The 72089-nt window shown below is 40.8% G+C and overlaps 1 protein-coding gene across 2 annotated transcripts; it reads left to right on the top strand.

The window, feature by feature from the left end:
- The first annotated feature begins 37154 nt into the window (after positions 1 to 37154).
- On the top strand, positions 37155 to 65638 carry MTMR9 (myotubularin related protein 9). Of its 2 annotated transcripts, none has more exons than XM_081943784.1 (11): positions 37155 to 37286; positions 38491 to 38850; positions 43774 to 43882; positions 44093 to 44218; positions 46459 to 46632; positions 48514 to 48731; positions 51398 to 51559; positions 52525 to 52666; positions 60708 to 60928; positions 62394 to 62545; positions 63926 to 65638. In XM_081943784.1, exons 2-11 carry the CDS (start codon positions 38666 to 38668, stop codon positions 64102 to 64104), a joined length of 1668 nt encoding a protein of 555 aa, XP_081799910.1. In that variant the 5' UTR covers positions 37155 to 37286; positions 38491 to 38665; the 3' UTR covers positions 64105 to 65638. The 2 variants fall into 2 exon arrangements, with proteins under 2 accessions (XP_081799910.1, XP_081799909.1); XM_081943783.1 differs by lacking the exon at positions 37155 to 37286 and adding an exon at positions 37323 to 37721.
- The last annotated feature ends 6451 nt before the right edge of the window (positions 65639 to 72089 follow it).

The following is a 72089-nucleotide window of genomic DNA, read 5'->3' as shown; positions in this document are numbered from 1 at the left end:
GAGTCTGCAAAGGTAAATAGAACAGTGGTGGGGGGGCAGCTGTACTGCACAATTTAGATTTACTAGAAAGCAGGATTTCCTGCTTTCTAGCAAATATAAATCGCACGGCATAGCTGATTGTTGCACAGCTGATCATTGGAACTACCATTTCACCTGAACCGGTAGCATTTTTTACTACCGGTTCGGATGAACTGGTCCGAACTGGTAGCATTTCACAGCTGTTTATGGTGCTCAATTCTACAAGTCTAATGTTTCCTGATTAACCATGTCACCTTTTTTTGAAATTGACAGAGTCAAATAAAGTAGTACAAAGAAGCACGGTCATAAAAGCTATTTTGAGTTTAAAAAAAAAAAAACAAGCAAGGAAAATTTAGAGAAAATATCTGGGTCATGGGTCAGGAAATCATCCAGGACCACAGCATTTCTGTTGTCTGTTGTTTCTGAGAGTGGAACTTTATATATTAGTAGTAAATCCTGTAACAGGCGCTACATCTGCTATTCTTATGACTGACACCCAGGGTATCCAGTGCTGTGTGGTGGGTAGTAAAGTCTAAAGAGAAAGGTGACCAATTATTTGAGATGGAACAAGAGGAGCTACTTCCAGGGCTTTCCTGTTTAGCAGGCACCTGCTGTGGCCTGTTGGTCACTGGCCCCTCCAGCAGCTGAATTAGATGAGGAGGTAGCGAGGGAGTCAGGGCGAGCATCAAGGCAATCTGAGAGGTCCGGGAGGGAAGAGGGAATGGAGCTGTCTGAGATAGAGACAAAGGCAGAGCCTGGGCCATCCATCAGCCCTCAGATGGCGAGTCAACAGGTCTGGAGGTGACTGATGAGGAAGAGGAGGAACAGCTGGGTCCAGTGCCTGACGCGCAGATGCACAGAAAGCAGAGGAGAGGAGAGCAGTGGAAATCTATGGGCCGATCATTGGAACAGAAGAGACACCACTGCTAGAGAAGCCCCATCCTAGCTCTGGGGATAAAAGACGGGGTGGAGATGAATAGGCATGGCAGACTATTCATCTCCCTGCCAGACAGACTTGTTTGCCTACTGTGGGTGTGAGAGAGAGACTTTTTACCAGGGCTGCTGGTGCTCCTAATAAAGGAATCATTGATTTAACTACAGGGGGTTGGTCATGTTTGGGTGCCGGATCAGAACAGTACCATTACTTCTGTTCCTTTTCAATAAACCCACATCCAGTGGTGGGTTTCAAATTTTTTTAGAACATCTTCTGTAGGTGTGGCCTGCTTTGTGGGAATGGCTTGCCAGCCATGTGACTGGGTGGGAGTGGCTTGCCAGCCATGTGACCGGGTGGGAGTGGCTTGCCAGCCATGTGACTGGGTGGGCATGGCCAACTTGTAAAATGTGATGAAACTCACTTAACAACGCTCTTGCTTAGCAACCAAAATGTTGGCTCAGAAACTCTGGCATTTGAAGCACGCAAGTCTTAAAGCTGTCAAGTTACAAGACCCTTGCACCCCTAACCCTTTAGAAAAAAACCCAGGGGTGTTCAAACTTGACAGCTTTAAGACTTGTGGACTTCAGCTCCCAGAATTCCTCCTCCAGTCATGTTGGCTCAGGAACTCTGGCATTTGAAGTGTGCAAGTCTTAAAGCTGTCAAGTTACAAGACCCTTGCACCCCTAACCCTTTAGAAAAAAACCCCAGGGATGTTCAAACTTGACTTGTGGACTTCAATTCCCAGAATTCCTCCTCTCACTCTTCATCTTGATGATGTGCGGACGGGCGGTGGTAGGGAGCTGGAACCGGTTCTAAATGACACTGTAAATTTGTGGAACCTCTTCTATAGAAGAGGTTAGAACTGGCAGGAACCCACCCCTGCCCACATCAATACTTTGGGTGTCTCTTGTGCACTTTCTTGTTGGATATGTTGGTGTAAAGAGGGATGGAAAGAAGAAATTGAGGAGGGAGAGGCCCCATTATCTTTGCAATAGTTCCCAGAACACAAGACCATCTACATTTCTGAATTCCAATATCCTCACAGAACAGATGTAACAGTTGAGCTGTTGGATGAAATATGTTCACCTGTGCAAATGTAAGAAAGGGGATGTCTTTAATCAGCATTCAAATTCCATATCTGTAAAAGAGAACAAAGCATCTTCACTTCCTCGACTTAATTTGGAGAATCTATACTAATTCCATGCCCTGGTTTACCCTCTTCATCCATAGCCTTGCTTCACCTGATGTACATTTGACAAGAACTTTCAACTGCTCACTATGTTCGGACTTGTCAAGCTATCTTTTCCAGAGCATAATATCAAAGAAACCCATGATACATACTGAATATCTTGAAACTGGATGGTAAACCAGAGAAAAACAATAAAAGCTTCTCATCATTAATATGTACCGCACTAGTGCTTTAAAGTTCTTTCTTGAGAGATACAAATAATATGTTTTTTTAAAAAAACATTCAAAACTTCTAAGGTTTTTTTTTAATGGAAATAACCATATGAATAAACATTAGATCCATTAAGGAATTCAAGGCTTAAAAACAGTCCTGAACTGCATTAACAGGGGGATAGAATCAAGTTCACACGAAGTATTAGTACCACTTTATAATGCCTTGGTAAGGCCACACTTGGAATGTGGCATCCAGTTTTGGTTGCCACGATATAAAAAAGATGTGGATACTCTAGAAAGAGTGCAGAGAAGAACAGCAAAGATGATTAGGGAACTGGAAGCTAAAACATATGAAGAACGGTTGCAGGTATTGCATATGTCTAGTTTAAATGAAAAGAAGGATTAGGGGAGACATGATAGCAGTGTTCCAATATCTCAGGGGCTGCCACAAAGAAGAGGGAGGCAAGCTATTCTACAAAGCACCTGAGGGCAGAACAAGAAGCAACGGATGGAAACTAATCAAGAAGAGAAGCAACCTAGAAATAAGGGGGGGGAAATCCTGATAGTGAGAATAATTAACCAGTGATATGACTTGTGAGTGCTCCGATACTGGAAGTTTTCAAGAAAAGATAGGCCAACCATTTGTCTGAGATGGTATAGTGTTTCCTGATTGAGCAGTGGGTTGGACCAGAAGTTCTCCAAGATCCCGTCTAACTCTTATTCTGTTATAAAACAATTTTGTGGCCCAAAAACTCTGTAAATTTTGCACCCATTAAAGTAGAGGTTAGCAGCTTTTTGGTGACAGGGGACCACATTTACTTTAGGAGGAGAGAGAGCTCTACTGTGATCAAAGATTGTTCAAGAAGGCAGAACTGCACCATATGTGTAAATTTTCCCTTTTTTCTGGTCTGATACAGGTTTTTTGCACTCGAGGCCTGCTGGCTTGGAGTGGCTTGTCAGCCCCAGGAAGTAAGCAAATACTGTAAACACGCTTTAACATTTTGGTTTATTTATGGATTCACAGGGAATGATAAACTTGGCATCTATATCTTGCTGTCCTGAACTTTTGTCAGAAAAAAAATAAATCTAGTTAAGGGACTTGGGAGGGAGACTTGGATTTGGAGTTTGGAGAATTTCCACCTCTGGTCTTGAATGGGATGTCCATGTCCCAGACAGATCCAGTGCATAACCTGGGGTTTCTCCTGGATTCACAACTCCTGCGCAAGGAGCAGGTGGCAGTCATGCCCAGGAGCTCCTTTGCATAACTGCGGATTACACATCAATTACGCCCTTTCCTGAACTAAAACATAAGAAAGGGTGCAATTGGTGCCCTTTCTCTGCTCACAGTCACTCATGCTCTAGTATTGACTATTGCAACCCACTCTACAGGGGGCTGCCTTTGAAAAGTATTTGGAAGCTCCAATTGGTTCAGAATGCAGCAGTCTAGTATACAGTTTTGAATCTCCAAATGGTTTCCTGTTCATAGAATAACACGATTCAACCCTTATTAGCTTTTCTGAGATTGGCCAAGGTTAGCTAAATGCTGCCATCTGCTGTGTCTAGGCCTACTACTGCTGCTATTTGTAGCAAGCTACAGTATGGATTTATAATAATGCAATTGGTGTTATATGAAGAGCTCATCAATAATCCTAGAAGTTTTGGAGAGACGACTTCTGGTATCCGAAGGCGACGGACGCATGCGTCCGCTGTTTCGGTGGGCTCCCCTTAAGTCTAGGGGGAGCACAGGGTGCCTTGGAGGGGCGCCCTGCCGTAGGGGCGGCTTGCTGGGACCCCCTGGAACGGCGGCGGCCACAGGGGGGGGTCTTCAGCTTTGCCCCAGGAGCCGGGAAGCGTGTGGGGTGCGCGGAATGCCACCGCGTGCCTTCGCTGAACGGAACCTGGAAGGAAATAATCAATTTGAAAGACGCAGCTGAAGTGCAGTGAGGTGGGGAATCTCCCCAAGTCTTTTACTGGTTTATTCAATTGATGAACGGCAGGTTTTTTTTAGAACTTTGTTTCAACCTTTGGAAGAGTTAAGATTGGATGGGGGGGAATTTCCACCCCCTCGGAAAAGCTGCACTTGCAAAATCTCTCCCTATCACAGGAGAGAGAGTTAAAAACTTACTTTCACTTCCCCTAAACAATGGAAAAATAATTTTTGACCACAATTGGAGGGAAAGGATGGTTGAACTGACTCTTCTTTAAACAATGTATGGGAACTTTGGACTTGTTGTTTCCTGACCATCTGTAAAGGTTCCCATACATTGGCCACTTCCACCTTCTTCTTTGTCTTTATGAATGAAATTCCTCCCTTGAAAGATTTTATGGCTCTGAACTAGTCTCCACCCCAGAGATCTCCAGGAGCCTCTCTAAATACGCTTTTCCCTTGGATTTGGAATATTTTGATTCATCTGTTTGATCTAGTCCTATATTAGAAGATTTATTCTCCTTTGGATTTGCCTGCCTTGTGATCTCTACCGGCTGTGCTCTCCCACAGATGCCATTTCTTTGTACAGATTAATAACTATCTCTGAACTTTATGATGGGTCCAAAGAAATTACTGCCTGGCAAGGCTTCATCAGCCCCGACATCTTCTACGTCTAGTCCAATTACTCAGCAATTACAACTGAGGTCATTTCTACAACCAAAAGCCCCTGAAGAGAGTACAAAGGACTTATCTATTCACCAGATGCTTCAATCTATCTTAAAGGGACAGGACGAAATGAAAAAACAACTGAAAGACTTAAAAGATCAGCTCAGAGAAACGAAACAACAAGCCACATGGAATGAACAGAGAATAGCTGTACTGGAGGAGGGTGTGGTCAGGATGAGGGACGAGGTTAAGACAATCCAAAGTGGGAATGTAGAATTCAAAAACTACATGATAAAAATGGAATTTGAAAGGATGTCTTTTTTCCTTAGGTTCCAAAACTTGCCAGAAGTTGAGAACGAAGATCTTAAGGAGATTATGACCACCATACTAGCATAATACATTAATAGAGATAAACAACAGTTGTGGTGGGATATAGACTTGATTTATAGGATTAACTCAGCATATGCAAGAACACACAATGTTCCAAGGGAAGTTCATGTTAAATTTCTTAGAAAGACTACAAGAGATGAGGTTCTAGGAGCTCAAAGGGGAGGACCACTAAAATATAAAGATATGGTTATATTTTATTAATATATTTTATATATTAAGAAATAACCATTCTTAAACAGATTCCAAAGAAAGTAAGAGATAAGAGGAAGAAATATTCCTCTTTAGCAAAAAATATATATATATATAATAAAGGGGTCTGGTTCAGGTGGTTATTACCAGAAGGCATGTTGATTTTCTGGGAGGGCAGTAGAATTAGAATCAATACAGTTGTGGAGGCAGAGGCTTTCACTAAAAAAACATAATGCTCTCCTAGATGAAATGGGGGATGGTACACAAGAGATGGGGGAGGGAGGGGCTGAGGCTCTGCCAATGGACGGGGGGGGGAGGATGCAACAACTAGAAGACTCAGATCACAAAAGTGACTTGAAACATTATTGCAATTGTTGTTATAATGTACCTTTACGGAAGTGATACAAAAAATGATTGAAATATACTGATGACTGAGTGTTAAATTTAAAACTGTTAATCTCTATTCAAATGTTGATGTATTTCTATTCTTGTCTGTAAAAGTTGGGAGACTTGGGGGAACTGCTCTCCCCCACACGATGTAGCTGTCAAAAAAATTTATACCCTTTTTAACCCTTTTTCCCTGAAAAAAATTGTAAAAACCAATAAAACCTGCTTAAAACAAATAATCCTAGAAGTTTTCAATCCAGAGCAAGACAACCCTTCTTGAAGGCACTGGAGTGCTTACTATTATAAGTTGCTGCAACAAAGAAGCCTTTGTCTAATTTAACAAGCCAAAAAATGAAACGATGCTTGCTCCTGGGGAGGAAAGCTATGGCAAATCTAGACAGCACACTAAAAAGCAGAGACATCACCCTGCCAACAAAAGTGTGTATAGCAGGGGTGGCGAACAAGTTCGACAAAAAGAGCCAAAATTTTAAACTGTGAGAGTAGAGAGCCACACCACGCAGTGACCTGCCAAAACAGACAAACACTCACACAAAAGCATATAATTTTAACAATAATATATTAAACACATAATATAACATGCTCAGTTAGGTGTTTTTTGTTATAAATTTTTATAAACCCATTAGAGCTGCTGTATAACTTTTAAATCCATAAATAAGTGGAATCTCTGTCCACCTAACAACCTACAAGATTACTTGATGACCACAACCAGGAATGCCACACTTGCAGTCATTAAACAAAGCAGTCACATATCTCGCTTAATGACTGCTTTGCTCAGTGATGAGATTGTGATTGTAAATCGAGTACAACCTATACATGGGTAAAGCCTGGTCCTAATATTATCTTCCTTTAACCTAATATATGTATTATAATATATATATGAGTTTGGATTATCTTTGATATCTATTACAATTACAGGCTGTGAGAAAAACACTCGTAGAATTTTGGGAAATATACTAACCATGGAAATTCAATTAAATGTTTTCTCCTATTTAAAACTCTGCTGCTCCTGAACCCAGAGCTTCAATATGCAACCATTATTATTAATTTGAGCAATCATTAGAACCTCACCGGAATCCTGCAGCAACTGTGCTAGACTTTTTTTTTTATTAAAAGAGTTTTGTACAAACAAATTTTCCCCCTTTTCACCCCCCCTCCACACAATATAAATCTCATACAAATGCTATACCCCCCCAACCCTCCCGCAAAAATTCACATTCAAATATTATACCAAACACTTTGCCCCCTCCCCTCCCCCCATCTTAAAATAGATTACTCATAACCCCTCTCCTCCCAGCAAACACTATATAAATTTCTCTTAGATTAATAATAACACATTGATCCCATTTTCTAAGCTAATTTAACATCTATAACTCTTAATATAAATTTCTCCTAGCCTAACAATGTTTCAATAGTCCCTGTGCTAGACTTTGAAGCATTATTTTTTGGGGCGCAGCAGAGGGCGCTGTTGAGCTAAACCCGGAAGTACGAGCTGGTGGAGCGGAGGCAAGCGTCGTCGACCGTACTTCTGGGTTTAGCGCGTGATCCGAGCCACAGTATACTAAATAATGGTAAGAGGCAAAGAGCCTCATTTATTTTGGCCGCGAGCCGCATGCGGCTCGCGAGCCGCGTGTTCGCCACCCCTGGTGTATAGTCAAGGCTTTGGTTTTCCCAGTTGCAATGTATGGTTGTGAAATTTGGACCATAAGAAAGGCTGAGCACTAAAAGAATTGAGGCCTTTGAACTATGGTGCTGGAGAAGACTTCTGTGAGTCCCTTGGACTGCAAGGTAATTAAACCAGTCAGATCTAGAGGAGATCAACCCTGACTGCTCTTTAGAAGGCCAGATAAAACTCAAATACTTTGGCCACTTAATGAGAAGGAAGGACTCACTGGAGAAGAGCCTAATGCTGGGGATGATTGAGGGCAAAAGAAATGGACGACTGAGAATGAGGTGGCTAGATGGAGTCACTGAAGCAGTAGGCATAAGCTTAAATGGACTCCAGAGGATGGTTGAGGACAGGAAGGCTTGGAGGAGCATTGTCCATGGGGTCACAATGGGTTGGACATGTCTTCACAACTAACAACAACAATTTAACAAGATTTTTCTCTATGCACTTGATTGTCAGTATCTCCTTCCAATGAATTAAATCTCTAAGCTAATAAATGAGGTTAAACTAAGTAGTTTTAAATGTTCAGTTGTGGAAGTTTCAACCCAAGAACGTAGCTACTCTGACCATTGACCAGTCTGAGGTCAAAGTAATTGCAATACATTCAGAATAGCTTGTTTCAAGGTTGTATTATTCACTTAACAAAACATTTTGCATCTCCCTGGTTGTTGTAATTAGATGATCTCTTATAAGAAACTTAAAAATCATAGTTTGACATGAGATCTTGGGAATTTTTTGCACATTCAGTAAATACATATCCCTATGACTTTTAAGCAGTTGTATCAAAACAAGACATCTGATTTAATTTACCATGCAAAACAACTTGGGGAGGGGAATGTACAAATCAAAAGAATCTTTTCCATTCAGAAATGGACTCTCCGTCTTTTTATCCCAATATGTATCTTTTATAACTGCTACAACTTCTGCTCTATTTTTAAAGTTCCTCTAGAAATTTCAGACAACGTTCTATAGTTTTAAAGGATGGTCATATTGAGATTGAAGACAATGAATTCAAACTAATAGCAAGACTTCACTTATTCCTTTCCCCTACCCTTACTCTGAACAGGAATAGCAAATGGTGCCCAATATTCATGGAAGGGACACTACTTTTATGTTCAGTTATGGTAGTGTAATGTAAGGTGAGAAATGTTTATAGCTTTCTGGTTTGGAAAATGCTACAGGTCCTCTTTTCTCCCTCGAGATTTCCATCCCCTTCACTAAGGAAATACACACACACACAAAATCAAGATATTGATGTGGCTTTATTGAAGAGGAGCAGACATGATGATGTCTCCTAAACAGTCAGGAACTGGAAGGAGCTCCTCTTGATCCATCTCAAAGGATCAGCCATCCTCTTCTTTAGCCTTTCTTGTGAGGCCTGCAGCAATGCAGTCCACGTGTTTGGCAGTCACAGGCAGGTCCAAGGAGATATGGTTTGGCACAGACTTTTTCACATCTTCCTCCGAGAGAATAGCAATAGTTTCTTCCTTTGCACGCTGCAAAGAGTTGGGGGAAAAAACAATGCTAAGAAAAAGTGAAACATCTTCATCCATTTTCAGAAAGATTTAAGAGGAAATGTACAGTTGACAGATAAGAAATAAGAATCAGCAGGAACTCAGAGTCTCATATTAAAACAATCATGCTTTTAACCTTTCTGGATCAACTTTACCATCCTATTTTCTAAACTCATCACATACTAGTAGGTTTTCCATGCATCTTATAGGATCCAACATCTAATCCATTAGATCCATTATTTCTTAAGACCTTTCTTTTGCTGCTGGGTCTTTGACAACAAAAGATGAGGTTGTGTTGCTACAGATTTTTTCAGAGTTGCAACCGCCACATTAGAAGACTTTCCTGGTTTAACTATTCCACACACTCCTTCCAAGAAGACTAGACTGGTTGGCCTTCCTCTGACCGTTAGGACAGGGATGCACAAATCTACTGATATTATAAAACCACACTTTTAAAAACATGAAAATGGACTCTGAGCTTCAGAGGTGTGAGGTAGGAGAGACTGATTATCTCTATAGTAGGCAGAGCTAACAACCAGCCTATTTTGAAGGAGAGGGAAGTGATGCCCAAAAAGCAATTAATTTTATTCCTAGAACAAAAACATGCACAAAAATAGAGTGAACATTTAGTGCTGCCCATTTATGTTACTGGGGTCCATTTGCAGTCCATGATCTACAGATTGTGCTGCAATAAAGATGGGTAATCCACAAGAAAATATTTGGGGCCCTAAATCATGTTAGTTTCAAGCCTATTTGCAGACATTACTAGTCATTAGGTCAGAAATGCTGATACACTCCAGGAATTTTCAAAGGAGTCCTTCACCAAATGAATCAGCCAATTTACCAAGCAGCATTTCACTTAGTTACCACTGAGTAACCAGCTCTACCTGCCTCTCTTCTCCCAGGATTATTTCTTTTCCAGCAGATATTCATGGTAACAAAAATAACTATTTAACTACAAAGTATTTATTTAACTTAATAGATATTTCCATCTATCTGCCTCCGCTTTTGTTTTCTTTTATTGTCATGATTTTAGACTATCAGTAGAAACTGCCTATTATATCAAAATAATAATTCATTAAAATTTCTCTGGAATAAGGAAACCTGTTTTGGTTGATACTATTCTAAAAGAGAGTCTAAAGTCATCCAAATCTGACCAAATAATTATATAAAACAAATCTTTAAATAGGTGGCAGGAAGCATACTAATTTCCCAGGTCCTAAACAAAGGAACAAATAAACTGCATTTACCATATGTCATAAAAGCATAATATTCTATATATCTAGAAATAAATGTACCTATTCATATATGGGTCTATAAAAGAAGGGAGCCAATTGTTTGGTTCTTATCCACTAAGATATGTATTTTATCTTAGTGCAGCATTTCATCTTTCCCCAGGACCAGGCAAATGTAGGCCAAGGTTGCTTGCAAGCAAGAACCAGAGACATACCATTTCCCATAGTTTCCTGCAACGAGCGTTTTGAAGCTTCCTGCTTTCAATCTAACAGTGGCACTGGATTTTCAGGAAGGAAAGTTGTGGAAAGACCTTTCCTTCAGGAATATATCCAAATTCCTGTAAAGCAACCATCACATTGCATGGCAATGAAATCTACAAGTTAAGTGGGCACTGTGTGAAGGGTTTCATTTTTTCTATTTTAAATCCCTTTCTAATCTTTGAGTGATCCCTGCCTGTGGTTCTTTGAGAGGGAGGAAGAATTCCCTATCCTTTTTCTCAGTACCTTGAAGGATGTTATATACACCTTAATCATGTTACTTTCAGCCTCCTTTCTTTTCTCCAGGTAAAAACGTTAATCCTCTGTCTTTTACCAAGCCTAATGTATCTGAGATCTTTGAAGCGTTATAAAGCATCTTTCTATTTAGCCACAATTTCAGCTGGTAAGTGCCATCAGTACTCTAGGGGAAATTGGGGTGCTGGAAAACAATATTGCATGGTCACTGTTCATGGACTAATGGCAAGTTTTGGAGAAACACAGAAAATTCTTCAAAGAAGAGAAATTAAAACTCCTTTCCTGCACAGTGAATGATGCTCAGTATCCAGAAATCATAGAACGTTGAGCATCAGTTGAAAAAGGAAGATGGGGAAGAGGAATAAAATTGAGATAGCTGGAGGAGGCCATAGTAGGTTGGCTTCAATCTTCAGTAACATTAGTACCAACTAGTTCTAGCTAGAAATTTCTGCAGACTCAGAACCTTGATTCACCCCAGTGATATATTCTTTTCATGAAACCTCTTCATTTCCCTACCCCGTACTCATACCTGGATCAGCCATGACAGCAACAGCCAACAGCATGACAACCACAGCAAGGTAAAGAACCTTCATGTTGAGAAAGGGCTGATTTGGTCTCCAAAACTCTGAGAAACAGAAGCAACTCGATGAGCTGGATACTCAATGATGGTTGCAGTCAGGATTTGGTATTTTTATAGGGAATTTGTGGGTGGGTGGGTAGCCCATGTAAATTGTGGTTTAGTTACTTGCATGCGTCATCTTATGTAGTTATCATCAGCTTACGTGAATTATGCCTTGTTTGTCAATATTTTTCTTGCTGTTTACTGCCCCAACAATGCATGCTAGCTGGATTTTCAATAGGCATTGTTGTCTTCTCTCATTGTATGTTGCTATTTTTGTGTGATAGCATTATTTGGCTGTCCCCAGCCAATTGCACACATAAGAATCAACTTTATGATCCCAGAAACTAGTGTTGGATTGCCAAGTCAGAGCCAATGAAGGAGTAGAAAATTCCTCTCATCCTGCTTTGTACTGAGAAGTGTGAATGTAGGCACCATGAAGGCCAAACAACAACTACTGGCCTCTCACAATGGCTTTTTTCTCAAACATACTTAGTAGAAGTGAAAGAGCAGGCCTAAAGAAACTAATGCTTCTGAGGAACATATGCGGTATGATGCCATTCTGGTTTGTTCATTTAACGTTACAGATGTACAGGACATTTTTCAAAGAAGAAGAGGAAAGGTCCATTGCCACACTTCATAACATTTCAGACATAGGAAAAAACCAAAGATTTCCCATATTTTGGGGCACTTTACATTACATTTTTCTTCCATTCAATTGTGTCTCATTCAGTGGTGGGATTCAAAAATTTCACTACCAGTTCTGTGGGCGTGGCTTGGTGGGCGTGGCATGGTGGGCGTGGCCAGGGGAAGGATACTGTAAAATCCCCATTCCCTCCCAATCAGCTGGGGACTTGGGAGGAAGAGAATAGATGGGGATGGAGCCAGTCAGAGGTGGTATTTACCGGTTTTCCAAAATACTCAAAATTTCCGCTACCGGTTCTCCAAAACTGACCAGAACCTGCTGAATACCACCTCTGGTCTCATTCTTGGAGACTGCCCGGATGAGTTCCTGCAGGTTATTTTTTTGACAAGGTTTGTTCAAAGTGGTTCCCTCCTAGAGCTGACAGAGAGTGACTGGCCCAAGATAATCCAGCTGTGTTTTGTGCCCAAGGCAGTAGAACTCAGAATCTCCTGGTTTCCAACCTGATGCCTTAACCTCTACACCAGTGGCCCCCAATCCTTTGGGCCCCAGGGACCAGTTCCATGGAGAAAGTTTTTTTTTCCATGAACCAGATAGGTCATGGTTTTGCATGCATCCTGCGGATGGGGCTTTGCTTGCTTGCGTGGACTGGCTACTGGCATGCCACAAACTAATGCCAGCCCACAGACTGAGGGTTGAGGACCCCTGCTCTATCCCAAACTGGCTCTCGAGTATTATTATACACAATTATTCAAAAAAAAATATTATTCCAAATAATAATATATAATTATATAAAGCAGTATTCATATTTGTATATAAATTATAGCATACTTTTGAGGATCAGGTCTGCTTAAAACACTGCCAGTGCCATTTTTATGTGCTTTTTTTTTTTTACTAGAACTTGCAAATTATTTGTCTTTTTAGATATCAGAGTAGTGTTATCAGCACAGCATTGGTTATCGACAGGCAGGTAATTCTTGACTTACAAGTACTGGACTTCATTTTATGATCATTTTTATGACAAATGTTAAGCAAGTCATCATGATTATTAAACAAACCCAAACTGACATTTTTGCTGGAGTTTTTTTGTTTGTGTGTGCGCTAGAAAACAGCAAAAAAAAGACACAAAATGTGATCGTGTGACCCACAGGATACTACAACAGATCATAAATGTGAGCAGGCTGCCAAGTGCCGAAAATATGATCATGTAACATGATGGGTGGTGCGGCAGTTGTAACTTGAGGATGGGCTGTAAGTAGCTTTTTTTCAAGTCCATCATAACTTTGAAAGGTCATTAAGCCACTGGCCGTAAGTCGAAACTACCTGTATATGCTGAATAAATCAGGAAAGAGCATACTGACTTGTCCCATTTCTTTGCCTACCTGGAGCCAGTCAGTTTTCAATTTCAATTTCAATTTATTTGATTTGTTAGCCGCTCCCTCTCCACAAGGGACTCGGGGTGGCGTACAATAAATAAAACACACATATATATTACATTACACGGAGGAGGTAATAACCATTACAATACATAAAATAATAATAATGAAATTAGAAATTAAAATACCCCAGTTTAAAATTACTGATTTAAAAAGACTGTCAGGAGGAAAAAGATGGAACTATGGTTGAGCCAGGCCAGATAATTGAAAAAGGTGGGTCTTGAGTTTTGAACGGAAGGAGCGGAGATCGGAGGTAATCCTAATGTCGAGGGGGAGGTCATTCCAAAGGGCTGGGCCCATCACAGAGAAGGCCCTACTCCTGGGTGTTGCCCTCTGGCATTGTTTAGTGGACGGCACCCGGAGAAGTCCCTCTTTGTAAGAGCGGATTGGTCGTAGGGATGTATGGGGCAGGATGCAATCCCGCAGGTAGCTAGGTCCTGTGCCATGGAGCGCTTTGAAGATGGTAATCAAAACCTTGAAACGCACCCGATAGACCACAGGAAGCCAATGCAGCTCGCGCAGGAGAGGTGTTATATGGGAGTATCTGGTACTCCCCATAATCACCCGCGCGGCCGCATTCTGGACCAACTGTAGTCTTCGAGTGCATCTCAAGGGAAGCCCCATGTAGAGAGCATTGCAGTAGTCTAGGCGGGACGTTACCAGTGCATGGGTGACTGTGCGTAAGGCATCCCAGTCCAATAGGGGGCGCAATTGACGCACCAGGCGAACCTGGTGGAATGCCCCCCTTGCCACGGCTGTTACATGGTCATCCATGGACAGCCGGGCATCCAGGAGGACGCCCAAATTGCGCGCCCGCTCCATGGGGGCCAGTTGCTCGCCCCCGATGGCCAGAGATGGAAGCAACTGGTTGAACCGGGGGGCCAGAAGCCACAGCCACTCCATCTTGGAGGGGTTGAGTTTGAGTCTGTTGTCACCCATCCAGACCCGTATGGCTTCCAAACACCGGGACATCAGTTCGACGGCCTCATTGGGGTGGTTCGGGGTGGAAATGTACAGCTGTGTATCATCAGCGTACAGATGATATCCCACCCCAAAACCACGGATGATCTCGCCCAGTGGCTTCATATATGTGTTGAACAGGACAGGCAAGAGGACCGACCCCTGTGGCACCCCACAAGTGAGGGGGCTCAGGGTCGACCTCTGCTCTCCTGCCAACACACGTTGCGTCCGGCCGGAGAGGTAGGAGCCGAACCACCGTAGAACGGTGCCCCTAACCCCCAGCCCCTCTAGCCGGTGCAAAAGGATACCATGGTCGATGGTATCAAAAGCCGCTGAGAGATCTAATAGGACCAGGATAGAGGAACAACCCCTATCTCTGGCCCTCCAGAGATCATCAACCAACGCGACCAAGGCCGTCTCCGTGTTGTGCCCGGGTCGGAAGCCGGACTGGCGCGGGTCTAGATAATCATTTTCCTCCAGGTGACGTGGGAACTGTTGGGCCACCACACTCTCTACAACCTTCGCTAAAAAGGGAAGGTTGGAGACAGGACGATAACTGGCTACCTCCTTTGGGTCCAGGGAAGGCTTCTTGAGTAAGGGTCTCACAACCGCCTCTTTCAAGGCGGCCGGAAGAGACCCCTCGCCCAACGAAGCATTCACTAGTCCCAGGAGCCAGTCGCGTGTAACCTCCCAGGATGCCAGTACAAGCCAGGAGGGACACGGGTCCAATAAACATGTGGTAGGTCACAGTCGCCCACGAAACCCGTCCAAATCCTCGATGGCAACCGAGTCAAACTCCTCCCAGAGTGGTCTCTCAAGACTCGCCTCGGGCGTCTCCCCTAGCCCACTGAAAGGGACCCATTCCCTCCGGATTTGAGCGATTTTATCCTGCAGATATTTCCCAAATTCCTCTGCCCTGCCCTGCAAAGGGGCTTCCCGCGGCCTCTGTGACAGAAGGGAGCGGGTCACCCGGAACAGGGTGGCAGGGCGGTTATCTGGGGACACAATAAGAGCGGCACAATGTCGATGTTTGGCCGCTCTTAATGCCACAAGGTATGTCCTTAAGTAGGTTCATACCTGTGCTCGGTCAAGTTCGGAGAGGGAGGATCTCCAACGACTCTCTAAGCGTCTCTTGTGGCGTTTCATCACCCTTAGCTCCTCGGTAAACCAAGGGGCCAGGGTGGTTCGTTGCCGCAGGAGAGGCCGCAAAGGCGCCACCCGGTCTAGGGCCCCGGCAGCCGCACTATTCCATGCGGCTACCAGGTCCTCTATCCGGGGGCGGGTCAGGTCTACAGGAGGTGGCCCAAGCTCCGTCTGGAACTTATCCGGTTCCATCAGGCGCCTGGGGCGGAACCATCTAAGACCTTCCGGTTCTGCCTCCCCACAGCGGGGGGTAGCACCAGGGAAGTCAAGTCAGAGAAGTGAGTGATCTGACCATGACAGGGGAGTGATAGCTAAATCCCCTATTCCCAGATCACTCATCCACTGGCCAGAGACAAAAACAAGATCCAGCGTGTGGCCTCCCTCGTGCCTGGGGCCCTGAATTAATTGAGTCAGGTCCATGGCTGTCATGGAAGCCATGAACTCCCGAACCACCTCGGACGCTTCTCCCATCGACGGCAAGTTGAAGTCCCCCATCACTAGAAGTTTGGGGGTCTCAACCGCCACCGATGCGATCAGCTCGAGGAGTTCAGGCAGGGCTGCTGATGTATAGCGAGGAGCCAGGTATACTATCAGCAGGCCCAACTGTCTCCCTGGGCCCCATCTCACGACAAGGGACTCACACCCGGATGTCTGCGGCACAGTGAACTCTCTCGGCTCTAAGTCTTCCCGGATAATCACCGCTACCCCACCGCCCCTTCCCTGGGCCCGTGGCTGGTGGAATGCTCGATAACCTGGTGGGCACATTTCCACGAGGGGTAGACCTCCCTCGTGGCCCAACCAGTTTTGCCATATTCTCTGTATACAATGATTTCCTGACTTGTATATAAATTTCTCATGAGGACAATGAGATGTTCCAGGATTCCAATTTTTGTAGGTACATTCCGCAACTTGATGCAGTCAGCATAACTAAGGGCTTTTCTATCATCAATTAACTACACTTGGAATACTGCATTCAGTTCTGGTCGCCACGATGTAAAAAAGATGTGGAGACTCTAGAAAGAGTGCAGAGAAGAGCAACAAAGATGATTAGGGGACTGGAGACTAAAACATATGAAGAACGGTTGCAGGAACTGGGTATGTCTAGCTTAAGAGAAAGAAGGACTAGGGGAGACATGATAGCAGTGTTCCAATATCTCAGGGGTTGCCACAAAGAAGAGGGAGTCAAACTATTTTCCAAGGCACCTGGGGGTAGAACAAGAAGCAATGGGTGGAAACTAATCAAGGAGAGAAGCAACTTAGAACTGAGGAGAAACTTCCTGACAGTTAGAACAATTAATCAGTGGAACAGCTTGCCTCCAGAAGTTGTGAATGCCCCAACACTGGAAGTCTTTAAGAAGATGTTGGATAGCCATTTGTCTGAAACAGTATAGGGTTTCCTGCCTAGGCAGGGGGTTGGACTAGAAGACCTCCAAGGTCCCTTCCAACTCTACTATTATATTGTATTATTGTATTGTATTGTAACTACGTACTGACAAATCTTTGGGTTTTGTTTTTTGTTTTGTTTTTGCTTTTTTTTAATTATCTAACATGCATCAGCCATTATGTCTCAAATTCTTCAGCATTTTAAAAGGCAGCTTGAACCTCTGGCATCTCTTTTTCCATATAGGGCCGAACTCTAACATCTGATGACCCTAAACTTTAAGAATTCAGATTCTTGACTCAAACTGGAAAACTGTTCAAGCTCTCAAATATTTGGGGAGAATGTAACTCTCAGATACATGCAATTCCCAGTGTAGAGTTGGAAAGCACAAGATCCTCCAGATGGGATTCAAAAGTTCAGCTTGAAGCAAATATACTCAGCCGTGCTTAGGCCTTTGGCTGCATTGCTGTGCGCCAATGGTGCAGCAACCCCTCAGAAGTCTGCAGAGCTTGGTGGAATTCTGCAAAGAAGAAGGGCTTACATTCTAAGACCAAAGTTATGATTTTGTCAGGAAAACCTAGTTCACCTCAAATATGAATGGCACCACAAACATCATAAACACCATTTTGATTGATTATGTCCCATCAACTCCTAGCGACTATATAGGCAGATTTTATATTTTATATCCATGTGGTTTTCTTGATAAAAATATAAAAGTGGTTTATTATTGCCTTCAAGGGACACGGTGGCTCAGCGGCTATGGCGCTGAGCTTGTCGATCAGAAAGGTCGGCAGTTCAGTGGTTCGAATCCCTAGCGTGGCGTAACAGAGTGAGCTCCTGCTACTTGTCCCAGCTTCTGCCAACCTAGCAGTTCGAAAGCACATAAAAATGCAAGTAGAAAAATAGGAACCACCTTTGGTGGGATGGTAACAGCGTTCCATGCGCCTTCGGCATTTAGTCATGCCAGCCACGTGACCATGGAGATGTCTTCGGACAGCGTTGGTTCTTCGGCTTTGAAACAGAGATGAGCACTGCCCCCTAGAGTCGGGAACGACTAGCACATATGTGCAAGGGGAACCTTTACCTTTATCTTATTGCCTTCACCCACGCAGTATGAATTGACACCTTTGCAGTAAAATGATCACTTGCCTCTGACAACTTCCTTTAATGCTGCTGTCTCTATGCAGTAAGTGTCTCCTTGTTTTAGGTGGGCAGTTGGGATGACCTTCATACCTTGGATGACTCTGCTGGGAGAATATATACTCTTGGCATAGACACACAACATTCTTCACTCATCCCTTCCAGGAACAATCCCCCCTCCACAATGGGGCAGCAAAGCAAGACTTGAGGGGGCATGCAGGCGATAAGGGTGAGGTGGACTGTTTCCTACTCACAGAATGGAACTATCACAAATAAAGTTGCTAAGTTTCCATCAGCAGTAATGCTCTAAAAAGGCATAGAATGCCCTAATTTGGGAATGATGAAATCATGAAGTGTTCTTTTTTTAAAGGTATTTCTTATTATTATTATTTTCTATTTTATCTTAGGTTTTACACTGTTTTACTGTATTTTATTCAGCTCTGCCCTCTCTCAACCTTTATGTCTTATTTTTCTAGGTTTCAAATGACCAATCCTGCCTTCATTGTATTTGGCCATTGTTTCTGATAGTTGCTTGTTTGTTTGTTTTTTCCTTTTACTGATCACAGGCTTAATTAAATAAATGAGGTCAGCAGGGGTCTTTGCTTATTTCAAGTTGAACTCTCTGTCTGCCTCACCATGTGGAACTTATTTTGTTCCCAGCTTAGTATCAGACTCAACCTTCCTATTCCAGGAAACAATTACTGAATTTTTCTCCTGTGTAATCTGATACAACCTTGCCATGTAGGGGAGGGAGGAGGGGAGGGGAGGGGGAGCATGAAAAAACAGCACTTGAGCAGTCTTTCTCAGAAAATCAAGGTCACAAACTTTCAAAAAGTGGGTCTACTTTTTCGTTGGGTCTATGAAAGTTATGAAGGGACGTGGTGGCTAGCTAAGACACTGAGCTTGTTGATCAGAAAGGTCAGAAGTTCGGGGGTTCAAATCCCTAGTACAATGTAATGGAGTGAGCTCCCGTTACTTGTCCCAGCTTTTGCTAACCTAGCAGTTCGAAAGCATGTAAAAATGCAAGTAGAAAAATGGGGACCATCTTTGGTGGGAAGGTAACAGTGTTCCGTGTGCCTTTGGCATCTAGTCATGCTGGCCACATGACCACGGAGATGTCGTCGGACAACACTGGCTCTTCGGGTTTCAAAGGGAGATGAGCACCACCCCCTAGAGTCAGGAATGACTAGCACATATGTGCGAGGGGAACATTTACATTTACCTTTATGAAAGTTATGACAATCTCAGCTCCTTGGGATTCTGGCTTGAAGTTATGCCTTTCACCAAACATTGAACAATCAACACCCTGGAAATATTAGCATCCAATCCCAGAAGACAAGTTTCCAGCAAATTGCTTTGTACACACAATGGTGGCCCCAATCCAGAAACACTTATTTTTCTTGATATAGCATGGGCCATATTTACTGATGACTGCTCCCTAGAGCTGTAAAGCGTTTCTGCCTGCCCAGAGTGCTTTTGGAGTCCAGACGAACTTCTCTGCAAAATTAAAAAGAAGATGGAGGAAAGGAGACTTCCTAAGTAGGAGACTTCTTAAGTAGCTGCCTTCTATTCCAGAGGGAACTTCTAGATGGATTGAGTTATTTGTCTCACCTCAATGAAGCTGAAAGAGTCATGGCTCAGCACAGCAACTTGCTCAGAGGAGAGAAATCTGCTGAGATCCTCAACCTAATTATAATCATGCTATGCATGAAGGTTGATTTTCCTTAGGTTTTTGAAACAAAGTGGAGATCTGTGTAGTGATCGACTAGAAGTACAATCACTCTCAAGATGAATGAGAAAGAGATGATTTTTAAAATCTTTTTTAAATCCTGTGTTATTATAGTTTTACTGTAAAAAAATGTATTTTATCAACATGTGCTCATTGTTGGCATCTCCGAGCAGTCAATACTGGTCTAGGAAAGTTTTCCAGTTAGGTATAAATGTTATTTACCGGTAGCTAATGTAAGAATAAACATTGAGTTTTTATATTATTTTTAATTACTAGTTCTGATTAGATCTTCTTAATATCCTGAAAGATCTATGGCAAATATTCACTGGAGTCTAGTTTTGCCAAAGAGTCAGAAAAAGGAGAATGCACCCTCCGTTTTCTACTCATGTCCTCTATGTCAGGGGTCCCCAATCTCTGAGCCATGACCCACTACCAGCCTATTCGCAACTGGGCTACTTGAGTGGCTGGCTGGTATGAGTACATGTGTGTGCATGCAGAGCCCCAGTTGTGTGAGCGTGTAAGCATCTGGGATATGTGTGTGTGTACACACACAAACACACACACAAACGCACACACAAACACACATGGCTGCCTTTTGCCAATTTTTTACTGTTGATGTAAAGAAAAATGTTAATGCGTCTTCCTTTTCCCTCATCTGCCCTCTTGCCTGTGTCCTTCTTTGCCTGTTTGGATATTTGGTAATTCTGTTTGAGCCTCCACTCTTCTCTTTTTCTTTTTCTTAGTACTTTCTGCATCATCATTCCCTCTCTCCAATTTATATCTGGCAAAATGGAGTATATGGTGAAGAAAAACATTGATACAACTCCTGCTATTGGATTTAACTATTTTTTTTATAACTTTCCATCTGTTGATTTGAAAAAATATAATACTTTGAATCAGGGACGTGCGGTCAGGGGAGGCAGAGCCTCACCGCTCTCATCATGAAAAGAAAAAAAAGGGAAAAGGGAAAAGGCACATGTGGTCCAATTCCCTGCCTTCCTGAGTCAACATGAAGGGGACCGCGGAGCGTGCTCTGCGGCTCGCGCTCCACGGTCCCCTTCATGTTGACTCAGGAAGGCGGGGAATGGGACCACGTGTGCAGGAGGCTGAGGCTGCCTCAGCCTCCTGCACACATGGTCCCATTCCCCGCCTTCCTGACGACATCACCAGCCTCACCAGCCATAAACCTCACCGCATGTCACTGCTTTGAATAGAGGGGATGCCTCTATGTATGGGATTCAAAGACATGCTGGCATTACTCTCCTCAAGTTGGTCCTATGTCAAGTACAATTGAAACAACTGCAGATTGTTTCTCTTTTTCTCTTCACTTTTATCATGCAGAAAGAGGATTAAACAAAATGAAGATGATGGCCACAACCATGCAATCAAAACCCAAACCTTTTCTTCATACTTGGTGTAGAATTTTATCACATGGTTATGGCTGCCATATTGTCTTTTTTGCACCCTGTACTTGTCCCAGGTCAAATTTTGGAATGCAATACTCTTTGGGCAGGAAACTCTTGTTTTGTGCCTCCTACTGTAGTACGTATGTATTTATCTATTAGATTTTTATGCTACTTTTATTACTTCATTAGTAACCCAAGGCAACAAATATCATACTCCTTCCTCCTTTCTCTTCCCTGCAACAACATCTCTAGTGGGTAGTTGGGCTGAGACATGCTTAAGGCAAGACTAGAACTCACAGTTTCCTGGTTTCTAGACCAGCACTTTTAGCCACTAAACAAAACTGGTTCTTGCTTTGTCTGCCTGCTTAGAACTCACAAGATACCTGTGTGTAAATAAATAAAAACAGATTTTGCACAAAACTAATGTTTTTTTAAAAAAGCAAAAGGATAAAATTGGACATCTTTTAAAAGAAGCAAACAGCAGAAGTACACTTTTAGAAAATGCACTAGGAACATGTAAGAAGTTTACAGAAGTTCTGTAAACTTTTATTTTCTGCTGAAAATTAAAAAAAATGTTTTTAATGCAGCTGTTTTAAGGCTAACTCAGAAAGGGAAAATGGAAAAACTGGTTTACACAACATGGGAAACAACCTCTGCGATTATTCCTATGCAGCAACTGAATACAGATCATGGATTCGATACTGGTGAACGTGAGTCCAATAGTTTATGTGCTTAAATCCCATGGCTAACTCGGTATTCTGGCCTCTGAACAGACAAGAACACAGCTACACAGGCTAAGAGAACAAGCCCTGGACGCTTCATTCTCTGAGCAGGTGTATCAGGGTGGAATGACATTCAAAAGATATAGGAGCAAACTTTGCCTGACGGAAGTTGGTTTTTTTTTTTTTTTAATGTACTCTCCTATGCCTGCCCTGTACTTTGCGCAAAAACCTAATCTAGGGCTGGTTCTTTCGTTTAAAGACTTTTTCATTTAAACTGACTCATGCAGCCCAAGAAATTCTCGCCCATGAAACTTTCTGCAGTTCTTGTCCTTCTGGCCATCTTCTCACTCGCTATTGTTCTAGCAAGTAAAAGGCAACCCGGTAAGAACAATTCTGTTATATCTCTTATGTTCGTGTTGGACAATTCGGCTTGTGAGCTGAGAAGCTTTTCTTTTGAAGACAAGACTTTCATGTTTGAAAGAGAATTCAATGGTAATTCTTTTGGAGAGCCTGAGTAGAACAGAGAATGCAAAACTGTGCTTGGGTAATTCCAAGCCAAACGGCACAGTTAACAAATGCCTGCGTGTCACTATTTTATTCACTGTTGTTCAAGACTTTTTAATCAGAGCCTTATATTTATTATGTTATCAGAGCCTGGAACAGCTGCAATTTTTGATTAAGAGAAATCAGAATTTGTTCCTGAGGCATATTACGGGTTTATAGTCCAGAAGATCTGTGGAAGGAAAAACTTACAGAACAGATAGATATGGTTGTCCCTAGGGGTGGGTTCTGGCTGCTTCTACTGCCGGTTTGCTCAGGGATGCAACATGCGCCCCCATGCGCAGTGCAACAAAAATTGCTATGCGCATGCACAGAAGGCAAAAACAAGATGCTGGCACCTATGGCATCGCCGAGAGAACCAATTTGGGGGTGTGGCAGGCCTGGGTCACTGCCAGTTCCAGCGACCCAGGCTAGCAAGTTACTATCAGTTCAGCCAAACCAGTTCAAACCAGTAGGAACCCACTTCTAATTGTCCCAGAAAAGAAGACTGAAGGGTGATATGATAGCTCCCTTCAAATATCTGAAAGTCTGCCATGTAACAGGACAAGATTGTTCAGGGCTGTTCCAAAAGACCAAGTAAGAAACAATGAGTGAAGGAACAGGCAAAAATCTCAGAACAAATAATGACTTGTATAATGACTGCACTCAGGGCCGGATTTTCCTATAGGCTAACTCGGCTTCAGCCTAGGGCCTCAAGATCAAGAGGGGCCTTTTATTTTTATTTATTATCCGTGCCACATTTTTTATAAAGGTTAGTACCAATTACAACATGTTTCATTTAATATATTGATATATATCACAGTAATGATGTATTTTATTATCTCTCATGTAATTTACAAACTTAAAAATGGGAGGTGAAAGGGCCCCATAAGTGGAATAGCCTAGGGCCTCTTTTCATCTAAATCCGGCGCTGACTGCACTGTGGAACAATTGTAACGTATGAATTTGCATTAGACTTCAGACAATTCTGCCCACCCAATGTCACCTTGTGTGAAATAGGCAGCCATACAAATCAAATCAAATCAAGAAATAAATACTATGATGACATCATTGTATATCATTATTTTAGCATTTTCATGGTTTGTTATTATATAAATTATATTAGATTGTGTGTCACTGTTAAAATTTTGCTAAATCCCCCCGTTGGATTAAGCTAAACCTCGTATACCTGCTTTTACAGCTTCAAGAGGTTTGAAACTGGAACAGAACCCAAGAAGAAACATATCAAGGTCCAGCACAGATATAGATGACCTGGTACTTATGATAAAGGTGCTCGTGGCCCAGGGCCATGTTTTAGTGATCCCCCAGCTTCCTGTCCTATTTGACTATGTGATTGCCATCTGAATTTAATTAATACCATTTAATTAGTGAAATAACTGGGAAGCTGACATGGTGCAATCAAAGAAATAATCTTTACCATAACCGTAATTTCAAAAAATACTTCAAGGCCACAAACAGATGCACTATTAGAAAATAAAGAGTAACTGAGTAGCTGCAGGCTAGTAGTGGTGGTGGGATTCAGCCAGTTTGCATCACTTTGGGAGAACCGGTTGTTAAGTTTCTGAGCAGTTTAGTGAACTGGTTGTTGGAAAAAACCATTAGGGCAGAGAACCGGTTGTTAAATTATTTGAATCCCACACTGGCTAGTACCATTTTTGGGCCCCCTTTTCTAAAAAAGAAACAAAAGTAAGCTGGGATGCTAAGGCGCATCCAAAAAGTGGGCAAGGGGGAAGCAGCAATGGGATTGCTTTATTTTCTCCTCTTTTACAGCCTTGCTGGGAACGCACACATCCTCCATGGCAGCTGTCATAAACATCCCCAGAATAAGTTCTCAAATTTGCTTATATTACTTAGTCTGTTCTAATGACATCCAAGGTTTGTCATTAGAATAGCAAGGGGGAAATACAGCGGCCTGTCATTTCAAAAAATTAGTCTTGGGAGGTAAAGACCATCTGGAGTGGGAATTGATTTTATCCTTGGGATTAGTTGCTGAAGCTAAAGGCATCCTGGATTTGTAAACTGTAGGTATCCTTGAAGAACCAGCTTTCCAGCATGTAATGAACCCCAGAACCAGGATGACACAGAAGTACCTTCACTCCTGTCTCAATAACTGCCCCTTAAAGTACAAAGTGTCAAATCTGATGCCAAGAACATTTTCCAGGACGCAACCGGACTTCAGATACACAGACCTGCATCTTGAAAGAGGGCATTTGCAAGGCCAAGTGCATTGAGATCAGAGCCCTGCTAGAACTGGATCTTGGGACATGCAAAAATGGGGAACAGAGATGTTGCCGCTCTCAGAAATTGGTAAGGAAAACAGCAACTTTTGCACAGTATATTTTGTCCCCATAGTGAAGCAAAGCCATAATGGTTCTTTGTATCATCCCTACCAGACTGCAAATCATGGTGCTACTTAATTATGATCGTCACATTTTACTCAATTGCAAGCATCTCTTTTAAGACACTTAAGACTGTGTCCCAAACGTTTCCTGATATCAGAAGTCATATATAATGAAGAACCTCCAATATTTAATTCAGATCAGTCATGAAGTAATAGAAGCTCTATTCTTGTATCAGCTATGAGAAAAAAATGAGACAAGAAAGGAGGTAGGAGCAGTGTCCTAATATTATTTGCATTTTTAGCTTGCAATAAAACTAATGTAGATCTACTATTTAAGTAGAATAGTGCAGGGAATACAGATAGTCAGACAACATGGTCATAAGTAGAAAAACCATGCAACCACACCATTTAGCAGTGGTAGATTCAGCTGTCCTGGTGTACTGTTATTAAGCATTATTAATAACATGGGTCATTAAGTGAGGACCTCTTGTGGCCACCTCTGCCTTCTTGCTGACTTCCCAATTGACTTTGTTTGCATGAAGCAGTGGTGGGTTCACACCGGCTCGGGAGAACCGGATGGTGAAAGTTACCAATCCGGTGAGAGGAGGTTCAACCGGTGGACCTGGAAGTAACTTCTGGAACGCCTGCCCCAGCCCTGTCCCTCGCTTGCTCCCCCCCCCCGCCCGCCCGCCCGTCTGCACTATCCTAGCCCAATTCGGTGCCAAGTCCAATACCTGGGAGTGGAGGTGGTGAACTGAGAAGCATGGAGAGGTCCAGGGGCACAATCCACCAGACTCCAGGAGATTTCTCCTGGATTCCCCTCTGTCGTCCGATCTCCCAAAGTTCTTTCCCCAACGTGTGACAGCTTTCTACTAGATTCCCCTCTGTCTTGCCTCCTCCGATCTCCCAAGGTTCTTTCCCCAGCATGTGATAGGTTTCTACTGGATTCCTCTCTCTCCTGCCTTCTCCGATCTCCCTAATTTCGGCCCTTAATCCTCCAGTTGTCTATTTTTGGGAGGTTTTACCCTCTCTTCCCCCCCCCTTCATAGAAGTCCCAAAAATTTTTGCCACATGGCTTGGGTGGGTGTGTGTGGTCATGTGACTGAGTGTGCATGAGTGATGTCAAGTTGGCCATACCCGCCCGGTCACATGACTGCCAAGCTATGCCCACAAAATAGGCCACACCCACAGAATAGGTTCTTTAAAAAATTGAAACCCACCACTGGCATGAAGCCTGCAGGAAAAGGTTGCAAATCACAATCATGTGACTTCAGAGAAGCTGCAACACCTGTAAGTGCAAGGTTCAGTTGCAACTACCATTTGTTGCAACCACTATTTGTTCAGTGCTGTTATAAGTTTGAATGGTCACCGAATGAGTAGTCATTTTGCCTAGTTCCTGGCAAAAAATGGCCATTGGCTACAATGAGTTTAACAATTGCCATGTTCACTTTAAAACATGGCATTTGCTTAATGATCGCAAAAAGGGTCATCAAATCGGACATGTGGTGGCATGATGAGACCACAGTTCTGGGCTCAATTACAGTTATAAATCAAAAATAGCAATAGCAATAGCACTTAGACTTATATACCACTTCACGGTGCTTTACAGCCCTCTCTAAGCGGTTTGTAGAGCCAGCATATTGCCCCCAACAATCTGGGTCCTCATTTTAACAGCCTCGGAAGGATGGAAGGCTGAGCCAACTTTGAGCTGATCAGGATCGAACTCTTGGCTGTGGGCCTGCAATACTGCATTCTAACCACTGTGCCATTATAGCTTCTAGTTTTATGCATTCCCAGCCGGTGGGAATCGAACTACCAAACTGCTGACAACCGGATATTATTAGAAGTAGCCTGCAGTACTGCATTCTAACCACTGCACCACCTCTTGCTCGTATACTCTAAGTTATATACCTATATATAACCCAGCTATATAAATATGATGAATAAATAAATAAGAATATGGCTCTCCTATATTGGGATGAAGTTTTCTGACCTGTTAATGATCTCATCGGGACATGGCAGAAATAAGATACATTTGCTGCTGTTTGGTGCAAGTAGAGGAAAAACCCCTAGAACTCAAATCCAACATGGTCAATTAATCTCCTCACATCTTCATTCTTCTTTGTCAAAGGAAATCTTGATGTCTTCATAGTTTTACTGCAAATGTTATAATCCTTAGATTTTGGGGGACGAGGAGATATCCAACTGATGCCATCTGTGAAGACTGCTTTCCTTTCCTTGGGTTCAATTCAGGTAAGAGAGAACAGATTTTAACTCAGGCAAAATACCTGTTCTGGAGGGTAAATTTTCCAACTTCGGTGCTAAGTATTTCATTTGTTTCTTCCTCTCTGACATCATAAAGCAGGGGAAATATGCTCCAGGTACCATGGGCTAGGGAGCACTGGCTGGCAGGACCTAGAAGATGAGCCTTTTCTACCATGGTGCCCAACTTTTGGAGTATTATCTGAGATTGAATTAGCTGCTTCCCAAACTTGAAAATTGAGCCCGGGGTCCTAGTAATATAATGAAGTCCATTTCCTGGTTAATTGGCTATGTGGCTAATTGGTTGGATGCTATCTTACTAGTACACCTTTTATTTGAATCTATGTATTTTACTGAAAGCTGCCTAGAGCCACATCAGTGTGGGATTCAAAAAAATTTACTATCCATTCTTCGGGCGTGGCTTGGTGGGTGTGGCTTGGTGGGCATGACAGGGGAAGGATACTGTAAGATCTCCATTCCCTCCCCACTCCAGGGGAAGGATACAGGGAAGTCCCCATTTCCTCCCAATCAGCTGGGACTCGGGAGGCAGAGACTAGATGGGAGCGGGGCCAGTCAGAGGTGGTATATACCGGTTCTCCAAACTACTCAAAATTTCCACTACTGGTTCTCCAGAACTGGCTAGAAACTGCTGAATACCACCTCCTCCTAAGAGAAAAATTATCCTCCCCCCGTAGATCAGGTACTATAGCATTACTCCAGCAAGAAATGATGGAGAGGGGAGCAGCTTGTTTGAGAAAGCTTGAAGCTTGCAGCACTAATCCTGTGAGAAGAGACAGAGCAGGGATGATGGATTCTGCTTGATAAAAGAGAAGAGCTTCAAGGATCGTACTAGACGAAATTTCACATATGCTTACATAGGGACATAGAGGTAGTCCTTGACTTACAACACTTCGCTGAGTGACCGTTTGAAGTTGCAATGGTCCTGAAAAAAGTGAATTAGGACCATGTTTCACACTTATGACCATTGCACTATCCCCATGGTCACGTGGTTTGCATTTGGATGCTTGGCAACTGATTCATGTTTATGACAATGCAGTGTCCGGGTTTTATGTGATTCTCTCTTGCGACCTGTATACATAGTCATAGATGAGCCAGCTCAGGACCATGTTTTGGTAACTGGTTTAGATGGTTGTTAAAATGTACTTCTTCCCTTAGGAAGCATTTTTCCACTAGCTGGTGATACCAAGAATTAATTGGTTTCTTAAAGTTAGTGGTTGATTAAATACATATGTACAAAAATCCCCCCACCATTTATGAGCTCAAGAACTAAAACACTGACCAATTAAAAATTGTGTAGTGGTCAAAAATGAAGAGGATTGTGGTGCCATTAAATATAAATGTGCTGAAAGAATCTCATTTTGAAGGCTCTCTCAACCAGAAGTACTTTTGGAGTTATTTCCTTTTGGCTGGATATCTGGCAGATTTTCATTATCCAAAATAACAATATCTAGCTTGGTTGTTATTGAGTATCAGCTCAAAACCCTTGAATTGAATGCTCTGAAACTTGGCAGAATGTTTCTCTTCAAAAGGGGCAACTATATCTGAAAATAGCTGATTCTGCTGAAAAAATAAAAACGGTATTGGCAGCTTTCTTGAAAGAGAAAAATAATATTTTGTCTTCAATTTGGCAGGTTCCCCATCACAGAAGACACTATAATTCTAGAAAACTTAGCTCAATTTCAGATTACTGTACCGTTAATGAAAACCAGCTAAAAGTGATTAAATATATTCTATCACCCAGAAAAATACCAATTTTCATTTGGTGTTTTCCAGGTATGATTACTAAGGACGTATGGAAGTTGGAATTTGGAATCATCTTTAAGATCTGAGACTTGTCTATAATAATCCTCCCATCACCTAATCAGGATCCAAGCCTTCAACAATGTACTTTTTCACATCTAGGCTGCGACATTAGGTTTTCTTGCCAAGAAATTGTTTTGGTAGCCTTGCTATTTAGAGAGAAAAACAGAAATGTCTCTTCATAAGTCTAAAATTAAAATCTGAGTGACTGATGGAGAAAAGGAGAAAGGGAAAGGAAGGTGCCAGGTTGCCACAGATTAAGAACAAGAGTTATCATCTCATCCACTCCACCAGAGGTGGTATTCAGCAGGTTCTGACCAGTTATGGAGAACCAGTAGTGGAAATTTTGAGTAGTTCGGAGAACCGGTAAATACCACCTCTGACTGGACCTGCCCCCATCTATTCTCTGCCTCCCGAGTCCCAGATTATTGGGAGGAAATGGGGATTTTAAAGTAACTTTCCCCTGGAGTGAGGAAGGAATGGGGATTTTGCAGTATCCTTCCCCTGCCATGCCCACCAAGCCATGCCCATAGAACCTGTAGTAAAAATTGTTTAATCCCACCACTGCACTCCACAACATCAGGAAAGTGAGGCTGGAAGCAGGGAGAATGTTACCGGGACCACAGATCCAAGACTGAGGGGAAAATGATTCCCACACAGGATTTCACTGCTATCCTGTATCAAAATATTAGCATGCATGAAACCAGTGATGAAACTTGCTTGGACAGCCATCACAACCAGCACAGCTCCTCCTTCTTACAGCTTTAGGGTAAGAAGGAAGCAAGCGAAACAGCTGCACTCCTAACCTTGTACTGAGGTTGTAATGGCAGGACAACCATCTCTCCGCATCAGCCACCCAGACATGGAGTCCTTCTTATCCTGAGGGAGGATCTGTTGAACCAAACTGAGATGGCTCATCTGCTAATCTTATGGGCAGCTCTCTCTGTCCTGCTGTGCATGTGTACGTGAGAGGGATACAGTCCTTTGTTGTTTCCAGGGCAGCCCCATAGGCAAGATCTAAGCATCTTGCGGGCCAGGTCTGGCCCACGGGCCTTGCGTTTGACACCCTGGGCTACATGAATTTCCCTGGAGTAGGACTGCAAGTTTTAAACCCCTTGGCTGGACTGAAAAGTGAAAAGCCAAAGACAAATCACTTCCATGTTGGAGTGGATTGTTTGTGCAATACATGTACTGAACCGTACATTACAGTGTGCTGAATATGGGACAGAATTGCAGCCCGCTGTAATGTACTGCTGACAATTCTTGATGGGATAGCTAGTGTCCATATCCTCTTGAGCTGAGCATCTCCTAATTTATCAAGTTACCTGCACGCTGAAAGAAGAATTGCCAGGGACCTTATAAAATTAAGAGGCATTATTATAATGTTACCCTGAAGAAAGTGTATCAAAGTGGCTGCTAAGAGTTGACACCAATGTGATGGTATGTAATCAAATCAATTTCTAAACCAAAATATATGCCTTACCAGTGAACTATAAATCTTCTCTATCTATCCCTGGCCTCAAAACTTCCTCATCTATATGTATGAATTCTGAAGTTGTTATACTGACATCTGCAGGACATGTGAAGTGGCTCAGACAAGAACCTGGAAGAGAGATTGTGAAACCTGATGGACCTGACTACCATATTCATCTTTGCCAACTGTAACAGAATGTATTCATATAATAATAAGTCAGATTTTGGGGACCAGATTCCAGTGGCATGCGGTGAGGTTTATGGCTGGTGAGGCTGGTGACGTCATCAGGAAGGCGGGGAATGGGACCACGTGTGCTGGAGGCTGAGGCTGCCTCAGCCTCCAGCACATGTGATCCCATTCCCGCCTTCCTGAGCACGCTCCGCCGGCTCGCGCTCCGCGATCCCCAACAGCAGCTGCTTTTCAGTGCTTTTCTGTGCGTCTGGAGTTTAGGACATCTGGCTATCTACCTAAACGCCAGATGCACAGAAAAGCACTGAAAAGCACTTCGCCTCAAAAGCCACTTCATCTTGATGACGTCGCCGCAGCTGCTGGAAGGAGGTAACCAAAGTGGCGCCGAGGGGTCCGGGCGGACGAAAGAGCGAGCGAGCGAGCGGGTGATGGAGGATCAGGCAGCCTGATCCTCGGTCGCTCGTCCGCCGGACTGCCTCGGCGCCACTCTGGCTACCTCCATCCGTCCGTGCATGGCAGCTGCGGCGACATCATCAAGACAAAGTCCAGCGGAGGCAGAAATGTTGTCGGTACTCCCGGACTTCGTCTTGATGACGAAGCCACGAAAGCGACTGGGGAACAACGAGAACCTTCCTGCCTCTGCTGGACTTCGTGCGCTCCTCACGACTGCGATATACGTCCAGAAGCAGCTTTTGTGGCTAATGGGGTTTGGGCTTCCAGCCCAACAGCCCCTGCCACTTCTGGATGTCTATTGCAGTCGCGAGGAGCACGCAAAGTACAGCAGAGGCAGGAAGGTTATTGGCGCTTCCGAGAACCCTCCTGCCTCCGCCGGTTGCCCAGCTGGCACCGCCCCATGCGCGCTCCTCCTCCTCCCTCCTCTTCCTCTTCACTCCGCAAAGGCTCTTCTCCTTACTGGAGCTTAGCGGGAGCCGTGTAAAAGGGATGGGAGGAAATATATATTATTATTATATATTATTATTTCATGATGAGAGGTGAGGCTCTGCCTCCCATGCCTCCCCTGACCGCACGTCCCTGCCAGATTCTGGGGTTTAGCACAGATAGGCAAGCCCTGCCTTTAGAATAACGGTATCTATGTCTTCTAAAATAAAAATAATATACTACATTAATTCTCTTTTCTGAAATGTATTTCATGGGAAAGAAAAATAAATTCTAATATTTGCTCGGAGGACTTAATTTTAAAAATAAAATGCAATGGCCTATAATAGTTTGATATCCTTATATACTTGCTTTATAGTAAGCTTATTTTAAACTTTCCCCAGAGAAAGTTTGCATCTTTCAGTTTTTGGAACAGCTACCTGCAAAGTGTACCTGGATAAGCAAATTAGTTCTTTGTAATTTACTTTATAGCGACTATTTTCCCAAATAAAGAATGCAAAAAATGTTGTTGTTAGCTCATATACAAGTATATGCAGAATGTCAGTTTTAGTCCCATATGTTATTTTTAATTCAAGGGGGGAAAAGTCAACATTAGTCATTATGGTAGTTAAATAAGAACATGATCTTATAAATACATATTTAAGAGATGTGAATTTCAATCAGTGGATCTTATTCCTAAATGTATATAAAATTGAAGACTTATAATTTCAACTTAGAAGTAAATATTTCGCATCCTGGTCTATCAAGTATTCTCTAGATCCGTGATGGCGAACCTATGGCACACAGAGTGCTCTCTGATGGCACGAGATCTGTCAACCCAATTCAGCTCTGCCCAGTGGTGGGTTTCAAAATTTTTTGGAACCTACTCTGTGGGTGTGGCCTGCTTTGTGGGAGTGGCTTGCCGGCCATGTGACTGGGTGGGAGTGGTTTGCCAGCAATGTGACCAGGTGGGAGTGGCTTGCTGGCCATGTGACCGGGTGGGAGTGGGATGTTAGAAGATCCCAAATGAAGTTAGAAAGGCTGGGTCCCAAACCCAGCTGGCTTAACTGGGATAGGGGGAATAGGGGGTAGAGGTTCACCAAGGACCCTCCTCTCCTTTCCCCCCCAAAGTAGAGGGCGTCAGTATTTAGAGGGAGGTCTCCCAACTTCCCCCCTTTGTGTGTCACTCTTTCTCTCTCTCTCTTCCTCCCCCCCCCCATTTCTCTCCCCCCTTTCCTTCCTCCTCCTTTTCCTCTGCACGGTTCCCCCCAGTTTTTCACGCTGAGCCATTGGGGGAGGTCAGAGGGAGAGAGAGAGACGGATTGAAGGGTGCAAAGAGATGGGGGCGTCCCATTTTGAGAAGCCTCCCTTAGCAAAAGATCGCTGAGAGGAGGAACGGGAGGGGATCCCCCACCCCACTCAGCGCTGTTTTCAATGGGAGGCTTTTCCCCCTCTCAGCTCTTTCCCTTCCCAAAAGATCGCTGAGAGGAGGAACGGGAGGATCCCCCACCCCACTTTTCCCTTCCCAGAAGATCGCTGAGAGGAGGAACGGGAGGATCCCCCACCCCACTTTTCCCTTCCCAAAAGATCGCTGAGAGGAGGAACGGGAGGATCCCCCACCCCACTCAGCGCTGTTTTCAATGGGAGGCTTTTCCCCCTCTCAGCTCTTTCCCTTCCCAAAAGATCGCTGAGAGGAGGAAAGGGGGGGGAGCGAGCAATGGAGTGGCTTCTGGAAGGGCAGGGGCGAGTGAGTGAGTGATAGGGGCGGGGCAGGAACTTACTTCCGGGTTCATTGACCAACAGGTTCGCCGAACCGGTGCGAACCGGCAGGAACCCACCACTGGCTCTGCCGCACATATCAGGTCTCTTCTTGCTTTCGAATGGCTAGGTTGGCAGGAGCTGAAGGAAGGATGGGAGCTCCCCACATGGCATGGAGCTCAGGTCCGAAACCTGGACTGTCAGATTTCCAACCGACAAGCCCAGTGTCTTAACCACTGATCCAATGTGCTGTCTAAAAATAAAATGTGTGGGGGCGTGCGGGGGGGGGGGGAATGGGTGCATGCACATTGCATTTCAGGAGTTTGGGCATGAATGTGTGTGCGCATTCACAAGTGCATGCACTTTGGGCACTCAGTGCGGAAAAGGTTAGCCATCACTGCTCTAAATGTTTTGGATTATGTCTGCCTTGTCCGATAGCTAGCACTAGTCTAAAATATCTACAGCTAGTCAGATTGGAAGATTATTTTAAGGCCACTGCCTCCATTAATTTACTTGCTTAAAGTGCATTGTAACTTGATTGTATTTCAAGTGTTTCAAATCCCCAAAGTGCTTTTTCAGGAGGCAACTGGACTTTCTTGTTTTTTTTTTCTTTTGAAGACATTTTGTTTCTCATCCAAGAAGCTTCTTCAGCTCTGACAGGATGGTGGGGAACGGAACGATTTATATTCCTTGCAGACAGCTGGTCATAGGCATTCTTTTAGAGGGCGGTTGAAGCATTTGGAGGTTTGTCTGTGTCCTCAAGGTCACATGATGAAATGCTCCTGGTTCCTGTCGTCTGCGGTTTTTACTCTAGAAATCCAGAAATTTTCTCTGGATTTCCAGAAATCCATTCCTACTCCTACCCATTGCAGACTACAGGAACCAGGTGTCCCTGAGGTCACAGATAAACCTCCAAGTGCTTCAACAACCATCTAAAAGGAGCACATGACCAGCTGTCTGCAAGGAATATAAATCCTTCCATTCCACACCATCCTGTCAGAGCTAAAGAAACTTCTTGGATGAGAAGCAAAATGTCTTCAAAGAAAAAATAAGAAAGTCCAGTTGCCTCCTGAAAAAGCACCTTTGGGACAACCACGACCTGGATGACTGAGAATCTCTACAGACTTTTAGCTATACAAGTATTTCAAATGTTTAAAGTGTGGTCAATCATTTCAAATCTTTTGTATTTTTCACATGTAACTGTGCAAATACAAATACATCATAGCAGATGGCAGCATCCAAGGCACCTTAAATAATCCCCAAAAAGCTAAGCACACCAAGACTTTGTCAATACAAGGAGTCATTAGCAATTGCCTCATTTAGTAACTACTAGCACTTACAAGGTGATGAAAAAGTAACTTTACAGCCATTCCTCACATTTAGAATTTTCACAGGTATGTAAATCAAAGGAAAACTGAAATAAAATCTTAAGCAGTCATGGTTTCATATATCAACCATTCAGTCAGTTGCCAGTCCCAACTGTGATTACTAAGTGAAAAACATCAAAAAACATGTTGACCACTAGATGGCAGCAAGAGTTAGCACAGACCAGGTTGACATGATAATAGTCATCTAGAGTTGGCTAGCCTGTGGTTTCATGCATTGGGACCTTTTTAGGTACTTCTCATCCTATATTTATTAGTTACACTAAATCCATTAATTTTAATTTGCCAGGGAAGAATAGAAAGAACAGTAATGTAGTCTGAGGAGCTGTTATTTTCATTAATAACGGCCTAATCTTCAGCGAAAAAATGTTAGAAGCTTCCAGAAAATCCCACTATACAAGACCAACCACTTTGGATTAGGACTTTTCAATTTGGGCTACAAAAATCCAGATGACTGTTAGATTGCCATTTTGCAAAAACTTTGTAAAGTGGTTATGGAAAATATGCCTCTTTTATCAACTTGTTTCTGTCATACCTCGTGCCATCTAACACTAAATATTCAGTTTTCTTCTTTTCCCTTTCCTTATTTTACAATGCTGCTTTGAATTTTTTTGGGGGGAAAACCTCTTTACTGTAAAATGAGCAAAGGATTATTCATTTGAAAACCAGACTTTCTTCCTCCACCACTTTTCTCTCCAAAAGCATTCTGTGAGATAAATTGATTTTTTGAAAAAACAGACTGATTTATTTTGTGTTGTTGGAAGAAATGTCCTTCTGGGTTCGGCTCCAAGTGGGGGAAAAGACACTGGAGACATGGAGGCTGCTTGGAAAGATGGTTTTAATGGTGGACAGGACCACATGGCTTGAGTCCTGAACAGAAAAGGTGATCACATGCTTCAATGTTGGTGGAGAAGAGAAGAGAAGGAAGGGCTGAGATGCTGAGTCCCTGGTTTTATGCCCTCTTTGGCCTTTGATCTTGAGCTTGTATTCTGATTGGTTGTCAGAATCCCATGGGGCCATGCAGGGGAAACTCTTTAGGCTGCCTTTTGGTTGAGTTCTCAGATGCCATGTGGTCAGTTGGGTAAAAGGCCAATATTATTATGCCTTAATCCCATCCTCCTGGAGCTGAAGGGGATAACTCTTTATTATGTAAAGGGACTGGCTTGGGTTTCTTAATGGCCCATTGACAAAGTGGGTGGGGGCAGGAAGCTGTAGGGAGCTATTCTCTCTTTAAAACATGTTTCTCCCTTTTCACATCCAGAGAAATATTCTGCCATTTCAATATTTCCTAGGATATTTCATTTTTCCTGGAGAGAGCTGGGTGATAACTTCCTACAGTGTTACTGCTGTTTTATTTCACCTTCCTACATTTTTATATTGGGATGCTATTTCATAAAAGGTTGTTACGCTTTAATATTGTTCTTCCTGAGCAAAATTTGGAGAGTGGACAGAAACTAATTTTAGAGTGCAGATCAAGTTCCTGCCAGACTAGCTTAGAGTCAGTGAAGGGGCTAACATCCTAATTGGAGATACTCAATCTTTCTCTTCCTTTCCTGAGCTATGCCCTCCAGGTGCTCTTGAACTTTATGTCATGCACATTTCCTTCACAAATAATCTCGCACACCTATGCACTTATCTGAAAATATGTGTTTCCTACAATCACAGCAAAACCTAAAGAATAGTGATTATCCCAGAAATTCTTTTTTTAAAAATCAGAAGCATAGATCTCCTATTCTTAATATGATGTTTTTGCAGACACAACAAAACTAAGCTACAATACAAGAGTCTGATTCTAAATGCTTGATGGCTACCCAACTCCTTCCCTAACTTCATGCTTTCTAGATTCACGCCCTGTTGTCCCAAGAGGATGAAGACTGTGGTCCATCACCACTGGGATGCTACAGGTCCACCACACCCCACACCCATATATCTCCAATCAGACTAACTTGTTGGTATGGGGAGCCACTCTCGCAGTCCCTCAAGGCAGGAATGGGGCTCTAGAACAGTTGTCCCTTCTCAATTTTACAGGATTTGACAGTTCCAGTTCGTCTGCATTTGTGGAGCTCCGATCGGGAAGCCCTAATGCAATGTTCCTCAATCTTGGGCATTTGAAGAGGTGTGGACTTCAAATCGCAGAATGCCCCAGCAGCATGTTGCCCCAGCCTAACGGGTTCTTCATTTAGGAACTGTCTTCTCGTGTCCCATGAATCCTATTCCCTGAGTTTTTGGTCTAGAACAGGGGTCTCCAGCCTTGGTAACTTTAAGCCTGGTGGTCTTCAACTCCCAGAATTCCCCAGCCAGGGGAATTCTGGGCGTTGAAGTCCACCAGGTTTAAGATTGCCAAGATTGGAGACCCCTGCCCTGCTCTAATGTATGATGCCATATTTTTCATCGCTGTTGACTGTGGGAAGGCGACCGTGATATTGAAGTAGATGATTTCAAGCGGAAAAGAATAGATTCATACAGAAAAAAAAATAGATAGACGGGGATTGTGCGAGTCGAAGAAATAATACTATAAATAACATTGGGCGTATTGGAACGCGTTTCCAGTCGGCGCTTTTCCGAAGTGGACGCTTCCGGTAAGGGCAAAAGCAAAAGAACCGGCTGGCAAAGGAATTTTCACCGGGAGGAGTCGGATTGGCCAGGGGAGCTTGTCACGTGGGCCAGGGGTTTGGACTGGGCACAGATTGCCCCGCCTCCCCGTCGTGGTAGCCCCAGTGTGGTGCCTATGTGGTTGTTTCCCCCCCCTCCTCCTCCTCCTCCATATCCGGGGTACAGATTGGAAGCGTTTCCTGTCGGCAGAATCTGCGGGGAGACCGGGAAGCGGGGCGAAGAAAAGGCTGCGCTGGGATGGGAGTGGGGTCGCGGAAGGAGGAGCCCTTCGCCGTACTCGCCCACCGCCTCTTTTAAAAAGAGCTTCCCGGTTATCCCTAACTGCGCCCGCTGCCTCTTTTCAGTCTCTGAAATCCCTTCCCAGCCCGCTGTGATCGGATGCCTCGCTCTGGCTCCCAAGGGTGGGTATTTAATTAAGCTTCTCCCCCCCCCCCCCAGCCCCGCCTGTCCTGTGCAAGGTAAGGGTCTCAAGCCACCCCAAAAACATCCCCACCCCTAGGAGTTCCACCTTCCTCTTCGTGATTTGGTGGTGGTGGTGGTGGGATGCTAATTCACTGAGTAGTGTTGTAATGGCTTCTTGTGATTCTCTTTAAGAAAGGGAAGCTGATGTCCTTTTCTCACCCCTCTTCTCACCCCGTTTTTCTTGAGAATAGTAGAATAGGAAGTCATTACTTCCTTTTGCATGTAGTTGAAATGTTCTAATGCTTTACTCCCCCCCCCCCCCGCCCGCCCAGTAATCCTGAAATGGGATTCTTACACTACCCATTTGCTTCTGGGGTTTAATATTCTAGCCTAGCAAACTGGGTTGGTTTTTCTTGAAATACCATAGCATGGAAAAGTTTTTCTACGGTCCTTTAGGTCCTCCTTGTTATCTTACTGGTTTAATCTCCTTACCTGCTTTACACCTGAGTCTTTCTTTCAAGTTGAAAAAAAACCCTGCAATTGTGACATCCAGAATCATGCTTCAGTGCCTCCTTGGATTGTGACATCTCTCCAGTCTTACCCCAACTTTTCTACCCCTGGGGCTTTTTAGGTCATAGTTTGATCCTTTCCTAAAGCTTTACCATACCTGCCCCTTCTTTGATGAGCATTCATGTTCTTTTAAATACCTCCCCTTGTGAAAGCTAGGAATGATTTATGGTTGCTGTGTTGTTTTCTTCCCCCATCCAGAAAGAATTTGGATCTTGCTATGATGATCTCTGCCGGATGGTTAACTCTCAGCTAGTACTGTTATCTTGAGAGTTATAACTGCTTGTGGAAGCTGTCGAGAAGTTGAGACTGCACCTGGCCATTGGATTGGGATTGGCTTGCCTGAAAGGACAATTGTGCTGGATCTAAAGGCACTATGGAGTTTGCTGAGCTGATCAAGACACCACGGGCTGACAATGTAGTCCTTCACCGCCCTTTCTATCCAGCAGTGGAGGGGACCCTGTGCTTAACGGGACACCACCTCATCTTCTCTTCGCGACGGCAGGACAACGTCGAGGAACTTTGGCTTTTGCATTCCAATATTGATTCAATTGAAAAACGGTGAGGATATTTTAGCTCATGAAGTGGGGGGAGGGAGAGGAGCAATGATATCATACAATACCTCTTCTGTGGTAAACTTTTGCAGATGCTGGATGCAGGAATGGCCTGGATTAAGGATAGTAAATATAATTAAATCCTAGCTAGATAGGAGTGCCATGATTTGCCATTCCTTCATTAAAATGAAGTATCGATACTGTATTTTACCGTTTCTCCAGATGTAGAGTTAGTTACATCTGTGTACTAGTATAATTATACCAGCACCGCAGTTATTAAGCAACCTGTATAATTCCCTTATCAGCTTCCAAGCATTGTTCAGGATGTTGAGCATAGGCCCTTAGCCTGTTGGGACCAAATATGAGATAATACATCTTCCCATTCCTTCCCTCATGTGGGCTGAGAGGGGAAAGGTGGGTTTGTTTTATCTATGCTTTTATTGCTTGTTATGAGCCCCCTCGTACCATTGCGAGATGGGTAACCATGTGTGTTCTGTTAATATGAATTTTATTTATTAATGTGTCATATCTTCACTTGAAGTTTTTCTTAAATACTATCAGTTGATGTGGAAGATTGCATACCCAAGGATGAGGAGAGGCTTATTCTGTATTATACTGGCAGCCTGATTCTGAAATATGCTCTTTCTGGATGCTTAACAGGTGCTGATAGTACAGTCTTTTCAGGACTAGATTTTGCTTCTCGTTGATCCAGACATTTTTTTAATTGCTTTTATTGCCTTCATTGTTTTCAGTTCTCACCAGAATAGAAAGATGGAATATAAGTGGCATAAAATAAATTTAATTTGTGAACCTTGCTGCTTCTTAGCTTATTGTTATTTGAAGGCTAAATGTATTTTGTTGCATGATTTTTCCATTGGCTTGGACTTATATTGTTGAATACTTTTTCTAAGTTGAAGGGGACAGTATGGATGTTTAAAATGAATTATTACATAAAATTCATCTAAAATATATACTTTCTATTTTTAAACATTTAAAATATTTATTCTTATGAGAATTTTAAATGAAATTAATTTTGCATATTGCCGAAAGAGAAATCTTGAAACAAGGAACACTTTGTTTTCAAATGATGGCTGTTTTAGAAGACAGTTTCTTAAAAAGGCACGCCTCCTTATAGAAGAAATAAGAGGGAACATCACCAGAGCTTGTCATTTGCAGCTTTAATAAATGCACTAAATAGAAGCTGCTTAACTGAAAATCATTAGTGGAAGCTTTTCCTATATTTTGCATTTTTCAGTCAGAAAAGACTTCATCCTTTGTTTTCAGACCACCCATTAAATAGTTATTGAGGACTTAGTCTTCTGTTTGAATCATCTGGATTGATCCTGTCTGAAAACATCACTTGTAAGGTAGTGTAGTTTCTTCCCTTGTTCTCTGCTTTTGCAACTTCTTAGAATCTAAAATTAAGAACTGTTAAATTTCTGGCCCAGCATCTTGATTTGTGCAGAAGGCTTTCAAGAAGCTTGTAAATTGAGCTTGTTCAATATTTATTTCCCTCTATTACCCAAGAAATATTCAGAGATCTACTAACTATACCAATAAAAGAGAATATTTTAGCTCAGAGTTGAAATGAGAGGTTCCTTGGTGCTCTCTGAGCTTATTTTCTTGCAGATGTTTCATTACCCAATCTAGCACTGATGATGTTACCAAGTGTATGTCTCTGAATATTCAGCTGAGTCATCAATCAGTTTCTAGAAATGATATAAATCAATGCTTTTCAAAATTGTCTACTTTAAGATGTTCTGGGAATTCCGGGAGTTGAAGTCCACATATCTTTTAGTTGCCAAGTTTGAAAACACTGCTCTAGATTAATCACCTTGCAGAAATGCATCCAAATCTTTTATTAAGTCAGCTTAGTTGCATTACCTTGCTATTTCTCAATACCATGGTTGTTGGGAATTTTTTTTGGGGGGGGGGAATGACACTTATAGTGGACCCACACATCTGCAGAGTACCACATCAGGGAAAGCTGTTTTAGATAATTGTGAAATAAATGTTCATTTTTGGTTTTTTTAGATTAAAGGATGGAATGCGTCATATTTTGGGAAAAGCATTGGACTCAGTTGTTTAGACTTTGAGAGGTTTACCTTTTCCACCTCCAAGAAATCAAGGGAGAGGCTATTGACTAATGAGTTTTCAAAACTGCTTTTATTTTAAAGGGCTTGTAGAGAGATATAACCCACAAAACTGCCATTTTATTCATGTCAGTTTTTCATACACTATTCCCGACTTACGATTGTAATTGAGCTGGGAATTTTAGTCATATATCCTGGTTGTTAAGTGGATCACCGTGTGACTTTATGATATTTTGTCAGTTATTGTTAAGTGAATGTTGAGGTCATTAAGTGAATCCACTTCACGTAATGGCTACTTTCTGTTGGAAACCAGAAGTTAACTCTGGAAATCGGCAAAAAATAATCAAACCTTGTGGTTATGTGACTGTGGGATGCTGCAAATAATCATAAAGGTGAGCCTAGTTGCCAAGCACCTGAAATGCAATTACATAACTGCAGAGGAGTGCAGCTGTTGTAATTTTGAAATCGGATTGTAAGTAGCTTTGGGGGTTTGTGGATCCATCATAACTTTAGTCGCTAAGCAACCGGTGGTAAATTGAGATCTATTTCTACTGCTTTCTTCAACACTAAAAGACAAGCAACTTGGGGCTATATTCAAGCTTAAAAATGGGACAATTAACCTGCTTTGTCCTCTCATACCTTTCTCCTTGATGCTCTGATATTATGCAGTTTTCTTGAAGAAGAATAACTGTTAGAATAACAACACAGACTTAGCAGCACCAGTGAGTTGCTACAATTCCAAAAAATATGCTTTGCGTTATTCAGACTCAAAGGGAGCATAATAAGCCATATATTTCCATGAAGATAGGTTGTCCTGATAAAGAACAGAACAATCTGGAAATATTTGTGACTCGGTATTTCTTTAAAAATGAGAAAAATAAAACCCCGCATTTTTATTCCTATAAGACGGTCTCAATAAAACAACATATTTAAGACTGAACAAACCAGTATTGCTTTATCATATTCCTGGTTACCCACCCAGGGTTTTTATTGCTCTTTTAAAGTATATTTATCTGATGCAGAATGGCTGACAGTGTTGACACCAGCCTGATTTCAGGAGGACAGCACTGCAGTGACAGGGTGCCACAACAGAGGATGTCTGTCACCCACATCTCCATTTAGCAAAAAGTGCTTCTTTCAGAGATCTCTGTCACTGTAGGCACACAGCAGCCAAGTAAAGTTATCACATTTCGCTATAATGCAGAAGAGTTGGGAATGTGGTTTGTAGCCTTGTCTGGTCTCATTCATGTGCAGTTTATCTCCTGATTATTTTAGCCACAGTTTGCTATGGCATCTACATTAGAGTAGCTGTCATTATGGTTAACTCTGAAATTAATTATGATGCGCTTTTGAAAGGTAGTTTGGAAGGCATTCTGATTACCCTTTGTCCCTTTTAAAATTGCAGTATGGGAGAAATGAACTGACATCTCTGTGTGTCAGTGTTGGGTGGCTATCTGAACTTCTTCTCTTTTTTGTTTTGTTAAAAACTCTGGTTTACAATATTCTCATACAAGTATACATGCAAGACATTCATTTAATTTTTTCTTCTTGTTTTCTTTTCCCTTCGATTGTGAAGAAAAGCAGTGTTTCCCCCATTCTCCTGCTCTATCCAATTTCATTGGAAAAATTATAGTTTTTGCTATTTGCTTCGTCATTCATGTTTTTTTTTAAAAAAGAACCCTAGCCCCTTAGTTGGTTAATTATTTTCCTACAAAAATTACGATAAAAAAGAGCTAAAAGAAACCTGAATTATAGTTGCTAGTAAAAATGTCAAATTTCAACCCTCCTCTCTTCTTATTTGACCATGTCTTAAGAAAGAAGGATGGGGGCTTACATGAATTCCTTCTGATCTTCCCACGATTGGCCTTGAGGTTTTAGCACTACTGGAATTATTTACTAGCAATTTTCTGCTATAAAGAATTACTTATCTGGAAATTGTATTTTAATATGTTTCTCCCATCTCTTTGAGTTTGGAGCAACACTCCAGTGAGGTAGGGTTGGCTGAATTTTTGTGTAGTTTTGGATTTCACAATTTGCTTCATTGCCACATGGGAATCAAAATCTAAGTCTCCTGCCATTTCAGTGTGGCCTTTGCAGTTGCACTGTTAAAAGATTTTTGAACCAGGCTATAAAAACGTATGCTGCCTCTTAGTGAGCGCTAGATGCCTACTCAGTAAATAATAATAAAATGTTCATATGTCATGGAGCAAGCAGGAAAGGCAATCCTTCTGCAGCTATATCCTCGTGACTTGCCTTTGTTACATGGGCGAAGAAAGGTGATGCATTCCCTCTTGAGAAACTGAGGGGTGGTACATTTATGTAACATTCTGAAAAAGTTTTGAAAATCTTTGCATTTGAGAAAGAAAGGAATTGTTGGTGTGTGACAGCACATAATATAATCCTTAGATCCATAGCTGACCATCTACTGATGCTAATCTACTGGTCCAGGCTAATTTAGCATTATCTCAGCATGAAAACTTTTTCTGTCTGATCCTGTATGTTTGATTCTCCATAATAACGGTGGTTCCCTCAATGAAAGTTGAGCTCCACTGTCCTAAGTGATCAACTCTCACCAATCTAAGCTAATATGAAGTCGAAACCTTTTGACATCTTGCTTTCTCCTTGATTTAAAGTCAGAACAGCTAAGGAGCATCTCATTTATAGTACTATATTCTCCCATTAATGTTTTTCAACTAGCAGTGCTTGAGTGTTTTAATGGCTAAAGTAGGATAGACTTCAACTTTTGTTCATTTGAAGGCTATGTAGGTATCTACAGTTCGAAGGCCGTTGTATTATATTCTTAACTCTTCAGTATTCATATTTTTATATCACTGCAGTTTTATTGGCTTCTTGGGGACCATCATCATCAAATGCAAAGACCTACGAATTATCCAGCTTGACATTCCTGGCATGGAGGAATCTTTGAACATCGCTAGCTCCATTGAGGTAAAGTTATTTATAGAAATTAGAAGAACCCAGCAAAACTCTGGTTCTGTTCTGTAGAGATTCATGTGGAAGATGAGGCTGGGGAACTGTCATTGTACTCTCACTCATTACCCTCACTCTCTCCAAATCTTTATAGAGTATTTAAAGGCAGCCTATTGTATGAGGCAAGTAGCCCATTGTAACACTGTGTGCATTTTCTCCTTCTTGTAGGCACTGTCTACCTTGGATTCCATAACACTCATGTATCCTTTCTTTTATCGCCCTATGTTTGAAGTAATTGAAGATGGCTGGCATTCATTCTTGCCTGAAAGTGAATTTGAACTTCTGAATTCAGTTGTAAGTTTTTGTTTTTATTTCTTTACCACATTTTTACTCCCACCCATCTTACAGAAGTGACTCTCGGCAGTATACAATGATCAATAAAAACAACCAATGTATAAAAAGAGTCTCTATAAAAATTATAGAGTCATTGTTTTAAATGAAAACACTATAAAAAATTAAAATATACAAGAGCAACCACAGTGGAGCCATCTAAGAATGACTCCAGTTCTCTGAGACCCCGAGGGCTGGTGACATCATTAGGTCTTAAAGGACTTTTGACATGATAACGAGTGGGGCTAATCTGACTTAGGGAGGAAGAATGTTCCATAGGATGTATGCTCCAGCAAACAAGGCCCATCTCCTGGGGCCCATCAAATATAGGTCTCTAGCTGATGATACCTGCAGCATACTTTCTCTGCCAAATCTAATGGGATAGACTAATGTAATTGGGGAGAGATGGGTCCCCCAGATAACTTAGACTAATGTTAGGAAGGCTTTAAAGGTTAAAACAAGCATCTTAAATTGGACTTGGAAGCAGACTGGCAGCCAATGCAGCTCACAGAGCGGAGGTATAATATGTATTCTTTGGAGAGCATACATAACTGCCTGTATCACTGCCTTCTGAACCAGTTGTTGCTTCTTCAACAACTGGTTTAACAATACTATTCAATGAAAGCACTGTAATAGTTCAATCTGGAAATGACAAGGGTATGAATAGTTCAATGTGGAAGTGACATTCTGTGATCAGAGCCTGGCAATCCAGGAATGGATGCAAGTGGTGCATAGCACAAAGCTGTACATAGTTTTTTCCTAACCACAACAGTCACTTACTTTTAAATCTAGGAGATTGCCCCCAGATTGCATACCAGGTCTGAATGCACCCCATACAGCACCAAAAATGGCATGGTCCTAGTACCGGTAGGCCCCCAAAGCCGCTCAGTCTTGACAGGGTTTAGCGGAAGCCTGTTCACCAATCCAGACCATCACGGCCTCCAGGCACTATAATAACTGCATTTTGCAGTTGTTTATCAGTGCTACAGTCATGTGCCGATGTAACATTGAAGCAACTTCATGCTTATCGGCATTAATATTTCAAAAATTATAGATAATATTGATATAACCTCTTTTAATCCTTAAAAGCTTAGGTTTTCATCAGAGCATTAATAATCTTTAGTTATTATTGTATAATATCACTGTACTCGAATGTACAATGTTCTACATGTTTTTTATAAAAGAAAAGAAATAAACTATATAAACTTGGCGGGGAGAAGGGGAAGGGGCTTCTAGAGTAATGCCAACTGGATCATGCCACCCAGGGACATTTGCTATGGAATGAGAATCTCTCTTTTATCAGTCATTTTAAATGGCAGTTATAGCATTACAGATAGTAGTTGTGGTCTCTAGGTTTGCATTGCTGCTATGGCATGTACCTCACATTAAATGTCCTGGGCACCAGGGCATCATGTTGTGCCAAAATAAGATTAATGGGTTGGCCATCGTCCTTAATGTGAACATGACAATTGTATTTTATTACCCCAGTTTAGAATGAAAAGGGAATGAAGCCACTGTTTGGGTAAAGGGGATGGTGGAAGTTTTGGATGGCTTTAAACATAGGTCAGGTATTGCATTGGTAGCCAGTCAGCTTCCAGGTGTAACTTAAGGTGCTAGACATCTCCTATAAAGCCGTGCATGGCACAGGGTCTAGTAATCTGAGAGACAATCCCCATCCAGTTGTTTTTGCCCCATTAGTACATTTGGGTAAAGTGGATGCCCTCCAAGTCCCTTCTATAAAATGCTGCCATCTTGTGGAACCGAGGAAGCATGTCTTCTCTGTTGCAACCCCTGCCCTCTGGAATAGCATACTTCCCCCCAGATACGTACAACTCCCAGTCTCCATGAACCCCAGAGGGTCCCCTGATTGTTCCCACACTAGGATTGCAATGATTAGGTTGGCTGTCAATGTAGCTAAAGGTTGGTTAGAGTTGGGCAACATAAAAATCAAATTAATAAATATTCTCAGCTTTCTGCATTTATCATGTAGTTCTTAATTCGAGATATATTCAAAGACTTTGAATAGCTTAAATTAAATACACAAAGGTAATTTTAGGCAAAATGTGAATGGATGTTCATGTAAAGATTTATTTTGTAAAGTTGCAAAGTGATTCCGAAGCCAAATTAATTTTTTGATTTAAAAAAAGAGAAAGTAGATCAAATTAAGCTTGGTGGATTCTTACATGCATAGTATTCTTTCCTAGACAAATGAATGGCGGTTGAGTTACATCAACAAAGATTTCTCAGTCTGCCCTTCTTACCCAGCTGTTATCACTGTCCCTAAATCAATTGATGATGAATCTTTATGCAAGGTTGCCACTTTTCGCCATGGTGGACGCTTCCCAGTACTCAGCTATTATCACAAGAAAAATGGGATGGTGAGTTGGACACTTAGATTACAAGGCATGTGTTTTCTTTGTGTTAACTACATATTAAAAATGTATGTATATTGCAGTAGTTAAATACCATAATTGAAATTGTTGTACTGGAAGCTTGAGCATTTTGGGGTAGCAGGAAGAGACGATTATCTGAATAGGTTTATATATGATTAAGAAAGGTCCGATTATCTGAAGAACTTGATAAATGATTAGGAAAGGTCCTGAAAAATCAATTAGCAGTCTGAGAATCTAGTGGTTACATTAACTAAATGCTCCCAATGATATAAATAATCCCCAAAGATGTAGAAATTATTTCCTTTTTACAATAGGTTATAGTAGTTGGTTCTTTCACTTTTAATTTTTTCTCATAATATTAATAGAGAATGAGGCTGTACATTCAATAGCTTTTGGGAAGCTGAACAAGCATCATTCTGTTTTCCTGTTATAACTATGAATCCCAAAGGAACATGTCTTTTTGAGAGAAGTATGTTGAGATCTTAAGAGTACTGTGGGTGCATTCCAATAGAAAAGCATAAAATGCTGCCCCTTCATGAGAAGAGATGTTTGAACATCCATATTCTTCTGTTGTGTGTTCCTAGAGGCTGTCTATCAGCTGTATTCAAATAAGAATTGTTATATTAAAATTACACACTTCTTCAGAAAGGGAGATGGGTTGGAAATGGGCTTCACACTTAGACATAAATGCTAATTTTTATACTCCTGTCCTAATATTTGCAGAAAATATACTAACCACTTTTGTATTTCTTTTTTCTTTTTCTTTTTACTCATGTCTTTGAAAATCAGCATAAAATTGTTCTCACTTGAAACATAGAATTATATCCTGGATATATATGTATCAGCTTTCATTCCACTTTTATTCAGGGCAATATTGAACATTTGAATTGTCAGGTGAAATGTTCATACCTTATTTATTATGGCAGTATAATAGAATACATGAATGACTTTGAGGGAAAAGGGAAAGTGAGGTTGTCTAGGAAATAATCAGACAAATAGAAGCAGGAGCGCCCATCACTTAGCAATCAGAGAAAGAAACTTAGGAAGGGCCCACTCTAATGGATGTTGTTGTTGTTAGTTGCGAAGTCATGTCTGACCCATCGTGACCCCATGGACAATGTTCCTCCAGGCCTTTCTGTCCTCTACCATCCTCTGGAGTCTATTTAAGCTCACACCTTCTGCTTCGGTGACTCCATCCAGTCACCTCATTCTCTAGTCTTTTTCTTCTTTTGCCCTCAGTCTTTCCCAGCATTGGGCTCATCTCCAGTGAGTCCTTCCTTCTCATTAGGTGGCCAAAGTATTTGAGCTTCATCTTCAGGATCTGGCCTTCTAAGGAGCAGTCAGGATTGATCTCAAGGACTGACCGGTTTGATTGTCTTGCAGTCCAAGGGACTCGCAGGAGTCTTCCCCCAGTACCATAATGTAAAGGCCTCAATTCTTTGGCGCTCAGCCTTTCTTATGGTCCAACTTTCACAGCCATCCATTGCAACTGGGAAAACCATAGCCTTGCCTATACGCACTTTTGTTGGCTGGGTGATGTCTCTGCTTTTTAATATGCTGTCTATATTTGCCACAGCTTTCCTCCCCAGGAGCAAGCGTCTTTTAATTTCCTCTAATGGATAAAATAAGTAAAAGTAAAGACCTTCAGACTTCAAGGATCTTTTAATGCAGTCTTCAGTAAAATAGAATTAGGTCATCTTGTTTTTCCTGTCTGGTTTGCCTGGAAGGGATGACAATCAGTTATTCCAGAATGGTGAACATTTTCTCCCATGGAATCATAGAATACCTTTAATGCTACATTGGCTTTTATACTACAGAAGTCTTATCTGTGTACATAGCCTTACTACAGTTTGTTGGTCCTTCTAGGTGATAATGCGCAGTAGCCAACCGCTTACAGGTACTAATGGGAGGCGTTGTAAGGAGGATGAGAAGCTGATCAATGCCACTCTGAGGGCAGGCAAGCGTGGCTATATCATTGATACACGATCTCTGAATGTCGCTCAGCAAGCCCGGGCCAAAGGTGGAGGCTTTGAACAAGAAGTTCATTATCCTCAGTGGAGAAGGATTCACAAATCCATTGAGCGGTGAGTTTCCTCTATGAAAAAGACTTTCTTTCAAGAAATTTTATTTTATTTTATTTTAGAATCTCTCCCCACCTTCCCACTCCCACCCCGTAGTTTAGCATATGGAATTTAGGAGATTTGAGACATCCAGATGAACCAGTTGCAGTGGTGGGATTCAGCCAGTTCACACCACTTCAGGAGAAGCAGCTATTAAGTTTCTGAGCAGTTTGGTGAACTGATTGTTGGAAGAAATCATTAGCGCAGAGAACTGGTTGTTAAATTATTTGAATCCCACCACTGGTTAGGCGCCAGAGTTTTTACCGTGTTTCCCCGAAAATAAGACAGGATCTTATTTTCTTTTGCCCCTCGAAATAAGCACTTGGCCTTATTTTCGGGGAGGTCTTATTATTTTGGAGGTGCAGGAGGCGGCGAGCATGGTCAACTCATGGCTGCTGCTGTGTTGCAATATTTTCAGGGAGGGCTTATTTTGGGGGAAGGGCTTATTTTAGTGCATGCGCTCAAAAGCCCAATTGGGCTTTTTATTATTTGGGGAGGTCTTCTTTTCGGGGAAACAGGGTAATACAAGAAAGGTTTGTATTTTCTTAAGCAGCAGATCTGTTTTGTTTTGTTTTAAACAAATGAGAGATTTTTGAAGCAATCTCCAAATGCTGTAGGGAGCACATTGTGCCTATATTTTCATGCTTTTATTTTATTTTATTTATTAATGTATGTCTTTCTGTGTGTATGTGTGTTTATTCTTTATTATTTATTTAGGAAATTTATTTGGCTTCCCAACTCATGGTGGTTTTAGAATCAGGGGTATATTCTTTTTGTGTTGTTTGAAGGAAATGTGTGTGAAGTTCAATGGAAGCTTTCTGTTATGTTTAATCCATTTAACCATTGTATTTCATTTATTACATATTCATTGTGCACTATTTTTTTCCATTTAACATTGAAAAAAAAGCGGTACAGATAATCTTTTCTTTTTAATTCATTGTTCACAACAATAGGTGTTCCATTTTCTGTAAGAATTACAGTTCAAAAGAATAAGGTCCTGAATTTAATTCACTGTTATAAATAAAGGCCTATCAGCAAGAGGTGTTCAGATTGCCATTTAAAAAGCTCAATATTTCCTGCAGCTTCATGTCTCAGTAGAAATATATATGGGAAAAAGGGGGGGGGGAGGTTTCTGTTAAAATCCAGGATTTATAGCATACAGAATTTGCTTGACAATCCTACTTATTTAAGGGAGAGATTTGCATCTCCTATTCTTTGCTATATTTGTCTCTCTCTTCATGCTTCATTTTTGTGGTAGCAGAATGCCTGTAGCTGCAATCAAGATGCATTTTTTCTGAATTTGGCACCCCTATTATTGCGTATTGGTTCCTTGAAGAGCAATTAGGATCAGTGGTGAGATAATGAGTCACAGTATTTCAACTGTAATATAGCTTCCACCTCTCATGTCGAGCAGCAATATGCATTATGCTTTTTCAGAATACTTTGAGCGACAGAAAGTTTCCATGCAATGTACAATAATAAGAAATAACTGCATGCTGATACAAATGTAAAAAAATAACAAAAATCAAACCAAGAATGCACAGGGCTTAATCTCAAAATGAAAGGCAGAGTATGTTAATTTGCTGCTATAATAATACAATGCAATAGTAGAGTTGGAAGGACCTTGGAGGTCTTCTAGTCCAACCCCCTGCCTAGGCAGGAAACCCTATACCATTTCAGACAAATGGCTATCCAACATCTTCTTAAAGACTTCCAGTGTTGGGGCTTTCACAACTTCTGGAGGCAAGCTGTTCCACTGATTAATTGTTCTAACTGTCAGGAAATTTCTCCTCAGTTCTAAGTTGCTTCTCTCCTTGATTAGTTTCCACCCATTGCTTCTTGTTCTACCCTCAGGTGCCTTGGAGAATAGCTTGACTCCCTCTTCTTTGTGGCAACCCCTGAGATATTGGAACACTGCTATCATGTCTCCCCTAGTCCTTCTTTCTCTTAAGCTAAACATACCCAGTTCCTGCAACCGTTCTTCATATGTTTTAGTCTCCAGTCCCCTAATCATCTTTGTTGCTCTTCTCTGCACTTTCTCCAGAGTCTCCACAGTTTTCTACATCGTGGCGACCAGAACTAAATGCAGTATTCCAAGTGTGGCCTTACCAAGGCATTATAAAGTGGTATTAACACTTCAAGTGATCTTGATTCTATCCCTCTATTTATGCAGCCTAGAACTGTGTTGGCTTTTTTGGCTGCTGCTGCACACTGCTGGCTCATATTTAAATGGTTAATGCTAACAGTGTTGGAATCTCCCACCTCTCTTGGTATGAAAAAAAATTATTCCATTGATAAATGGCTCCTTCTCTTCCCCAGAGACTAATTTTGTATCAACCAAGCTATATGTACAAAGCAAAAATAGGTACTTCAGCTGCCACATCAAGTTTTATTTGATTTTGTACTATTCTCTCTGAAGTCCTCTAGCAGGATATGAGGCTTGACTCATAGTTTGCAAAAGTTCTAATGTTGGAATTGTATGGTATTTAGAGTCCAATATCTATCTCTTAAAATTGACCACTTGAATGTAGGAAATACAAAAGGTATTCCCATTGTGATAATAAAAGTGTGTGACATGGATGTAAGGTTGCTTTCATGTTTGTCCCCCTTTCTTCCTAATGTGCTTATAGATACAATATTCTGCAAGAGAGTCTCATCAAGCTTGTGGAGGCCTGTAATGACCAGTCTCATAATATGGATCGCTGGCTAAGTAAGTTAGAGGCTTCAAACTGGCTGACCCACATCAAGGAAATCCTGACCACAGCATGCTTGGCTGCCCAGTGCATTGATAGGTAAACATTCAGGCATCTGTTTCAGTTTATTTATTATTTATTTAAAACATTAATATGGCTTGTTGTTGTTGTTAGTTGCGAAGTCGTGTCTGACCCATTGCGACCCCATGGAGAACGTTCCTCCAGGCCTTCCTGTCCTCTACTATCCTCTGGAGTCCATTTAAGCTCATGCCTATTGCTTTGGTGACTCCATCCAGCCACCTCATTGTCTGTCGTCCCCTTCTTCTTTTGCCCTCAATCTTTCCCAACATTAGGCTCTTCTCCAGTGAGCCCTTCCTTCTCATTAGGTGGCCAAAGTATTTGAGTTTCATCTTCAGAATCTGGCCTTCTAAAGAGCAGTCAGGGTTGATCTCCTCTAGGACTAATTGGTTTGATTACCTTGCAGTCCAAGGCATTCGCAGGAGTCTTCTCCAGCACCATAGTTCAAATATGGCTATCCATCTTAAAACCACATTCTGGATGGCTCACAATTGAAAGATAAAACCATATCTACAAAGAACAAGAACAGAAAACAGTAAACAGAAAAACCTGGCACTAAAATCAAATTTCTCCAATGAAGCCAAAAATGCTTTCCTCCCATTCTGATTTTCCATCAGTTGGTCTGGAATAGACCAATAATAAACTCTCCTTGGTCAAATCTGGGTCCCCTCTAATATTGGTAGCATTGACTAGTTAGTTGACTCTGGAAAGTACTTATAGATGGATGGATGGATAGATGGATGGATGGATGGATGGGTAGATGATAGATAGATAGATAGATAGATAGATAGGTAGATAGATAGATAGATGATAGATAGATAGGAGAAAGAGGGAGAATGGAAGTTTCAGTTCTTGAGTTTTGAGGCAGAGTCGTGAGCTGAACCAGTTTCTCTGTTTTTTTCTTTTTAATCTTCTTTTGCTGTATGGGTGATACATGATCAGCTCATTAAGCAGTTCCTTTTGTTGAAATATGTTTTCTTTCCTAGGGAAGGGGCATCTGTCTTGATTCATGGAACAGAGGGCACTGATTCAACACTACAGGTGACTTCCCTGGCTCAAATCATTTTGGATCCCAGATGCAGGACCATTCGTGGCTTTGAAGCTCTGATTGAGAGAGAATGGCGTCAGGTATGAGCTGCTATGTTTTCACCAGCAAAACTTTTTGTTGTATCTTCATCTCTGAAATGCTGAACATCATTCATTTCCTAATTTGTGCAAATAATAACATCTTACCAAGAATCACCCATGGGCAAATTATATAGATGTGTTTGTTTATCACATTTTATGTTGCAAAATTGTTCCAGAATCTAGGCTGCTAATGACAATCAAAATAAAATACATCAGACGATGCCCAGTAATCCAAGTTAACATGCAGATATTTGCATTTCGTTACCTCAAGAACAAGATACCTGATTACATACAAATTTTACTGTAAGATCCTTAATTCTACACTCCTGGCTCTAAACTCAAGGTTGCTAAGAGATTGAAAACCTGGGAAGGCAGATCTGTGGATAGTAGTCCTCCCTCAACTCAACAAGATATCCATAATACACTCCAGGTGTGTTATACAGATGAACCATTTTAATTTTGGATGAAAGAATTGTAAACTAGAGTGAATTTAAATCAGCAATTCTCCTCTTATTTTGAAATGTGTAATTGTATTAGAATAAGCCGGCTGTTAGCCCAATCTAATAAAACATTTTGGTATGTAACAAAGCCTTTAAAAACTGAGGGAAGTAATAGAAACCTTAAATTGTTATTTACTCCAGGGTTTGTTTGCTTTTCTATCTGGATAATCAGCAAATAAGATTATACAAAGCTAAAGCAGTAATCTGTTCATATGTATTTGGAAAAAGAACAGTTATATAAAATTGGGTTTTACGTGCAAGTTAAATATATTCAGGATTAGCCTGTGTGTATTCAGCATTTTCCATTTGGAAAATTTGATAGCTGCAGAGTAATTGTCTAGAGGGATAGAGATTGAATATGTAGTCAATTAGCATGGTAAAAAATTTATTTGAAGAATAGGGGGCTAACATGCAGTTTTTTAAAACACAATTCAACAGACACCTGAAACATAACAAACATTGCTATTAATGAAAAGAAAAAGATGTGGTTCATAGATATAGTAATATCAGGGGAGTCAAACTGATGAAAATCAAATAGAAAAAGTAATCAAATTTAATTGAAAGACTTTAGAGGAAAATGCCAACTATAACTTTATAGCAATTGGAGCTTTTAAAATCATACCAAAGATTCACCAAATATTTGGACATTTTAAATTTGATATCACTGACTTTGCAAAAAACCACCTTGCTTAGAACTTTGTATATACTTACAATAATTTTATAACTGTAGTACAGCAATAATAATATCCATACCAACCCCACCAGATCTAACAGTTTCATTTAATAATTTCAATTTTCAGCAACTGCTGCTAAATTTTTGATCTGATTTTCCTTCATTGTCATGTGCATATTGACCAAGTAGTATGCTTGCTTAGAGGTGGAGTTCTTACCTCACAATTAGGAGGCTGTGAGTTCGATCCTAGGTAGTGGCAGATATTTCTCTGTCTCAGTACAAAATGAAAATATCTGCTATGAGCTCCACATAGGTGACAGGAAAGGCATCTGGTCAGTAAACACTCAATTACATTCAGTTGCCTCGACTCCACCCCTAAACCGGTTACTAGATCATTGAAAGGGGAAAAATGCATATATTGTCCATAAAGAGGTATATATTTGTAGGCATTAATTCAACTTTTAGTTTTCTTTTCATAATCTTCTTTTGATTTTGTAACTTCTGTAGTTTTTCTTTGCAAACTTGAACCAGTAGTAATTCCATACTATGTGTGATGCAATCATTCAATTTATGTTTATGTTTTTCCTCTATTTTACTTTTTTTAAACCCCCCCCCCTTTTTTTTTTTACTTCTGGTGACGTACAGCCTGTCAACTGCTTTATGGATGGATAGTATGATTCATCATAATTAATGCTCTTGTTTTTTTTTGTAAAGTACATCTAATTCAGCTTGTATTACTCAATTTTACCTGCAGCATATCAATTAATTGGATCCTCCAAAGTATTTATGGCTTTAATTATGTTCCATGCATTTAATGTTGTTTTCTACATTTTTCAAATTCATTTTATATAATTAGCATTCTTTTCAACTTGCTCATGTAGTAAGCTGGAGGCCTCCATTAATCTTAAATAATGGAATTCTTTAGGTGCTAGTTGTCATTTCTACTCATTGGCTGTAGTACATCAAAAACGTTGCCTTCTTTAATCACTGAAGTTGCACATTTGGCTAGACTGAATTGCATTTCTGTGTCATCACTGAATGCATGAACAGTGTTCAGTAGAAATTCAAGTTCTTCTTTTGATTTTGCTAGCAATTTTAAGTCAGCCATCTGTAGCAAACAGCTATTTTTGCACCTTGTTTTGGGTCGGGGTGAAAAATCTAATCCTTGAAATGTTTTACAAATGTATCACAAGTGTTTAATTGTTCAGTTGAATCTGCTACTGGACTTACCTTGTACAGTCCATCCTTCTGCCTGAGAAAATTGTGTTGGCCATTTACTGGTGATACAGTGATGGTAGAAAACTAAGCTCTGCCATCACTACATGTAGAGAGATTGTGCTCACATAAATTTGCTGCTAAATTTAACCATCTGTGCTACAGTTGTCTGTTAGTTTGCATCATTGCTATAGACACCAGAGTAAACTAAAATGCTTCCTGTAAGCAGAGAGGACACCCGGGAGCAATCATTCAGGGATCTTTCTCATCTTACCATTTCACGGAGCCTCAGCAGAATTCTAACCATTGTGCTTTGAAATCTATCCAGTGTGTTCAAGAATCTTCAGATTCCCAAAGACTGTGAAGGGATTAATTTTAACTGGGAAATGTAACACTTCTTTTTTACAAGTCCATCTTTGCCTTTCCTCAATAGGGATTATTAAGTCTACTTCTTATGCTTTAGTGTCTATTCTTTAGTTTGTCTTTAGTTTGGTGTCTATTCTATCAAGGATACAACCTTGACCCTATAACTCTTCTTTTAACTCATACAGAGTAGAGTTGAGTTGAGTAGAGTAGAGTAGAACAGAACAGAACAGAATAGAATTCTTTATTGGCCAAGTGTGATTGGACACACAAGGAATTTGTCTTTGGTGCACATGCTCTCAGTGTACAAAGACAAGATACATTCGTCAAGAATCGTAAGGTACAATACTTAGTGATAATCATAGGGTACAAATAAGCAAACAGGAAACAATCAATATCAATATAAGTCATAAAGATACAAGCAGCAAAGTTACAGTCATGCAGTCGTAAGTGGGAGGAGATGGATGATAGGAACGATGAGAAGACTAATAGTAATAGTAATGCAGCCTTAGTTTGACAGCGTTGAGGGAATTATTTGTTTAGCAGAGTGATGGCGTTCAGGAAAAAACTGTTCTTGTGTCTAGTTGTCTTGGTGTGCAGTGCTCTATAGTGTCGTTTTGAGGGTAGGAGTTGAAACAATTTATGTCCAGGATGCAAGGGGTTTGTAAATATTTTCATGACCCTCTTTTTAACTCATGCAGTATACAGGTCCTCAATGAAAGGCAGGTTGGTAGTAATTGTTTTCTCTGCAGTTCTAATTATCCTCTGAAGTCTGGGTCTGTTTTGTTGGATTGCAGAACCAAACCAGACAGTTATAGAGGTGCAGATGACAGACTCAATAATTCCTCTGTAGATGAGATGAGAATCTAGATGAGAAGAATGTAATATGAGAAGGAACTCCTATTTCATTGTTCAATTAATAGTTATTTGAAAGTTTCTAGCAACAAACCAGAGCTTATTAAATCATATTCATAAGAAAATGGAGGAATTTGTGGCCATGCAATTGTTTAATATTTCAGCTATCTCTCTCCTATACTCTTGGCAATTTTGCACATGGCTGCATCTCCTGTGCGCTCATTCAAGATATAGTTCACCATGGGGCCGTAGGTGGTAGGAATATACTGTGACTCAAATATGAGTTCATGTGGTGGCTTCCTTTCAAAGAGAACTGGCAATTTGCTGCTATTGGCTTGAAGCCTCACAGCAGCTTGCAGAGAGAGCCATGTGAGACATATTCATGTGTCTGTTCTATTTATATACTCTGTCAGACATTATCAGGAAAACAGGTGGACAGTTAATACAAGATGCTCCACAAAAGTAGAAGAGGAAAAGTATCTTAAAATTGTAAGCCATGTTAGGATAAATAGGCAGAACTGACCATTTAAGACTAAGAACAACTCTACTGAATCAGATCATGGATTGCCCACATAGATTGTCCCTGCATGGATTGCCCTGGTGACTGTGTAGGACAGATGGGGAGGAAACTAACCACCAGATTGCAAGAACACAAGTGAGCATTCAGAGGAGGAGACCTGAATTCATTGGTAGCCTCACACTGCAATGAACAAGGACACACATTCAATTTTGCAGCTACTAAAGTTGTTGGACAAGCAGGCACAAAAACAGCCAGGGAAGTGATTGAAGCCTGGGAAACAGGCTCCTTATCAATCAACAGGAGTGCTGATTTATCACCAGCCTATCAAGTACTTAGAAGGCGAGGGCTGGGCAACACTAGCGAAGGACAGCTAAAAGCCAGCCATCAACACGCCCCAATTAACATCTAAAAAGCCATTTACAACAGGCACTTTAAATACTGCACACAAAACAGCACACACTCTGCTAGTGAGCTGCTCAGATTAATAGAGTTGGAAGAGACCTTGTAGGTCATCTAGTTTAACCCTCTGCCCAAGCAGGAGACCCTATACCATTTCTGCCAGATAGCAGTCCAGTCTCTTCTTGAAAGCTTCCAGTGATGAAGCTCCCACAACTTCTGAAGGCAAGTTGTTCCATTGGTGGATTGCGCTCTCTGTCAGAAAATTTTCCCCTTATTTCCTGGTTGAATCTCTCATTCAGTTTTGGAAAATAGCTTGATCCCCTCCTCTCTGTGGCAGCCCCTCAAATATTGGAACACTGCTATAATGTCTCCCCTGGTCCTTCTATTCACTAGACTAGTCATGTCCAGTTCCTACAACCATTCATTGTATGTTTTAGTCTCCAGTCCCCTAATCATCTCGGTTGCTCTTCTCTGCACTCTTTCTAGAGTCTCAACATCTTTTTTTATTGTGTGAGGATGAAAAGTTCCCTGAAGAATGTCTCTAGCATGAGTCTGAAAGCTTGGAAGGCAAAACCTCTGGTCCCGGTGACCAACTTAGATTGGATCCTGAATCAGATCAATTCAGCATCTTATTTTCAAATATGACTTTCTCTGAGCCTTTGAAAATTATGTCTCTGAGAAACTCACAGGAAGGGTGCAAAGAAAAAAAAAGAATCCTGTGCCGTTTGCCTGGAGCAATATATATTCTAAAGAATAGGTTTGCATATTTATAGATTCCATGTACTACTTTGTCCTGATAGCAAAGTCTTCCATGAATCTGTATTTTCTAATCATTTGGTAATGAAACCAGTGAAGAACACATCCTGTTGATCAATAAGTTGTTTCAATGTCTGCCTAGATGCATAGTTTTTTGGGGAGTGGGAAGATTTGAATTAGTAGTACAGTGTCCAGCCTTCCTCTTCCAGTGCCTTCCAATTTGTATATTGGCTGGAGATAATGGAAGCTATCCTTCAATGTTACTTTGAGACCATTTGTTTGGAGAAGGCAGCCCTAATATCATGCCTGAACCGGTAGTAAAAAATGCTTTTAAAAAAGGTTCTGACGATCAGCTTTGCGATAATCAACTCTGCCACACGATTTTTTAGCTAATATAAATCGCACAGTACTGCTGATTGTCACACAGCTACCAGTTCATCTGAACTGGTAGCATTTTTTTACTACCGGTTCGGGCGAACTGGTAGCATTTTTTACTACTGGTTCAGGTGAACCGGCCTGAACCGAAGTAATCAGGAGATTAGAAGAAGTTTTGGGAAAAGAAATGATAGCATTTAGAATAGGGGTGTCAAACTGGCAGCCCAGGCTGGATGTGTCATGCACAGGCCTTGCACTACCTCAGCTCCACAAAGGGGGAAAATGTCACGATACATTACATGACAGCAACATGACGCCGTGAGTTTGACACCCATGATTTAGCTAATATATTGGAAGCTAATATATTGGTTAGTTAATGTCCTGCCTTTCCTTGTAGGAATTCAAGACAATATAAATATCATTTCTGCCTATGGTTTTTTTTCTCCACAGTAATAAACTGGGAAGTAGGTTAACTTGCAAATAGTGATTGGCTCCAAATCATCTCTTGAATTTGTGTGAGTTGTCCAGACTAGTTCAGCTCCTTAATCATTACAACTTAATGGTAAGCCTTGATGCAAAGGGAATAAGAAAAATACAGTATATAATAAAGACATAGAAAGGCATGAGGTAGATTTTTCCCTCTCTGTCATAATGCTGGAACTCAGGGTCATACATTGAAACTAAATGAAGGTAAATTGATAAAAAGGAAATCTTTTTTTTAATACAACATAATTAAATAATGGAGATCTTATGTCATTGGATTGATAGTGGACACTGGTTTAGAAAATTTTAAAAGAAAACTAGACAAATTCGTGGAATTATGAATGGTTACCAATTTTGAGTGTTGCTTATCTCAATCTAAAAAGTCAGATATTACACCAAATATTGGGGAAATAATAGTAGAATGTTATAATTTTCCAGTCCCTGTTTGTGAATTTTTTGTTGCCTTTATTTATTAATTCCCTAATTACTTTCCTTAAGAGTATCATTTATCACTTACTTAAATACTGTCTGTCAAGAGTCTGGAAATGGCTGGTTCCAAATGTGCCTGATACCAGCTCTTAACATTTGAAAAGATCTTTCTGCAAACATCTACTAAAGATTTTTAATTGTCAATCAACTGAGTGGAGGGAACAAGTGGCTGCAAACATTTTGAAAGTGCAGGTGCCCCCCAGAACTTCCAGAAAGTTTTTTCTAGACTTGAAGCTACTGCCATGAAGGCCTTTTTGCAGGCTCATCATCTGCACCAGTTGTGTCCTTGATCAGGAGACTCTTCAGATGGTTACTCATACCGTGGTCATCTCACAATTGAATTATTACAATGCACTGTACATGAGGCTGCCCTTGAAGATCAGTCAGAGGCTACAGCTGCTTCAAAATGAAATGTGTGAGCAATAAGAGGTATCTCTCAATGCACCCACATGTCACTACTGGTACATAAGTTGCACTGGACTGCCAGTTGGCTTCCAAGTACAACTCAAAGTGCTGAGTATTACCTCCAAAGCTCTCTATGGCATAGGGCCTAAATATCTAAGCGATTGCTTATCTCTGTTTCTGCCCAACCTAGCATGTTCCAGCAGAGTAGATGTGCTTCAGATTCCTCTATTAAACATTGATATTTTGGGATGTCTTTTCTGTTGTTGTCCATACAATCTGAAACAATATACCTGCAGACATGGCACATTTTATCTTAGAATTCTAGAAAGCTTTGAAAACCTGGTTTGGTCACAGGCCTGGCGTTGAACTGGAGCTGTTAACTATGTTGTTTTTTTAAGTGAAAAACTAAACCTCTGATCCCGGTGACCAACCGAGAATGGATTCTGGAGTTGATGTGTGTTGTTTAAGACCCCTGATTTGTTTTGTTGACTTTGTTGTTTATTAGTTCATTTTAGTCTAGGCTGTCCACCTGATTTAATCTGTTAGCTGTTTTTATGTTTTCTTCTGGTTTTGTACGCAGCTTAGAGTCCATTAAACTTGTGTGGCCAATAAATTTAAATAAATAAACTTAACTCTAACATCCCAGTGGATTTAGATAAGGAAAGGACAGCTTCCATTGAATACTAAAAAGGAACACTTTCTATCAATAAAACAACTCAACTGTTACAAGAGTCCCCTTTTTACTAAATGCCTCACCAGTAGGAGAGCTGTTCATCAGTTGTGTTTCTGTGCTAAGCAAAGGTTGAACTTGATGGCCTAGCCAGCACCTTCCAACTCTATAATTCTATATTGTAATATGTTTTTATGCAACGCAGTATAAATCTTTACTAATATTGGTCATTATTTCATAAAAGGAGAATTTGAATCCCAAAAGATTTCTTACAACCAAGTACACGATTATTTTGTCTAAATATATAATGTATATATTTTTATGCAATTACGTTACAGGCTGGCCACCCATTTCAACAGCGCTGTGCCCAATCAGCTTATTCAAATAGCAAGCAGAAATGGGAGGCTCCTGTATTCCTCCTTTTCTTGGATTGCGTCTGGCAGATCCTTCGTCAGTTTCCTTGCTCCTTTGAGTTCAACTATCATTTTCTCATCATGCTCTTTGAACATTCTTACGCCTCTCAGTTTGGAACTTTCCTGGGTAACAATGAAAATGAAAGGTAGATGAACATATTTTTTTCTGAGTTTCTTGCAGGCTAAACAATATGACGGTTCATGTAAGGCAGTATTAATGTCATTACTATTAAAATTATGGGGACTCTTGGCTAATAATTTAAAAGACTTGATGTTTGCACTTGAGCTATGCCATTTATCAAATTGGGATTAGTTCATCTATCTGTTCATTCAGAAATGGCTGTGCAGGTTTCTCGAAGTCTTCCCACTCCTCAAGCCTGTCCCTTATTGGTCTCTTTCCATATGTGGGAAGACATGACACAAATATGGCAGAACATACACTGAATGAATAGTGTTTTGGAAGATGATGGGGATCTTTTTTGAGCTTTCAAAGGCTGATAGAGCAGGGCAGCTCTGACCCAGCTGTGATCCCAAAGGAGACAATAGCAGGAATAGCTATTCCAGCACTATTTTTAACACAATTGCATTTAACCATGTAACACGAAGCTCACAATAGTTTCCAGAATCACACTGGTGGAATTTGGGTGCGAAATAAAAGATCGTTTCTTGCTGATAGACATAATATGTAAAGCAAGCAAAAAAACAGAACCACAACCCCAAAACATAGGAACAAAATTATAAAAATCTGGGCCTTCTCCATTTGCTTTCAGGACAATATTTCATAATCTTGTCCACATCAGCTCCTGGGAGGAGTGTAGCCTATGAATAGTAAAATGTTTTCCAACTTTCAGTTAAAGAAACTCTGGATATCAGGTTTAGAAAGTTTGCCTGAATATTTAAAGATCTAAGAACCACAATGATGAATTGGTAATCTAGCTTAGCAGTGAGTATATCCTCCTTACTTAATGTATATGTTTGTCCTCTAATCAGCAGTGGTGCCTCTGTGTTTACTTTGAATTTATTACAAATATTTCATGGTTGTGTTTCAAAGATCACTTTGAAATCCCATAATGTGTTCATGTTTCTGGCAGCAAGGGGGATCTTGCATTTATAACGATAAAACTTAAACTGAAAACAGAGTTTATATTTTCAAGGAATATCAAGAATACATGTATAGTAAATGCATATTTTCTTTATCCTTTGACTTTTGTTTTCTCTAGAACAGTTATATAGGCCTTTTTTTGACAATATACAGAATATCCTGCATATTTTTTTCTTTTTAATGTTTTAGTACAGAAGCACCTACTTTACAGTTTCTCCAGGACTGAGTTTACTAGCTAGAATCTTTTAATTTTTTTTGTATTATCTTGTTTTTGTTCTCCCATACTATTACTTGCAAGTTGAAAAAGCATGATTTCTTTTCATTTGCGTTACAGAAGTAGCAGAGCTTTTTTTAAAAAAAAAATTCAGTCTTCTTCCACATAGAAAGAAACCCCCTTCTTCTCTAGGTCCCACTGCAAATGTTGTGAATAGAACAGATAATACTGGTCGTGCGCCCCCCCCTCCCCAAAAAAATATTGGGAGCCCTTATATTTACTTATTTTTTGCCAGGTCTAAGCTTAAATTGTCTCAGAAGACAATGTCCTTGTGGTCCTGGGTGAATCGACCAGAAGAGCTCAATCGATTTAAGAACCCTCTCTTTGAAGCCAACAGTCTAGTCATTTGGCCTTCTGTTGCACCACAAAGTCTGCAGCTGTGGGAAGGTACGTTGTCTCCAAACAGATTTGATGGCCTCTGATCTGCTGTTCTTCCTTGCGGGTGGCATTAACTATCTGTCACTAGATGGAGTCCAGGCAGATATGGTCTCAATCCAGATTGGGCTGCTGTCACATGTTCTTCAGCAGAGGTCTTCAAACTTGGCAACTTTAAGACTTGTGGACTTCAATTCCCAAAATTGAAGCGTAGCTGGCTGGAGAATTCTGGGAGTTGAAGTCCACAAGTCTTAAAGTTGCCAAGTTTGGGGACCCCTGTTCTTCAGGGGAAAAGTCCAGAAACATGAATAGCAAGTAGTGGCTGGTTGGCTGAAGTATGTATGTCTATTATTTTTCCACTAAGATCAGAAAGTCTGAAGTGCTTCTTCCTCTCCTATACATAATATCTCCTGCTCTGATCAACATGAGAAGGTCTTTGTTCCTCATGCCATTTGAGATATAGCAGATGTAAGAGATGAATTTTTCAGGCTTTGCAGATCTAAATATCTATCTTAAATACATGTTGATAGCAATAATTAGATGAATTAATTCATCTAATTGGCACTTTTCTGCATTGAAGCCCTATTGTCTATAGGTAATATTTGAATAGCTCCTTCCTCATAATCTTTGCAAAGCCAGAATAGGGAGGCTGTTGCCCACAGGCTGCAAACAGCTGTCCTTTCACCTATCCTTTGTAGCCTATACAATTTTTTTTTCAGATGGCATTGCCACAATTTGTCAGTGTGCTTTTTCAGTGGAGTTAGTTTTATTTCCTTTTTTTCTTTCTTGAAAATAATAAGCAACCTAGTTGTCCCAAATTTCACGGCTGAAAACAAAGTCTGCGAGGGCCGCACACGGCCCTCCCGAACTCCGTTTTCACTGGCAGAAGCACCAGGCGTACTGTTTCTAGGGCAGCCCCGCTGACCAGATGTAAGCAACCCACGGGCCGGATCCAGCCTCCGGGCCTTGAGTTTGATGCCCCTGTGGAGCCTGCATTGCTTGGTTTTCCTTTTGTGGGAGTTAAGAGAAAAGCAAAGCCGAAGTGATTGAAAGATTTTTCTGGCTTCTAATAATCCATCAGGTCACAGATGCTTGTGCTTTGTGACTCAGTTTTTGTATCTTGCCTGAATGGAGAGCTTTCTCCACCAACTTGTCTGTCAGGAATAGCCATTTGAGATCAAAGTAATCTGAAGGAAGGGACCACCTGATTGTTCTGTAGGTGGCTTGCTCTTCCCAACAGTATTGCCAAATTTTAAACTCTTTTATTCAGTGTTTTGATAGAAATGAAGGCATTGCATAAATAAAATTATTTTCCCATGTCCCCACTACTGGTTGTTATGAAATCTGTTCTTTTGTTGTTGTTGTCTCCCTCTCTCTCCCCCCCACTCCCAGGAGTTTTTCTTCGCTGGAACAGATCGTCCAAATTTGTGGACGAATCTTATGAAGAAATGATCAACATCATAAAATATAACAAGGAACTCCAAGTGAAAGTCAACATGCTAAGACGGCAGCTGGCAGAGCTGGAGATAGATGACAACACACAGGATGATGGGATGCCCGAGAGCCCCTGAAATCTGGCAGAATACAGGGCCAGATTGTGTTCCTTCCCAGATAAGCGAGTCACTTCTACACACTAAGCACTAAACAAATAAGACTTGCATGCGCTCAAGCTCATTTTTGGTGCAATCAGGTTGAACTTTTTTTTTTTTTTTTGCTTCAGAGTTCCTCATTTGGCACTATAGTCATCCACCTCCATTTAGGATTGTGGTGCTTGTTTTTGTTTACATGATGAAACTTGTAATTTAACTGGTTGTTCTCCCTTCTTGTCCCCTCCAGGGAGGTGTTTCATCTTTAATAAATTGTGTGTTCGGTTACAGTGTCACTCAGGTTTTTAACCACAACTAAACATTAATGACACTTACAATAGGGGTGCCCTTAGCTTTGTGTTCTGGCCAATACTGTCAGAAGTTTCCAGGCTTTGTAAAGGATGATCTTTGGGATCACTGTGTTAAGGCAAGTCTAAGTTATTCTTTTCTTCCCAAACTAAACTCTCTTTTTTTTGTTCTTATTTAAGACACTTGTAACTTTGGCTTGGATAATAGGACCTTCAATCATAAATTAAAACAATTTTTTTCTGTGTTCCTTATTCCACACTGCAACTTGCACAAAGGAAAATGAGAAAGTGTCCAATAAAAAGCAAGACTTTTTACTGCATTTTCTCTACCCTCCATATTAGATGGAGCAGGCGGTGCTGATCACATTCATTTCCTCATATCTTGGCTCAACAGGAAGTAGATTCTGCACAGCTGGTGGGCAGGTACATTTTGGAATGCTATCCATAAAGATATGGGCACTTCACTGTTTCTAGTGAACAATTATTTTCCTTATTTTTATGTTTTATTTTTGTTGACCTATTTGTGGAAATGCTAACTTGCCAGAATAGGAATGTGTCTACTGTAGATACATAGGATCTACTGTACTAAATGCAAGCTTTTCTCTCATATAACCAATTCTGGTGTAATGTTTGGATGGTTTTACTGTATCATTGAATCACTTCCCAGTTGGGGAGACTGTATCTGGATATTTATTCAAAAACATGGATTTGTGTTCCTTAACAAAATGCACTATTTGGTTGAAAGTAATGGCTTGACTGATGGATAAATAATGCATATATAGCACCAGCAGCATGAAACCTAAGTAACTTTGATCCATAGGCATTATCACTAAAACAGTGAAATGACTTTGCCCAACTTGGAAGCTTCTGATCATTAGCTTTGCGCTAGTGTGTTAAGTTGAAGGTAGGAGAATTTAAATGTCATATCCACTTCTGTATTCAGCTTGGCTTGCAGGTTAAGTCGATTTGGCCTGAGGATTGATTTGTCCTATTCCTATGGAACTAAAGCACATTCGCAACATCATTGAAAGGGGAGTATCCGTGATATGCATGCTCATACTTGTTAAACCCTTTGACAAATTAGTAATGTTAGGTGTATATGTCAGAATTGCATTCTGTTGTAGAATTTCCACTTAGTCAAAGGCTTTTGAAGCATATAGCTAGGCTTTCATTTTTTTAAAACATCTACAAGTAAAATGCCTTACTTTGTATTTTGCTGTGTTTCTTTGAATGTTCTATAATACTTTTTTTCCTATTCCACTTAAAAGAAATAACTGTCTGTTTTATTCCATTTCCTTTAGATATCTGTCTCACTAGACATGTCTGTTTCCCAATCTTTGGAACATGCAACCCTTCTTGATCAGATGTGGATTTTTTTTAAAAAAAAAATCCCTATTTTGATCAGAAACTTTTTCTTAGGGGCAGTCCCCCTTGAATGAACAAATTTTATTCTTTGCCACCCTGTCAACTTAGCTGACAATATCAGAGGTTCCCTTCCTGAAAATGCAACGTAATTATAGTTGATTGCTCCAACAATAGAGCATTCAGCATTTTATTATTAATGTGAAATATATAATCCTTTTTAATTAATTTTACTAAATATTTTGGAGTAGGAAGAACTCGTGTTTTTATTTTTATTTGTTTTTTGTGGTTTTTTTTTGTGGGGAGGAGGGCTTGGAATTGTGGATAGTTGTGCCTAACCTAACCTGCTCCTTCCACCTCTCCCCAAATCCTTTTGAAAGAGCCAGGAATGTACAGTATTCATTTTCTTAAAGGTATGCTGCTCAGAATTAGTACTGTCTGTAGCTCTTGTAATTTCGACTACGCTGTATATCTTTCTAAGTGTAGTGATATTTTGCTGTTCACAATAGATTGGAAGCTGCAAGCCTGTTCCAGGACTTTATCAATAATGGTTGGATTTACCAGATTCATGTATTTGCCACTAGAAGATTAGAACGACAAAGATGCATTTTTAAATTCATTTGGGTATTGCACAAAGGCAGTGATGTGGTATTAGAATAACAGAACAAAGGGAAAACTGGTAATGGGCATTTTTCGGGTGCTGTCTTTTTTCTCTGTGGCCAGGACCCAGTTGAACTAACCAGGAGATGTGAACTAACCTCACCTACTCTTGCCTTTCTATAATTTTGTGGTTATTGGAAATGGTGACACATTACAGGGTTACTTGGTTTAAGAGATTAATTGGAATGTTGCTTCCATTGAATTTCTGGGAAAAGGTAAAATATCAGAGATGGAAAGTTCAGAATCTTCATCCTGAATTATTTTCTGTTTATTTGGCAGCTTTGATATAGATTTCACTCTATGTTTAAGCTCTACCATAACCTTTTCAACATAATCAACTTCTGCCCTCAAATGAACTCTTAGCTGGCACTACTGTAAAGTATTGAAATAAACAGACTCCTTCCATATCTATTTATTTCAAAATTATTTTCCTGTTAAGTTTAGATGTGAATTTTGCATATGATATTTATGATATGGATCATTATCTTCAAGAATTGGTTGTAAACTATTCATAATCTTAATGGCTAATTTTTGATAGTTTTTTGAAAAGTATGTTTGATTAAAGGGAAGTGTAAATAACAATATTTACAATGCAGTATTTATTATTTGCATGAATTAGACTTTAGTAAAATTGTTTTAGCAATTATGTCATTTTATATGGTTTCATAATAGTTTTAAGATTGGTTAACATTTCACTCTTTTCCAGAAAACAAAATCGTATTTTCATACTGCTATGAATTCTGAAACTTTCTTCCTCATTAAAAATTAGGTCCTTTATAGCAGTGCAAAGATGGTCCATCTTGGTTTGGCTGCTTGGTTACAATACAGCAATTTAAACTTCAACACTTATTGCAATGGATGTTACAAAATTATACTTCTGAGGGTTTTTCATTCTCTAAAATGTCTAAATCTTTGTCTTTTTTTCCCTCCTAATGTCTGTACATGAGGCAGAGAATTGAGGTAAATTCTGCATACTATTATAGGGATTCTATGTATCATAGTAGTAAACCTGCGTAGAAAACAGCAACCTGGTTTAATTTTTACAACTGAACATTTCATGTTGCCTTCCATCTTCTCTTGGGCTTTGCAGATATAATCAAATTACTGTATTGTGTGGATAGATGCCAGCTCTTGCCAACATTGCCAATTTTCTCTGGGTACAATCTTCCTGCTGTAATTATTTGAAATTGCTGCCTCAGCATTGGTGAAGTCTTCAGTTTTAAAAATCAAAATAAACTTGAGAAGTTACTGTTTTATTGGATAGTTGATATTTTTCTAGCTTCTGACAGTTCTAGAACTTATATTACCATAGGTATCTTAAGGGATTTTCAGAGTACTAAATTTGCTGAAAAAGCTGAACTCCACCCCTCAAATAACTGTTAACGATCTGGCAGACCAGTCGGAGTGCCTCTAGTTATGACTAGAGATCATTAATTTATAGCCATTTCATGCCCACCCACCCCCACCCCAAAAAATCTGGTCTATACTTTGGATTGATGGATATAGATTTTTGTCTACTCTTCCTTTTACATTCAGAGTTATCTTCTATTCAGGTAAATATGGTACACATTCATAAAGTAGTAGTTTTGCATTTGAAGATGCCTTCTAAGTAATCTTTTTAAAGAGAAATCCTTCTGTTCTTCAATTCTGAGCATATGATCAGGAATATGTTAGTTTCATAGCAACAGCACTTAGACTTATATACTCCTCCACAGTGCTTTACACCGCTCTCTGAACAGTTTAGAGTGTCAGCATATTACCCTACAAAATTTGGGTCCTCATTTTACCAAACTTTGAAAGATGGAAAGCTGAGTCAACCTTGAGCTGATTCAGGATTGAACTCCTGGCTGTGGGCAGAGATAGCCTGCATTCTAACCACTGCATCACTATGGCTCCTAGTCTTATGCATTCCTTTTTCAGTAATTGAAGGCAGAAGTCAATCAGCCAAAGAAATTTCAGATTCCAAAACTTTATGAAACATTCGCCAAGTGTATTTTCTTACTGGTTCCAATCTATAGCCCTGCTAGGTTTCTACAACAATGTTAATGGAATGATTAATGAGACAAAAAAAAGTTGAGCATCTCTTCCACTATCACTAATAATGTGCTAATAATTCAGGTGTGAGTTAAGATTCTTGGATATTTTTGTCCAAAATAACTGTTTTCCAATAGTGGGCACCAGAATGATTTGTGCAACATCAGAATTTTAAATAGGATAGACACATTCCTGATCCCTTCCCCGAAATCTGGTACCTAATGGAACCTCAGAAGAGTGTCTTTTCCATGGCTGCTCCTACTTTATGGAACGGCCTCACCTGGGAGGCTAATTGCAGAGGTATACTATAACAAAATGTAGAATGGGAGGACAGACTACTTTTTCAAAGTAAAACAGTGAAAGAGAAAGTTAATGTGCAGAGCATAAAACCAAAACCATAAAATTCTCCACAAGAATGTTGTCTGTTCCTGTTTGATGAGGAGCTGTCAAAGATGAATGATGTATCAATTCTTAAGGGTGGGCTATTGAAGACCACTTCCCTTTCAAATGAACTTGTTTCCAACAGCATCATATTTAGCAAGAAATACTGCTTTTAACCACTTGATCAATGGGGGGGGGGGGGTCCTTCCTGAGTTTCTTTCTCTGATGGTTAAGACACTGGGGCTCCTGCCTCTCTTGTCTGATTGTTTTCTAGGCAGCATCTTCTCCTTGTCTCCCAAGGTCATCCGCACATCATAGAGGCTGAAACGCATCCCATCCTCACTTCCTTCATGCATTCCGTACCTTTTTTCACAGTATTATTCAGAAGCATCCAAGCTGGGGTTGCAGCTGCCTGTGATAATTGAGACATACTTTGGCATTTGCAAGGACATGCTAATGTCCAGAGGCAGCCTAACACTACCCAGGCCCTTAGTTAGCAAAAGCAAACACTACGATGGAGGTGTAGGAGAAAAGGGGCAAATTGGCATATAGACAGGGAAGAGGAGAGCACATCTGGAGATAGGTAGCTATTACAAACAGGCATAAGGGCTATCAATTGCCAGCATGACAAGCTATGGTGAGCAGCACATCCTTGTAGAAGACCTGCTTGGAGCTTTGCTGAGAGCTCGGTAGCAACTAGAAGTGGAACAACCACACTGAAAGAGTACGTCATTCCAACTAGAACAAGAATGTCTGCAAAAAAAGGCAAAGGGTGTGTGCTACTTTATAGACTTTGAGACTTGTTTGCACTAAGTAAGTCTGAGTATAAAGGACTGCATATTAAAGACATTTATGTGACAACATGACCTTGCAAAGCCTATAAGGTGGAGCAGACCAAAAGCAATAGCTTTTTTCGGTGAAAGGTGTGTGCTGCAATAAAGCATTTTGCTTTATTGTGATTTAAAGCACTAGTAAAAAGGTTTGATTTAAATCAATTCGATTTAAATCATATTTTTTTAAAGAGCAACTGTCATCTCTGTCCCGCAGCAGCTCCTCCTCTAACCGGCTGTTGACTCACCGATAGTCCCAATATTGCAGAATATACAGCCTCATACTACATAACTAAGCTCCATTTAATGCTGAATAAATTACGTTATTAATGTATCTTAAATATAAAACTATCTTTAGATATGTACTCCAAAAGCATTTTATTAAAATGAAATTGATAAAAATAAAATCTGATTTATTATTTTTTAAAAAGCATAGATTTTTATCCACCCTGCTCCAGGGCCACCTCTGTCCTATAAGATCTAATGGAGAGGGCATGCTTTGGGTCAGTTCTATTAAACCATGTCTTGTTGTACCTCAAAGTCATGCCCTGTCAGTGGTAGCACCTGTACTATGAAACAACATTGCCCCTGAAATTCAGGTGAGTCCAGCCTTTTGTAAGGCACTGAAGACTTGGTTCCTCCCCGCCAGGCATTTGGGTCAGTGGATAGATAAGCTCTCCTGTTGTTGGCAATGAGTTAAGTTCATGATTTTCTTAAGAACTTGTCTGGGAGGGTGGTTTGTTTTAATCTTGTGAGACACTCAAAATCACTTGTGTGAGATGGATGGCTATATAAGTTAAACAAACAAACAAACAAACAAGTGCCTTGTTGGATCATATCCCTGGCCCATTTAGTCTATCAGCCTTTTCTCACAATGGCCAAACCAATTGCACAAGAAAATCTACTCCTCTCCCAGCAGATGGCCAGAGACAATCACACTGCCATCAAAGCTAATAAGCATTGACCCCGATGACTTCTATGAATTAGTCCATGTCCTGGCAGAAGCACTAAAAATTCCAACGTTCAATTACACATTATATTGATCTTTTTGGCTTGTTTTATATTACTGTAAGAGATTCTTGCAGACTTATTCCTTTAAATCTATTTCATTATTATATGTATATACTGCTTTGCTGAAATGTGAAGAAAACTGGAGAGCAATAGGAGACTGAAGTGCTAAATTGATAAATGTACTGTACTTGAGATCAGCGATGGGTACTGGTGATGGCGGCACTTTTATTGAAGTATTGAAATATATTCAGTATTAACTTTTTTGTAATGTGGAATCCCCTTTATAATGATATGGTGTTTGCTCCCATAAGTGATGCAGATTCAATTGACCAAAGCAACACAGAACCACGACAAATAAATAAAAAGCATACTAAATGAGAAAAAAACCTGAAATTGTTTAGAGCTCTTGAATGACTGGTGGTGTAAGTGAATTGGAAAGAATAAAATTCATTAAAAATCAATCTTGACTGCAAAGCAGAGGCGTGGAAAATTCAAAATTCTGCATCTGTTATACTTTAATGTTATTATTTTGCCATCTGCCAAGTGCAATTTGAGTACAATATATCTTATCATGTCAAATGCACAACACACACACACACACACAAACATTTTATATTCACAACTGAAAATCAATGGGACATTAAATACAGAGCAGAATTTTAAGGTTGAATTTGAGGGGCAAATATTTTTTAAATGTATTTATGGAATAATGTCAAATATCTGCCCCTCGGGTGTAGGATGAGGGCGAAGGTTCATTCTCTGAGCTTTTGGGTTGGTTTCTGAACGTTTCATTATCAGGCTAAGTAACATCTTTAGTGGAGTTTAGGAGGTGTCAGTGTTCTTCTGTTTATAATTTTTTAGATGTATTTATATTTTTGCTGAAAAAAAATAGCTTGCCAACATTTTTTTTGAGTAGAAAATTAGTATAGAACATGAGTTCTATAATACTACAAATGTTAGCCCCTCATCAAGTGACATCAATACCAAAGAAAATTGTAATTCAGTAATATGTGGAACATAATAAGTAAATCATATTCATTAGTCTCAAATAAGAGAACTAATTAATTGTAAAATGAGGAGAAGCTTAAATTCTCTCAAGGAATTTTTTTAAAAAACTTGCCTTCTGGGATGATTGTAGCCTTGCTTTCTGTTTGGCTAAAAGAAAATCCTTAATAAATAAATTCCCTTTTGTTTTTGACTTGGATTTGTTATACTCCTAGATATAGGCCAATGTTGATTAATTCGTGCCCTGATATACCCATTATGCCTACTGTTTATTCAATATATCTAGTCTGGATGCACTTCTTGTGAATGAAATTGTAAAGCTTATCATTTTTGACTGTAGATTGCAAACTCAATAGCAATCATATAAAACAGCCAGTCT

This window comes from Natrix helvetica (genome assembly GCF_964273705.1).
Source record: "Natrix helvetica genome assembly, chromosome: 2".
NCBI lineage: Eukaryota > Metazoa > Chordata > Lepidosauria > Squamata > Natricidae > Natrix > Natrix helvetica.
This window is presented reverse-complemented; position numbering and strand designations above follow the sequence as displayed.

Bases quoted from the DNA above. Each gene is read 5' to 3' on its own strand.
- MTMR9 (XM_081943784.1), top strand. From the start codon at position 38,666: ATGGAGTTTGCTGAGCTGATCAAGACACCACGGGCTGACAATGTAGTC. The intron at 38,851-43,773 runs GTGAGGATATTT...ATATCACTGCAG, and splicing joins ATTGATTCAATTGAAAAACG to TTTTATTGGCTTCTTGGGGA. The intron at 48,732-51,397 runs GTGAGTTTCCTC...ATGTGCTTATAG, and splicing joins ATTCACAAATCCATTGAGCG to ATACAATATTCTGCAAGAGA.